This window comes from Helianthus annuus, chromosome 9 (assembly GCF_002127325.2).
Source record: "Helianthus annuus cultivar XRQ/B chromosome 9, HanXRQr2.0-SUNRISE, whole genome shotgun sequence".
Lineage (NCBI taxonomy): Eukaryota > Viridiplantae > Streptophyta > Magnoliopsida > Asterales > Asteraceae > Helianthus > Helianthus annuus.
The window spans coordinates 19,122,443-19,194,531 of NC_035441.2; the positions used below are offsets into that span (position 1 = coordinate 19,122,443).

General features: G+C 40.2%; 3 protein-coding genes across 3 annotated transcripts; all 3 read right to left on the reverse strand.

The window, feature by feature from the left end:
- Positions 1-32,915: 32,915 nt before the first annotated feature.
- LOC110877331 (2-alkenal reductase (NADP(+)-dependent)) lies at positions 32,916-35,285 on the reverse strand. The gene is made up of 5 exons (XM_022125476.2): positions 34,978-35,285; positions 34,211-34,385; positions 33,741-33,907; positions 33,565-33,647; positions 32,916-33,497 (listed from the first exon to the last, which is right to left on the reverse strand). The coding sequence occupies exons 1-5, from the start codon at positions 35,209-35,211 to the stop codon at positions 33,119-33,121; spliced, it is 1,038 nt and encodes a 345-aa protein (XP_021981168.1). The 5' UTR covers positions 35,212-35,285; the 3' UTR covers positions 32,916-33,118.
- A 4,534-nt stretch (positions 35,286-39,819) lies between these two features.
- LOC110877330 (2-alkenal reductase (NADP(+)-dependent)) lies at positions 39,820-42,565 on the reverse strand. Its single transcript, XM_022125475.2, has 5 exons — positions 42,289-42,565; positions 41,248-41,422; positions 40,670-40,836; positions 40,467-40,549; positions 39,820-40,389 (listed from the first exon to the last, which is right to left on the reverse strand). The coding sequence occupies exons 1-5, from the start codon at positions 42,520-42,522 to the stop codon at positions 40,011-40,013; spliced, it is 1,038 nt and encodes a 345-aa protein (XP_021981167.1). The 5' UTR covers positions 42,523-42,565; the 3' UTR covers positions 39,820-40,010.
- A 4,602-nt stretch (positions 42,566-47,167) lies between these two features.
- Positions 47,168-48,544, reverse strand: LOC110875420. The gene is made up of 2 exons (XM_022123618.1): positions 47,775-48,544; positions 47,168-47,702 (listed from the first exon to the last, which is right to left on the reverse strand). Exons 1-2 carry the CDS (start codon positions 48,542-48,544, stop codon positions 47,168-47,170), a joined length of 1,305 nt encoding a protein of 434 aa, XP_021979310.1.
- Between the last annotated feature and the right edge of the window lie 23,545 nt (positions 48,545-72,089).

Genomic DNA, 72,089 nt, shown 5'->3' on the forward strand with positions numbered 1-72,089 from the left:
CAAGAAAATTTCACAAAGAAATATTTTTTAGAAATCATGACTAGAAGTTGTAAATGTTCAAATCCTTTAAAAATAAAGCTTTTAAGAAACTAATCACATTTTTAAAAGTAACAAGACTTACTAATTATGCTAGTAAGTTACTACTTGTTTTTATAAACTTTCAAGTTCATAAGTTTATGATTTATGCTTATTTTTGTCAAGTTTGGTAATTAGAGATTATATACTGTTGGTTGATGATTGTTTGAATGATTTTACAAAAGAAAATGATATGCTAAAAAGCATGGACACCTCCATTTACAAAGGAAACTCTGGCGAAATTTTGCTAAAATTTCAACACTTAGAAATATTTTTCTAACAAATGTTTACAAATATATTTTTAACTTTATTTTTTCTAAGTAAACTTCGCCATCATTTTTATTTCAAAAATTACCAAGTATCGGAGGTGGATTTTCGTAAATAAAATTTGATAAATATATATGTAGAGTATATATTTTATACTAAAACGCTTGTGTGATTGTTTGTTATTCTGTGCACTAGATATATTATTTTTAGGGTAAAAATAATATAACTTGAAAATACCATGAATTTACGACTCCAAAATAATACCAACGCTCCCACAAAATAAATATTTAAGTTACACAAGTATTGTTGCCTTACGACACGCTAAAACGTAACTTATGTATATTTCGGAAAAATACTCTCGTACGTATATTTTGATAAAGTATTATTTTGGAAAATGTATGAGGTAAAATATAATATTTTTGGGAAAAATATATATATTTTGGAATCAAAATGTTTTAGACAAGTGAATAAAAATATATTTTCTAAGTGGGACTTAAAATATATTTTTCGGAATTATAACGTGTACATGTATAAAAACCCCCATCCTTGGGAAGGAATATACTTATAAAATAAATAAGAAGTGTGAATACGAAATAGTTGCCTAACTATTTTTCCAAAAACGTTAAACCCTAAGCCAAGGCACGGCCATCCGTCTAATAGGCATTAGTACGTGTAGGTCGTCACGCAGCAGAGTGAGTTGGAGATTGACGTTTCAGGATACGCACTTCTGTGAGTTCATGTCCCCCTTTTCTCTTTACTGTTTTCAGTTTTATACTTCGGGGGTGAAATACATGCGACAATTATTACAAACGTTTATTACATGGTATGGTTAGCATAGGGAGCGTTTATACTACTAGATCATGTGAGGGGTGGGTACAACACTTGAGGCCATTAATCCTCGTTGTTAGGACCGAGGGACACAAGAGTGATAGATCTATTTGGGTGTAGCGAGCCCACACCCGTGAGGCCTGGGCGGCCCATAGAGGTGACTGTGTCTTCCAACCGAAGCCCGGTAACAAATTTGCTAGGTTTGAGTTTCCTTGCACTTTCTCACACATACCAGTGGCTTTGCAACCCATTGGTGATCTCTTTTTCCTTATTGCTACATACCAGTGACTTTTATACATACTTTAAAGGTTTATACATACTCACTTTTACATGAACTCGCTCAACTTTTTGTTGATTTTTCAAATTACATGTATTTCAGGAAATTAGTGGATCTGGCAAGGTATGCAATCTCGTCAAGATGCGTAGGAATAATGATGTCATCCGAGTTTAGGAAGTGTGACCCTTGCCTGGACGGGTTACAAGTCTTAAACTGTGTTTTTATTTCAAGTCTTTGTCGTGTCGTATGAACAAGGTTTTAATTATGTCATGGTTGTAATTCGTTTCATGTGTCGACTTTTGAACAATGTTGTCGTAGTAACTTTTTAAACTTGATGAATGGATGAACATCATATGTTTTATTTTCATATAGCATTGTTATGATAATTGCTATGGTATTAAGAAGTCACACCAAATAAACCCACGCTTCCGCAAAAGCCAGCGTGTGACATCAGATGTCAAAGGAAATATCACGTAATCAAGAAATTCGTGCTAGTAACGGAAATTCTTTGTATAAAGGTGCTATAGAAAATATAATAGCTCAAGGAATATCTAATGCCATACCTTCGATCATTGAAGCTATTAAAATTTTTGTGCCTATAAACAAGAATACTACTATAAGCTGTAAGCATACTCATCACTTCAAACCTAGCCCTAGTATCAATGGGGGCAATGATATTCTTGTCAAAACTCCATTTCTTAAACGAAAGAAAACCACAACCTATGGTTATTCTTATAAGGAATTCCGCTGTGACAAATCCTATAAAGGAATTGGACCGTCAATCGCCCAACCTACCTGCAGAAACTATAACAAAAAGCATTCAGGAAAATGCCATTTTAGGAAGACACACTATTGTAACTTCTGCAAGAAGACTGGGCATACAGAGAAAAAATGTAGAAGGAAAACTAACATCTGTTTCAACTGCAGAGAACCAGGTCATATCCGTCCCTACTGCCCGAAACTATCTAAAGCACCAGACAACAAGGCGAAAAACAACAGATAGAGCTAAGGAAAATGCATAAACATTTACAACGCAGGAGGCAATAGCAAATTCCAATATAAGCACCAGTACGTTTTGTCTATACTAAAGTATTAGTTGATTTTGGTTTCCATTCAAAGTTTTATAAATAAATTGTCATTATATCACGAGAATTTCTTTCATAAAGCAAACACTCATTTGCCTCATCTCTTGGCAAATTTATATGTTACACATGCATTGCTTGTTACGCATATGATTTCACTTCAAATGATTACTTTATCAAGAGTTCAAATATTATTTCATTATACTCAATCTAAACATTTTGATTTTTGATAACCTACATTATTGCAAAAACGTTGACTTTTTGATATCGAGTCGACAGATTTCTTGGAAAACTCCTTTTCTTTCCAAAGTTACTTACAGGATTTTTCATTATAACCATGTCAAAATTTCCTGTTAATACATATATCCATTGTTGGAATATGTCTAAACCAAGCTCAACTGTTTGAACTTGCTAGCAATATATATTCAATTCAAGGCCCCATATAATGGATTGAGATCATCATATTCAAAGTAATCTCAACAAACACGTCATTGTTTTAAATCATAGTAGACTTGTTTAGTCTTCACCTCCATTAAACCATTTGTTGATTACGACACTTTGTGGTGGCATTTTCATTTACTTAAAAATTGAGTTAACCTTATTTACACACCTGATGACTAATTTGTTTATTCTTTATTGGTTCATTTTCTTAAATCTTAAACACAATTATGTGTTAAGATAAGGGTACATAAATTCATATTATATTCCAGTGTACCTCTAAAGTTTCTTTCATCATTAATAAATTGATATTCATTTGATCTTTTATTATCAAAACTGAAAATCCTATAATATTTATTTATGAATATCTAAATTTACTTCATTAAAATTTTCAGTTGATTACGAAAAAACGGTGAATTTGTTCGGTCACCAAATTAATGAGTTATTTCAATCATTACGACACCTTGTGGCGTCAGTATAAACTCGTAGCTTGAGCTAATCATAATCATGCAATTCATGCAAAACCACATACGTCTTTTGTTTGACTCATCATTTAAAGTAGTCTTGATACAATTATGTATTAGGACAATGATACACTAAACTCTATTGTATTTTCGGTGTATCCTTACAATTCAAATATATGTCACTACATTGATTTTTCTCATATCATAAATTGACAAATCATCTTCGAACTCCTATTTCATTTGGAGCCTGTTAAAATCTAAGTCATCCTTGATTAATGACTAAAGGTAAATTTTTCTTTGACAGTGAATTCTATTATATCTAAAAGTTACTCACAAATTGTAAACATTCAATTTAGATGTCTATTGATCATAAATCTCTCTTTTGATTTGACCTTGTAAAGCTTAGTCACCTTGATGATTGTATCATTTCATCTCGTTCATTTAACAACGATTACTGAAACTAATTATATTGAACCATTGAGTTCCAATTTGTGACAACCCGAATTAATTACTTGATTCCTCGTTATTCCTCTTTCACTTTTTGCTACGATTAATTATCTAACGTAAACGTGTCGGATTTATTTAACGTAAACGTGTCGGATTAGGCTTTCCATGTATTTGGGCCGGTTACCACATTTATCATGCACGCCCAATCTGAGCCCCCTTGATCATTAAAATTGGCAGCCATTTACTTGGGCTTAAGCCCATTACCTTGGCCAAAGATAAACCGCCCAAGCTATTGTTATATATATATACGTAACATGTTACTGTTTACCACAAAGACTCAAACAAAACCCTACTCCCCTTTGGATTTGCGGCAACAGTAGACCCCCCTCGAAGTCTCTTTCCCTTGGAACCTACCTCTTGTGCTGAGATTGATACGTCATCGGATAGGTATGATTATAACGATTTCAGTCTTGTTTGATTATTAATGATTTTATGAGATGTGCTATTAGTATGTATGCATGATTATTATGATCTGAAAATTCACATGATTGACTGAACAATCACATGATCATGGCTGACACACTTAATCACATTCAAAGTCTATTGGACCATTAATATGGATTTTAATATTTTAATTGGGCCAAGACAAAAAAAAGAAGATAATGCACTATTAAATGGGTTTTGGCTGTTAGTTGTTTAGGTTATTGTGTATCTTGTCGGTCATGTGATGATAGGATAGATGGGTTATTTGCTTTGCATGATAATAGGTCTGTTGTGAATTAAAAAAAACTCATATACTATTAACTGATCACTGCACATGATTAGGGAATTAAATGGTGAGTGGTAAAACTAATGGGTGAATACGAATGGGTTGTTCATCAACTTGATCCGAGTTGATAGTCACAATGGGCTCGACATTAATGGTAGTTCAAGGGGATAGTTGTGTGTTTAGTTTTGTTTAACTGATCTGAATAATGATGACATAGGGTTGCTTATGCATGAGTTATTAAATGTATAAATCATTTAGTACAGTTGCTTGAATAATGTATGAAAAATTGTTGGGGATTGTATTATATATTCGGTATGCCCACTATGTGGTAAAGTGAAATTGTTTGAATAATTGAATACATGATACATGCTTAGCAGACGAATAATTGTTATAGGTTGACCCTAGTTGGTTAAACTGAATTGACATAATCTAGTGATTTTACCTGGGCCACACATGTTCGATAAAAGATTGAGCCACATGATTGGAAAAGGTTACATGTTGGACCAAGAAATCAATTAGATCACATGTTTATTGTGGGCTGGGGGATCTCGTGAGTTGGGCTGGGATTCATGATAAAAGTTGGACACAAGTTAATGGTTCGATGGTGATGGATCAGATTGTGTTATTGTGAATAAATGGTTCTAATTGCAGTTGTCAATTCTGAATGAGTATCAAAGTGTTACATTTATTACAATATGATTAATTACAATGTGTGCCATCTTTGACATATATTAGATTCATGCACATGGGTTATTGGCACAGTATCACAACTTGTTAAGTTAATTAGAATAGACACCGGTCGTACACTTAAAGAATTTCAAATTCTAATTGCATACATACTTACATTTAACGTACAATAGGTCACACATAACGGACCTAACATTCACTCAACGCGTAAAGACATGTTAACATTACCGAGCAAATCTAAGGTGAGTTCATCTCTCTTGAGCATGCGTCCCGGTGGTTGGGACAGTCAGTGGGTATGCTGGAGAGGGATAAGTCTTTTGGGTAAAAAAAAAACGGGAATGTTGGATAATATACTCATCCTATCACCATTAAAGTCCCTCCATGTTGTTTGGTTACCTGGGTGGTAACATGGTATTAGTTAGTAGCGCTACTTAGGTTTGGCAACCTCACCCCGTACCCGGGAGGACGGATGTTGAACTAATGACCTAGTCATGACCAATGCTTTGATAGGAGCATTGGAGAAAGGGCAATGTAAATCAGAAGCCGTCTTGTATTCGGGGTATTATCAACATTACTTTTGAATTGTAAATTTCAATGGATTAACTAAACACTTGGTAATCAACGTTTTCGTAAAACTATGAACTCACCAGCGTTGTCTGATACACTTGTTGCATGCTCGCAGGACGTTAGGTATCTTGGATTTGGGAACTTGCTGTCTGGAGTAGCTGGAGTGGTCATGGGTCGACTGGAAGGATTTATGTGATTGATTTCTCGATACTATATTTTGGTTTTGAAACAGTTTAACTTGGTTTACTATTTGCTTCCGCTGAACATTTTGGTTTTCATTTAAACTTATTGATGGCACTTTTCATTAATAATTGATGATTTTATTTAACAACTTGTGATTGGTTCAATATGATTAGTGGCTCGTTATTGGTTTGTCACATGCCTAGTAGGGTTTCGCATGGGTGGTATTTTGGGGGTGTGACAGTTTGGTATCAGAGCCACTGGTTATAGTGAACTTGGTTTTAAAATGTTTTTATAAAACTAGACTATAACTGAACAGTACCGAAATCGACCATGACACTCAGCTCCAGACTGCAAGGTTCGTTTCTCATTTACTATTGCATAGTATATCTAGTGTACACTTATGTATAACCTTACACGTGAATGCACACCTGACACTGCAGTATGAGCCCTTATGTTAACAACCCCTGTTATGTGATCTGTTAGTGTGACACTACCCATTGCTTATTGTGATTCTTAACCCTGTAATATCTTCCGTTTGCTGGTTGGATGAGGGGAAACTTTTTGTGCAAGTTAAGAGGCACTGAGATAAGTATGCAAATTGCCTTATTATTATGGGTGCACACATAATAATAATATGGGGTGCATGTGAGTCCTAGTGAGGCTTAACGAGTGTGAAAGGGGTTTCGCTCTGTTGTTTGATGTGAACTCTATAGTCTGTAAAGTCATTAGGAGGTTTTACTCCTACCTTAATTCGACTCGTAACCTTTTCCCTCTTCTCCTATAGAATCATGAGCGGACGAGGCCACGGACGTGGTCACATTGCTATGACTCAGGCTGAATTAACCAACCTGATAAACACTCGTGTAGCTGAAGCCCTAGCAGCTTACCAGGCTGGTACGATATGTGCCAGTTACTTTCTATCCTTGTGTCGTATACTCGAATCTTACCTGTGTGTTGTACGTTCTTACGTTTTAGGTCAACCTGCGAATCAAAACAATCCACCTGCTCCACCTGCTTGTACGTACAAGATGTTCATGGATTGTAAGCCACATACCTTCAGTGGGACCGAAGGGGCTGTAGGACTCCTACGATGGTTCGAGAAGGCAGAATCGGTATTTGCAATGTGTAACTGTCCTGCTGGGGACAGAGTGAAATATGCTACGGGCACACTCGAGGATGGTGCCCTGACATGGTGGAATGCTCAGGTTCAGATGTTGGGTATTGAAATGGCGAATGCCACTACTTGGGATGACTTCAAGGAGTTGATGCGAGAGGAGTATTGTCCTCGTGATGAGGTTCAGAAACTGGAGAACGAGTACTACAATCTGAAAATGGAGGGATCTGAGATTGAAGCATTCACTAGGAGGTCTAATGATTTAGCAACTTTGTGCCCTAACATGTCTCGACCCCCATATCGGTGAATTGAGTTGTATCTCAAGGGCTTGGCACCAGCTGTTAAGGGGTACGTTACTGCTGCAAACTTAGACAATCTGCCCCGTATCGTCCGTTTGGCACATAAGATTACTGACCAAGAGGTCGAACGTGGCAACTTGCCGCCACGTGTTTCTGCTACTACCTCGACTGCTACAGCTACCATACCTGCCAGTGATAACAAGCGCAAATGGAACGATAGTGACAAAGCAACCAATGCCAGCCAATCTCAGAAAAGGGCAGACAACAGCATCCACCGTAGTTTTAGCCAGTCGTCTTCTGTGAACCAGCATCAGGGCAACAATTCAAATCAGGGTTCTTACGTGGGAAAGCTACCAAAGTGTGATAAGTGTATGTTCCACCATCGTGGGCCATGCACCCGGGTATGTCATAGGTGCAACAAGGTGGGTCATATGGCCAAAGATTGTAGGGTCTGGCTTCCAAAGCTGCTGCAGCAGCAGCCACAGCAACAGGAGAGGCAACAACCTCAACAGAATCGGGGAAATCAAAAGGGATGCTTTCAGTGTGGTGAAGAGGGTCATTTTAAGCGGGATTGCCCTCAGCTTAACCAGAATGCTGGCAACAACAACAACGAAGGGAATAATAACAACGGGAACAACGGTGGGAATGGGACACGTGGAAGAGTATTTACTATTGGCGCTGGGGAAGCTCGCAATGAAGGGCAATGTTGAGACCGGTACGTCTTCTTTGAATGATATTTTTGTTTCTGTTTTATTCGACTCTGGTACCGATTGGAGTTATGTGTCTTTGGGGTTCAGTCGTCAGTTAGGATAGACTCCCACACCTCTTGTAAATAAGCATGTAGTAGAATTAGCTGGTAGTAAATCGATAGAAGCTTCTCATGTTCTTTTTGGTTGCGAACTTGATCTCATGGGTCAAGTGTTCGATATTGACCTACTTCCCGATACTTTTGTAAGTTTCGACGTGATCGTTGAGATGGATTTGGTTATCTAAGCGTTAAGCAGAAATTCTTTGTAAAGAGAAAATCGTGCGTATCCTTCTCCCTAGTGGGGAATCCCTATCGGTTCAAGGTTCTTGTAGTGGTGCCATGGTTGGCATAATCTTAGCCATGAAAGTCCAGAAGTGTCTACGGAAGGGCTACTTTGCTATTCTAGCTCTCGTCATCGATTCGCAACTTGAAGAAAGGAAGATCGAGTATCTCCCTGTTGTTCATGAATTTTCTGACGTGTTTACTGAAGGGTTACCTGATTTATCCCCATATCGTCAGGTGGAATTTCAGATTGACCTTATGCAAATTCAGATTCCTTCTGGGGTACAGCAATCCCTTGGATTCGCTGGATACTATCACAGATTCATCATGGGATTTTCGAAGATTGTGCAACCTTAACCTCGTTAGCACAGCGGGGAGCTGTGAACTCATGGGTACCAAATTAGGAGGACGTCTTCTCAGCTTTTGAAACCCAACCCTGCAACGCACTGAGCATCACTTCTATCCGAGGGTAACCGATGATCTAGCGGTATACCATGATGGTTCGAATCAGAGTCCCAGTTACACATCGATGCAACACAAGGAGGAGATGGCCACGTGGTGGACTTACAGGAAGAACTGCACGAGTCACGACCTACGAGGGAGGCCGTAGTCCTTGGATTTAAATTAGAGGCATTACTTGGACGGTACCAAATGCACTACCTAGACCGATCACAAGGGCCTCCCGTATACCCTTGTTTCGAAGGAGCTAAACATGTAACGACATCGCTGGATGGAGCTATGGGATGAATACGACCGTGAAACTTGGACGTGCACGAGCTTTGCAGCCTGCTATCGACTTTAACATAGCTGATCAACAACCTTAGGGAACTGGTGCAGGCGAAGCACACGGGCCTCGATATCCTATTCATCTGAGTTTCGATAGGATGTATTAAAGCCTGAAGACCATGTACTGGTGACCGGGCCTGAAGGCCCATATAGCCACGCATGAGAACGATGTTTGACATGTGGGAAAGTCAAGGTGGGATTTTAACAATCAGAAACACATATATGGAAAGAGGACAGACTGCCATGGATTTTGTCACTAGTCTACTTACAACTCGAAATGGAAACATTATCACCTGGGTGATCGTTGACGGTCTCACGTTACCAACACGCTGGCTTGCAAACAAGGAACTGATGAGTCTTCACCGTCGTGAATGTTCCTCTGAGAGAGGCGGCTTTTAGGTACGAGGTACCAACTCCTGTTACCTCTGAAATTGATCTATGCATGATTTATGTCAGGCAATACACAACACCTTTGGCTCACGTCAGGACCAGGGCATTGCTTATCGCCGTTGGGCAAACGATCAGAGTAAACGAACCACCCTGACTCTCGAACGCATGCGGCGAGCATGTGTGTGACTGACCTTAGTAGATTGGAAGGACACTTACTTTGGTCGAGTTCTACTGCAGCAGATACTATTCTGGTATTCAGGCAGCTTTGTTGAGGCAATACATAGACGATAATGCCAACCTTCTTGCCAGACTGAGATGGGTGATAACTTAACTACTGGTCCAGGATTGGTACTCGAAACTCTTGGGAAGGTAGTTTGGATCGGGAGTCGATTGGCGGCAACGCGTGACCGTCAGGAAAGCTGATAAACCTGGGAAACGCTGGAAGATCGCTATAGGCGATCGTATCGTGTTGGAAGTCTCACCCTGGGAGGGTGTGGGATGCTTGGGAAGCATGGCGAGCTTAACTGACATCTGATGAAACATGTGCGATACCTTTACTGGAGAAATTTATCGAACACATGGACTCGGAGGTCAAGGTGCGTAAACATAGTCGTATCCCGATTGTGAGAGTTCGTTGGAACTCAAGAGGTGGACCGGAGTTCACGTGGGAGCGTGAGGATCAGATGAAGCTCAAATATCCTCAACATTTTTTCCTGGTGACAAATCTAATTCTGATAAAGCAGGTGAATTTCGGGACGAAATTCCTCTTCAAGTTGGGGATGATGTGGCACCTAAGGAAAATCCGCAACAATCTTGATTTATCACTTTACTCCTCTGTGCTTACTTGTCAAATTTCGGGACGAAATTTCTTTCAACTCGGGGAGGATGTGACAACCCGAATTAATTACTTGATTCCTCGTTATTCCTCTTTCACTTTTTGCTACGATTAATTATCTAACGTAAACGTGTCGGATTTATTTAACGTAAACATGTCGGATTAGGCTTTCCATGTATTTGGGCCGGTTACCACATTTATCATGCACGCCCAATCTGAGCCCCCTTGATCATTAAAATTGGCAGCCATTTACTTGGGCTTAAGCCCATTACCTTGGCCAAAGATAAACCGCCCAAGCTATTGTTATATATATACGTAACATGTTACTGTTTACCACAAAGACTCAAACAAAACCCTACTCCCCTTTGGATTTGCGGCAACAGTAGACCCCCCTCGAAGTCTCTTTCCCTTGGAACCTACCTCTTGTGCTTAGATTGATACGTCATCGGATAGGTATGATTATAACGATTTCAGTCTTGTTTGATTATTAATGATTTTATGAGATGTGCTATTAGTATGTATGCATGATTATTATGATCTGAAAATTCACATGATTGACTGAACAATCACATGATCATGGCTGACACACTTAATCACATTCAAAGTCTATTGGACCATTAATATGGATTTTAATATTTTAATTGGGCCAAGACAAAAAAAAGAAGATAATGCACTATTAAATGGGTTTTGGCTGTTAGTTGTTTAGGTTATTGTGTATCTTGTCGGTCATGTGATGATAGGATAGATGGGTTATTTGCTTTGCATGATAATAGGTCTGTTGTGAATTAAAAAAAACTCATATACTATTAACTGATCACTGCACATGATTAGGGAATTAAATGGTGAGTGGTAAAACTAATGGGTGAATACGGATGGGTTGTTCATCAACTTGATCCGAGTTGATAGTCACAATGGGCTCGACATTAATGGTAGTTCAAGGGGATAGTTGTGTGTTTAGTTTTGTTTAACTGATCTGAATAATGATGACATAGGGTTGCTTATGCATGAGTTATTAAATGTATAAATCATTTAGTACAGTTGCTTGAATAATGTATGAAAAATTGTTGGGGATTGTATTATATATTCGGTATGCCCACTATGTGGTAAAGTGAAATTGTTTGAATAATTGAATACATGATACATGCTTAGCAGACGAATAATTGTTATAGGTTGACCCTAGTTGGTTAAACTGAATTGACATAATCTAGTGATTTTACCTGAGCCACACATGTTCGATAAAAGATTGAGCCACATGATTGGAAAAGGTTACATGTTGGACCAAGAAATCAATTAGATCACATGTTTATTGTGGGCTGGGGGATCTCGTGAGTTGGGCTGGGATTCATGATAAAAGTTGGACACAAGTTAATGGTTCGATGGTGATGGATCAGATTGTGTTATTGTGAATAAATGGTTCTAATTGCAGTTGTCAATTCTGAATGAGTATCAAAGTGTTACATTTATTACAATGTGATTAATTACAATGTGTGCCATCTTTGACATATATTAGATTCATGCACATGGGTTGTTGGCACAGTATCACAACTTGTTAAGTTAATTTGAATAGACACCGGTCGTACACTTAAAGAATTTCAAATTCTAATTGCATACATACTTACATTTAACGTACAATAGGTCACACATAACGGACCTAACATTTACTCAACGCGTAAAGACACGTTAACATTACCGAGCAAATCTAAGGTGAGTTCATCTCTCTTAAGCATGCGTCCCGGTGGTTGGGACAGTCAGTGGGTATCCTGGGGAGGGATAAGTCTTTTGGGTAAAAAAAACGGGAATGTTGGATAATATACTCATCCTATCACCATTAAAGTCCCTCCATGTTGTTTGGTTACCTGGGTGGTAACATAGTATTAGTTAGTAGCGCTACTTAGGTTTGGCAACCTCACCCCGTACCTGGGAGGACGGGTGTTGAACCAATGACCTAGTCATGACCAATGCTTTGATAGGAGCATTGGAGAAAGGGCAATGTAAATCAGAAGCCGTCTTGTATTCGGGGTATTATCAACAATACTTTCGAATGGTAAATTTCAATGGATTAACTAAACACTTGGTAATCAACGTTTTCGTAAAACTATGAACTCACCAGCGTTGTCTGATACACTTGTTGCATGCTCGCAGGACGTTAGGTATCTTGGATTTGGGAACTTGCTGTCTGGAGTAGCTGGAGTGGTCATAGGTCGACTGGAAGGATTTATGTGATTGATTTCTCGATACTATATTTTGGTTTTGAAACAGTTTAACTTGGTTTACTATTTGCTTCCGCTGAACATTTTGGTTTTCATTTAAACTTATTGATGGCAGTTTTCATTAATAATTGATGATTTTATTTAACAACTTGTGATTGGTTCAATATGATTAGTGGCTCGTTATTGGTTTGTCACATGTCTAGTAGGGTTTCGCATGGGTGGTATTTTGGGGGTGTGACACAATTGTTGTGTGATATTCTAATATTCATGTCTTGATTCTGTGTCAGTTATCTTGATACTGTTTTCATTAACTAAAAGATATTACTCTAAGGAGACATCGTAGCCCAAATCTTGAGAACGAGATTTAAAACAAGGTGGAGAGGATGTAACAACTTTTAAAAGTGGCCTAAAAACGCTTCGTAATCATAAAACCGGACCCATATAACATTAACATTAACAAGAAAATGAAAAAATTAAGAAAATAACACCTGTCGTGGGTCACGTGTCACACCCCAACCGATGGCGGAAACATCGGGGTGCGAGCACTAAGCGTTCAGATTGCTCATGAGAATCCATAACACTATTTGTTTCAATAGAATTTAGATCAAATTCATCATAACATTTTCTAAAAGCAAACACAACTTACACAAGTATCGAATACAGATCATAACATATATTGTTCAAATTGTTCAAAGATTCTAAGTTAACTAGGTGACGTTTCTAAGCATCTCCTAGCTGAATTCTATGCATCCCAAGCATCCTATCACCCTGCAACATGTATTAAAATATCAATACAAAAGTATTGGCGAGTATACAAGTTTGATAATAATATAATAGATTAAAACAACTCACAATAAATAGTTTCAGCCGTGCTAGTGTTGCAGTCCACGCAATGATAGCCCAAGTATCCCGATGCTTTAGTGTTTACCCAAGACTCAAGGTAAACTAGAATCCTCCTAACAATACCCCCCGAGAATAATGGGAGAGGTGCATCTCCTACAGCGCTACTATTGTTAAGGCGGAACTACACACTCTGGATTAAACATCACATAGCACAAAGAGTCAAGAATCAAGAATCACAAGTTTCACATAGGATAGAGTATAAGTTTAAAAGATTCGAGTTTAAGTTTCATAGAATACATGTTACACCCCAAAAGTTTAAAGTAAAAGTGGATCGAGTATACTCACAGTGATTTCTTAAACAGTCGCAACTGTTATTGGATCAAAGGGAGCTCTTTTTAGAATCAGCCTGATTAGATTACAAAAGGATAAGAGTCGAGTAGAGTAACGAAGTTGAATAAGTGTTAAAGCACGAGAGGCTTGAGGGGTGCGGGTCGCGGGGCGCGACAGCCCATTGTTTGCCGGCTACTATTTGTGACACGTGTTACACACGTGTCGAGACTACATGCATGACCAGCCAAGCCTACGCCTAGCTAGAGTTCCCTCGCGGGCCGCGAGAGAGGAAGTAAGGCGAGTCGCGGGGCACGAGAGCGTCCGAAATCACCTATAAATTGAGCAGAGGCTGCACAATTCAAATTCGTTCATTTCTCTTTCACTCTCAATTTCTATAGGCAAAAATTATAGACAAATATACCCCTAAAACACGAAGCTCTGCCGCATTATAAGTATTTTAACCCCGATCACTAATTCGTTACCCTACTCGATTGATCTAGGGCCCGGTAACGCATGTCGTTGCTCTGCCTGACTAAGTTCGTTGGGGTTCTGTCTCGTGTTGTATGGCTAATGTGATTTGGGTTATCTCACTAACACATGTGCATTGTACGTTTTTACTAGAAACTCAAGAAAATAATCAAGAAATATTACCAGGAAGCCCGTAGAAATAACTAAGTCTGCAATGTGAGTCCATTCTACTTTTCTCACCGTTTGTGAGCCATTATTTCAAATGTTTCACAAAACCCTAAATGTTTATCAGTTATAATTACAGTGAATAAGTCTTTGTATTCTACAATTGCTGCTGGTATTATGGGGTTCTGTATACATTACTTGATAAGCGTCACCATTGGACAATGGGTTAACCAATGTGTGTTATAACCATAGTCACAGATCCGGTCGAGTGACAAGTACTGAATGGTTGGGTAGATATAAATATTGTAATCGCCTTTAATACTGTAATGTTATAACAACTGATGTTTTTATAAATTGGAATGTACTCGCCAGTATTTCTTCCTGATAAAATATTTTTAAAACGCGTTTCAGGTAACTTGACATGAAAGCTATTAGAAGGAAGCTATGAAGCACTGAACGCTTAAATAAAGTGGCTATAAAGTTATCTAAATAAAACGTTTAAGTTTTCAGCAACTAGGGTTTATCCCTATAAAGATATTATGAATGAAATATGGGTTTTATCCCATTTGTTTTATATAAAAATTTGGTGTTTTGAAACTCTGAAATTTATTTCCTAACTACGATCCTGATGAAAATTTTCCGCTGCAAATTAATAAACACCGATACCATCTGACTGGTTCACAGCTCCCGCTCCCTGGGTGGCATCGGGGGTTGTGACAATGAGGTCAAGCACCTACTGAGGCATCGACCCTAACATTGTTTTACTCCCTATCCAAATAGATGATTCCATCAACAAAGTCTTATTAAGATTTGTGGTTGCCGAACTAAAAGATGGGATTACTGATTGAAGACCAAATTCAGATGCGGTTGTTGACGTTCTAGGATTTTATTAGGGTTTTAATAACGTCACAAGCATGAAAAGATGGTTTTGCCCTCACATGCTATGCATGTGAGGCCATTTAACATGGATTAGTAATTGGGTTAGTAATAAAGGATGAAACCTACAACAAAATTAATCTTAAAGGCTGGTTTTGGCAACTTTTAAAGATTAAGGCTGAAACCAGCAAGATTGATGAAACTTAAAGGACGTTTTTTGCAATTTACACGATAATTAATGTTAAAACATTATAATACATTTCATTGGATTGAAAATAATTGCATATGTTCTTAAACAATAATAAAATAAGGCTTCAATAACGTGGTGTGTTAGCTTGCTTGCTATAAATAGAAAGTGAGGTTTCTAGACGTTATTATATTATTTAACGTTACCGTTTATGTGACAACCCGTACCTTAGACTTCCCTAATATTGTAACACAGCTCGTATAAACGTTATGTGATCATATGATGTGTTTAGTCTCAATTGAATGATGACGTTTTTGTGTTGCATGAATGTTATGCGTTCATGCTTGTGTGTGTTAATTGGATTGAGTGAATGAACTACTTGAATAGATTGTTTAATTATACGTGAATATTAGTGAAACTGTATGTGTTCTATGCCGTCGCGTTTTGTCCCGGATCGCACAAATGCTTATCAACCGCACAAGCCAAGCGGGCTTCTTCAAGCCCAAACGTCCTTAAATCCAAACCGAGCCCAAACCGATCCCTTATGGCATGCGCATATGCATATAGGGGTGTGATGAAACAATGGTTAACCGGGCTGGGTTAACTCACTGATCTCGTCAAGAAGGGTTAATCCCTTCCTCTCAAGGATCACTGGCTGGATCACCGGTGGGTTGATCTCCTGCACAAGGAAACAAACCGTGACTCGTAACAAGGAGGATGGGGTGGGGGTGCTCCTTGTTACCACTCTCCGGCGTGAGAATCAGTAATTTGCTTGGGAAGCAAAGTAAGATAGTAGTAGTAGTGAGAGAGTTGTGAAGAGATACCTCAAACCTGGTTTGGGGTTGGTATTTATAGCCGAGGAGTGAAGGAGGAGATGGATGGATAGACTGACGGCATGCTGCACCTTTGCAGGTGTGTCAGACATGTCGGCCGGGGAGACGACGCCACGTCAGTCTGTCGCTTACGTAGACCTGACAGGTGACTGCCATTGGTTCCACTTGCACTGTGGTGTCAGTCCCACTTGTTGAGCGTATAGGATGCGATGCGAGCCGCATCGCTGCCTGCGGTAACATCTGATGTTATCGCGTCTCTTGCTTGTGATCAAGAAATACGCGAGATGCGGTGCTGGCCGCATCGTCGCCTGTGGTGACTGTTGCTGTTATCCAGCTTCCTTGTATTGATAGAAGTGTTCACTGGACGCGGTGCGGGGCCGCATCGCTGTGAATACTTCCGTTTTCATACACCAGATGTGATGCTATGTCGCATCACTCTACCGTTCTCATATTCCAGGTAAGTCCTCCTTCATCACTAGATAGATTGGATTCAACCCCTGTGTCGACGCGTTCTCGCATGGGCACAAGTAGGTTGTTGGCTGGTGGGGGTTTTGATAAGGGTAATGGTCACTCGCGGTCGATGCTGACGCGAGATCTGGGACCATACCCCTTCAAGTCCCCCAGTCTAGTGTTGCTGCCACATGCAAGTTGTATGTGGGAGGAGTACTGGACTATGGTGTTTAGAATGTAGTTTGGAGTCTGGAGAAGATCCTAGACCATGTGGATGGTCTTCTCTGTTTGTAAATCAAGCTGGAGGTCTGGAAGGGTCATTTGACGCCTCTTCCGTACCGGTGAAAATGTTTCGTCTGATGCGAAATTCTCAGCCTTTAGCTGGTTGCCACCTGTTGGTGTGCCGAACCAAGTGTGGGAATTAGTTGGAGGAAGTGTACAAACTCCGAACCAATCTCTGAGATGGTGGTTGAAGGTGTGCACAAACTTCGAACCAACCTTTGAGGTGGTGAACGAAGAAGAGAGCGTGCTGCTCCCATGATTGGATATCTAATGATGATTCCTTTCGTGGGGTGTTCATGTTCTTCCCATTAGCTCTCAAGTAACTGCGCGTCCTTTGTGGTTACCTCGTTGCTTGACATTGTTGGCCACGGTTGTGGGAACAACCTTGGGTACTTGCGTCATTGTTGGCCATGTTTGGTCGAACAATGTGATTCTGGATAATGGTCAAATAAACATGGTCATAGGCATGGTAATGCCTACCATTGTTTATTCTATCCAACTTACAAGTAGGGTAACAAAGTCATAAGCAGACTTGTTACCGCTTGTTCGATCGCTTGTTGTTCGACAAGGGCTCGTATGATCATTGGGGATCTCGTCCGCATCTCTTCCTTTGGCACCTTCCTTCACGCTCCAATACCGAGGAGTTTTCCTTGGAGTAGTTTCGTTCCTCGATGTGGAGTTAGTTGTGGCTCTTCCGTAGCAACCATTTGCGGAAGCTATGGTTATGTCTGCAGCGACTCATGAGTGTCTGCGGTTTTGCATTCCCATATTCGCTCGAAACGGGTGTGTTGCTCGGATGTGGCTCTTGAAGGTTCAGGAGTCAGGGTTACTGATGTGCGCGCGCATACATTCCCTTCCTTCTTCTTGTTAAAGAAGGTGTTCATGCACCCTCTGTGGTTGTGAACCCGACAGGAGGGATTTGAAGCTTGAAGAGAATGAAAGCAATGCGGTTTACCTGTTTCTGAGATGCGGTTCAGTCCAAAGAACAACGCTGGTTCTGAGTATCTGACACACCTGAACGGGCTCGTGTGTGTCATTTCCGCATATTCCACGTGTGCTCGTGGGTAGTGTGGATAGGTATTATACCCCTTTATAGTGTGGAGATATATATTTTTGCCTATTTTTAGGGGTATGTAAAAAAATGACATGCGGTATGGGTTATGGTGTGGTATACCAGAGAAACCGCATGCCGCTTGTCATTGGATAAGGTAGTCGCTTTTTGTTGCATACGTGGCTGAGCGCACGTGTGAGTTGGTGGAAGTTGGTGAGATTTTCTGGCATGTGCTGAAATGAAAGGACATTTGCACTGCCCGAGGCATTAAATGCACTGTAGCAAGGAGTGTAAACGTCTCCTATGTCAGGCGCGTGGGCGGCCACGCGCGCGTGATAACCGTCAGCGGTAACAGCGCTTGACACGTGGTGTCGCGTAATTCGTTCTTTTTGAACGTGATGATTCGTTTTCTCCCTCCGCATTAATTGCGATGTGTATATAAGGGGAAACCGTTCGTGGTTTCCCCTCACTTGTTCGAAATTTCAAAAATTTGCCGGTGAGAGAAAAGAAGTTACTTTGTCTTCTCCGATCAATTGTTTGAAGTTTCCGGTGAGGTTGAGTCGAGTCTTTCCACTCACTTTCTTCCGTTTCTTTGATATTTCTGATGGCTGAACCATCAAATCCACATAATGTGGAAGGTGAAAACCCTGAACAGCCGGTTGTGGCGGCTGATGAAGATGAAGATGATGATGGTGGTGCCGTCGGTGGTGGGTTACCGGTGTTGAAGTGGTCAAAGGGTAGTTTTAAAAACCTGATGACCACCGTTCATATGGCCGACGAGTGGGAGGCTACTTACCCACAAGAGGGGGATACCGGTGCCGATGCTCCAGCCGGTTATATTACTTTGTGGGCAGATTTTTTCACCGAAGGCAACCTTCGGTTGCCGGTGACGGTGTTCGTTGCGGAGGTGTTGGAGTACTACCATCTCCATATCTCCCAACTTAGTCCCTTTAGGATGTTCCGAATCAAGAACTTTGAGTATACCTTCCGTGCCCATGGCTTGCCCATTACTGTTGAAAATTTCCGGCGATTTTACCAGTTGACGGTGAACACTGGTTTTTTCTCTTTTACTCAACGTCATGGGAGTTTGAAGTTGATGACACCTCCGAAGGGTGTGACCCATTGGAAGATGAAGTTCTTCTATGTTAAAGCCTGTGCGGTATATGCCAATATGACTTTCCAGGATGTCAATATTGGTGTTACTGATGAGGACATTCCTGTTGCCACCGCGAAGACTGTGGATTGGTTTTCTAGGCTGCGGCCTATTGAACTCAAGAAGTTAGACAATAACCAGCTATGGGTGTTGCGGATGATGCTTACGAGGCCGGACAGGAAGGCAAGACCCGTTCTGCGGGGAAAAGAGTGGTGGTAAGCCTGTTGCTTTTTATTTTTCTTGCTTCGTTATCCTTGTAGTAATATGCATGCATGTGTTGTATCAGTGGATGCGGTTGGCTTGTGGAGGATGTTTGAGCCCGATTTCAAGGGCCAAGTCGATCTGATTTCGGTTGAGTTACGGGAAGGTATCAATCTAGAAATTGTTGGTAACTTACGTGTACCCAAACGTGATGTGTTGAGGGCACCCGTGCCAGAAGGCGAAAAAGGTATTTTCCAAGTTGTACTTGTTTTCCAAGTTTACCCTCGTAATTTATTTGCTTGATTTCTCCCATGCAGCTATCCTTGCGGACTTGGGGAAGTTTGAAAAGCGCATCCCTAAGAAGCATGTGGAGAAGAAGCAGGTGAAGAAAACCACGCGGGGTCGTGGTAAAGGGAGGGCTGAAGGCTCAGATGCCCCATCTTTGGTGTCTCAGGCCGCAGGTACCTATCGATCTTGTTATCGCAGATATACCGATTACGTGGTAGTATCTGATACCCTTGAGGGTTTGGGTGTTCTAGGTAGTGGTGCGGCTGCGGGTGGAACTGCTGCGGGTCCCCCCGTTGTTGGTGATAAGAGAGAACCAGAGCAAAAGGCTGCTGGTGGTCGTGAACCAAAACGTCGGAAACTGCAGTCTAAAAGGGCTGCTCCGGCGTAAAAGAAACCTGCGGTTGCTGCTGGTAAGTGTAACTTTTTGCATTGTTTTGCATGCACAATGTGTTAGATTAACAGTTATTGTTCTTTGTATTGCAGAATCCCAAGATGCAGGTTTTTCATTTTTTGATTTCCCTTCGTCTCCCACGCATACCGCTGCTGCGGACGCGGGGGTGCCGAAGGAGCCTGTGGTGCCCAAGGAGCCTGCGGCACCTTTTGTTCGCGATCCCACCGTGCAGGTGGAGAAGACGGTGGAGAAGACTGCTTCCCAGATCTTTGATACTGTGGATTCCTCCGACAATCTGATCTCTCCCAATGAGGGTGATGGATTGGACTTGAGGTTTTCAGATGCTAGGAAACAGAAGTCTGATGCTGAGGTGCGGCAGCATGGTGCTGAGCCGCAGAAACCTTCTGCTGGTGAGAAGGTTACCAGTACTACTTCCGGTGGGGCGGGTTATGACGGACCTCCGATTCAGCCTGGAGAGTCTGAATTAGAGTATTATTACCGCACCTACACGCAGGATCGAAGTACAGCGTATCATCGACCCCCCTGGACTGTTATGCAGGGGGATGATATTTCTAACGATCCTTCGGCGTGCAAGGAGATTCTGGGTGGTCTGGGCACCCCCTTTGAAACTGAGCGTGCCCGTGCCGCACCCCGTGAGCTGCGCATCAACCAACTTTCTACAATGCTAGTAGGAAGTTCCATTGTGGCGAATGCCATTTTGGAAGACTATAAAGTATTGGGCCGCAGGGAAGAAGAAACTGCTCGTTTGCGGGCTGAAGCGGAAGAGTTGGTGAAAGCTGCTCGTGAGGGCGCGGAGCAGCTTGAAAGGGATAGAGCTGCTTTTGAGAAGCAGAAACAGACCTCGGAGTGGGCTGCCACTGCGCAGCTGAAACAGGTTCGTACTCTTGCCAAACTCCTTTCTGATGAACACAAGAGTTGGAACGAAAAGTTTTCCAATGAGCGCAAGAAGTGGAATGATTCTTGGGCTAAGCAGAATGACGCTCTGTTTCGTGCTCGTCAGGAGCTGACAAATGCCAAGGCAGCGAACGCTGCTTTGATCAAAGAGAAGGCTGCAGCTGAGGCGGTTGCGGTTAAAGCGCAACAAGCAGAGGCCCGGGCTGTTAAGGCGCTAGGAGAGGCCAAGGAAGCGGGGGCTCGTGCTGCAAAGGCCCTTGAGGAGGCCAAAGAGAGGGAGAGTCGTTCTTCTAAGGCTCTTGAAGAGGCGAATGCTGAGCGCACCCGTTTGGATAAAGTTGTTGCCAGCCTTCAGGTATGATTCGTTACCTCTGTTGTATATTTCTCTGCCCTTTGAGAATGTTTACTGAGTAAACTATTTTCTGTTCTTTGAAAGGCTGAAGTTCAGGCTCGGGAGGTCGCGGTTACAGACCTTATAGCCCGCATGTCGGTTGCGGAAGAGCGGGCTAATGCTGCTGTTGAGGCCAAGGATGCCTTGACGTCTTCGTTTAACCAGCTTGAGGCTGACCGCGAGTGGATGCGTAGTCACGGTATCGCGCGTGTAAGTATCCCTTGCCTTTTTATTTGCTTGGATTAGTATCCGAGTCTTGTCATCCTTTTATTGCAGATTGTTCAGGCTATCATGGATGCACCTGAGACCGCAACTGGTTTGGACTTGGTCAAGGAACGTGCCCGCGATGCCGGTTTTAAAGCTGGTTACAGCCGCTGTGTCGGTCATATGAACGTCATGTCTGAAGGCGGTTTTACCAAAGAGCGATCCGGGTTTCGTGACGTGGACACCGAAGGTCGTCTTAACGCGGCTGTAGCCGCCTTTTATGATACGTCCCTCTCTTGTGTGGAGAAGTTGGACGAATGTTTAGAGGCTGCAGATTACGTTGACCGGTTGCGGATGCTGTATGCCGATGCAGAAGAGGAAAATCCCACTGGTGGCGGCCAAGATGGCGCGGGTATCAGTGGTACAAAATAGGGTTTAGGTTGGCTAGTGTGCCCCCTTTTTTGCTTTCCTTTTGTACATGTGGGAAACTCTATGTAAATTCATTAAGCATCGCGTGGGTGCTTGAATTTTTTGAATATAAAGTTTATTGTTCAATTTGTACAAGTGTTTTTAATTCTTGCATGTTTGAACATATATATGCGGAACTTTACCCATTTGTGAATGGGGTCAAGTATACTCCATACCTTTGTCGTATGAGTACGCGTTAATTCCATTGTTCACCCCGTTAGGGTTTTAGAATCGTGTAAGCTTTGTAAAAACTTGTATATCCGGAACTCTACCCATTTGTGAATGGGGTCAAGTATACTCCATACCTTTGTCGTATGAGTATGCGTCAATTCCATTGTTTACCTTTTTAGGGTTTAGGAATTGTGTAAGCTTTGTAAAAAGTTGTCTATCCGGCCGGATAGATACTTAATATTCTGCCTTTTTCTGGCCTATTACAATATTTGTGTGTGGTTGGCACTTTGTGTGGGTATCGCGAATGAAGATTTTGCCGATCTGTTTTTGCGGATACCGCAAAGTGGAACACGCATTTGTAATAGTAGTAACAAACAATATTGCATTGAATCATTCGTTTATTTACTTGCAAATGGCCTGCGGCTTGATAGGTTACAAGAAAATGAAAAACATGGCTTACATGTAACAGTGTCTAAGCTGTTGTGCATTCCATGTACGTGCGATAGGTTCGCCTTCTAACGTTTGCAATTTGTACGCGCCTTTTCCCAAGACTTCATTGATGAGGTAGGGTCCTTCCCACTTGGGGGCAAGTTTCCCTGGGCGTTCAGCATTAGATGCTTCATTGTCACGGAGGACGTAGTCTCCCGGGTTGAAAGTACAAACGCGGACACGCGAGTTGTAGTACTTTTCCAGTTTGGATTTGTACTTAGTCTCATTGATGGCAGCGTTTTCACGCCTTTCTTCCAAAAGGTCTAAGTCGATCCTGCGTTCCATACTGTTGTCTATTTTTTCAATAGCCAACATTCTGGGTGAAGGGAGGCCTACTTCCGCGTGGATCACCGCTTCTGAGCCATAGACTAGGCTGAAGGGTGTTTCCCCATTGCTTGTTTTTGGGCTTGTGCGGTGAGCCCATTGGATACTTGGGAGTTCATCGACCTAGCCACGCCTGGCTGTTCCCAACCTTGCTTTGATGCCTTCGACTAGACTTTTGTTGATACTCTCAACTTGGCTGTTTCCTTGCGGATGTGCCACGGATGAGAATATATGTTCAATGTGTAGTTCTTCTAGCCATTTTTGAAATTCGTCAGCAGCAAAGTTGGTGCCATTATCGGTAACGATGCACATTGGTAGACCGAAACGGCAGATGATGTGTTCCCATATGAATTTCCTTGTTATCATAGCAGTGGTTGAGGCGAGCGGTTTTGCCTCTACCCATTTTGTGAAGTAATCAACCGCTACTATGATAAATTTGACTGCACCTGGTGCGTCAGGGAAAGGTCCCACAACGTCGATTGCCCATTTCTGGAAGGGCCATGCGGTGGTGACCGGGACTAGGTTGTTTTTGGGGCGTAAAGTTTTTGGAGCATGTCGTTGACAGTTGATACATTTACGCAGCTCTTTGACGGCGTCCAGGTGCATGCCGGGCCAGTAATACCCAGCATTCATGATTTTGGCCACTACCATGCGTGGTCCTGCGTGTATGCCGCACATACCCTCGTGTATCTCTCTGATGAGGTATGTGGCATCCTGGGGGTTGACGCATCGTAGTAGTGGCCCTAGGTATGATTTGCGGTATAAGATATCGTCTCCCATTTGATAATGGCACGCTTTGTATTGTAGCTTGCGTGCCTCCGATTTGCTTTCGGGAGTCACACCTGATTGCAAGTATGCAATAATTGGTGTCATCCATGACGTTGTCCCGTATTGGATGACGTTGACCTGGCGCAGGGGTACTGAAGGATTTTTGTAGAATTTCGATATGTATTTCCTTTGCCAGGTGTTGGAAGCTGGTGGATGCAAGTTTGGAGAGTGCATCTGCGGATTTGTTTTCACTCCTGTTAATATGTCGGATACTAAACAAAGTGAACTTTGATGTTAGTTGCAGGGCTTGCTCGAGGTAGAGGATCATGATATCCCCCTTTGCGGCATAGTCGCCACGTATCTGTCCTGCAACTAACAAAGAGTCGACGTGTGCTTCCAGATGTTACACGCCGAGTTTAACTGCTAAACGTAGTCCTGCCAGTAAGGCTTCATATTCAGCCTCGTTGTTTGTGCTTTTGAAGTCGAGGCGGATTGCGTACGTAAGCTCTTGACCATCGGGGCTGACGAGTCGCAGACCTGCGCCCGCTCCTTCCTCGTTGGAGGCACCATCGGTGAATAGTGCCTAGGTTTCCGAGGAAGATGGTGTGGGTGCAGGGTTTTGTGCTTCTTCGCATTCTTGGATGCGATTCGTCGGTACTTCGGCGGCGAAATCAGCTAAGATTTGGCCTTTAATTGCGGGGCGCGGTTTATAGTTCAGCGTGTGCGCGCCCAGCTCTATTGCCCATTTTGCTAATCTCCCAGAAATGTCAGGTTTGGATAGGATCGGACCGATCCTGTAATTGGTTAGCACCGTGATGACGTGGTTCGCGAAGTAGCGTCGCAACCGTCTGGATGCGTGTACTAGTGCTAATACCAATTTTTCCATTATTGAGTACCTTGTTTCTGGGTCGTTGAGCATCTTGCTGATATAATAGATGGGTGTTTGAACCCCCTCCCGCTCCACTATCAACACCGCACCCACCGCGTTGTCCGCGGCGGATAGGTATAATATGAGTGGCTCATCTTTGCGTGGTGCGGTTAAGGTTGGGAGTTGTATCAAACACTCCTTCATTTCCCGGAAAGCGTTTTCAGCCTCTGCGGTCCACTGGAATTGTTCTTTCTTTAAACAGTTCCGCAGGGTCTTGATGAAAGGATATAACTTAGCTGCGTGGTTGGCTAAGAATCTGTTGAGTGCTGCTAGCCTGCCGGCTAGTCGTTGCATATCTTTCATCGTTGAAGGCGATGACATGCGCTCGATCGCTTGAACTTTCTCCGGGTTTACCTTGAATCCATCTTTAGTCACGATGAATCCAAGGAATTTGCCTTCTTCCATTTCAAACGAGCATTTCCATGCATTAAGCTTTATGTTAATGCTTCGCAGAGTCTGGAATGTTCTGTCAACGTCTGTGAGCATGGTATCCTCCTCCATGCTCATGATGACTAGGTCGTCCATGTAGATTTCGACACTTTTGCTTATTTGCCCGCGGAAAGTGTCATTCATCAGTTTTTGATAAGTCGCGCCCGCGTTGCGCAACCCAAACGGCATTTTTGTATAACAGTAATTCCCGGTAGGAGTCCGGAATGCCGTTTTGTCTTCATCCTCGATTGCCATTTGTACCTAATTGTACCCTTTGTAGCAATCGAGGAAACACTTCCATCTGAATGGTGCGAGATTATCGACTTTTTCATCGATTTTTGGAAGCGCGTAACAATCCTTGGGGAGGCTTTGTTAAGGTATTTGTAATCGACGCACATGCGCCAGCCCCCGGATGGTTTTTCTACCATGACCGGGTTGGATAACCAAGTCTGGTATTTTACTTCCCGCAGGATGCCTGCGGAGAGCAGTTCTTCGACCTGCTCTTGCATCGCCTGATTTTTAGCGGACCCAAGGTGGCGTTGGCCTTGGATCACCGGCTTGATACCTGGTAAGGTATTCAAGTGATGTTGCGCGATATCACGTGGGACCCCTGTCATGTCTGCGGGTGTCCACGCGAAAATGTCTTGGTTCCTGAAGAGAAGTTGCTTCAGGTGCGCTTTGGTGGTTGGGGACAAGGCATGACCCAATGTAACCTTTTGTTCTGGGTATCTCGCGTTGAGAACCCATTTTTCTGGTTGGTTGTTGGGAGTGGGCCTTGCGACCTTGGTCGGACGTAGCTCGTCCGACATCATGACGTCTTTTCGAGCGTAGATTATCGTGACCCCCGATTCGGTTGGAAAACCGACAGCAGAGTGGGGGACGGATGTAATCATGTTGAAATCTCATTGGGATTCTCTCCCAAGGAGTACGTCATATCTGGAGGTGTGAGGTAAAACCATGAAGTTTACCTCTTCTATTCTTGTGTGTCTTCCGCTGGTAAGACGCACAGGAAAAGTGATCTGGCCCAGGGGAAAGACAGTTTCCCCTGCGAACCCGGCCAATAGGTAATCTACGGCTTGCAACTGGTCTTTGTCCTCCTGGTCAAACTGGTTGAAGCATTGTTCGTAGATTATGTCAGAAGTACTGCCCGGGTCGATGAACAGACGCTCGGTGCAGTAGTGTGCCAGTTGGCCTGTGATAACGACGGCGCGCCTATCGTGCGGTCCGCCTCGGACTTTTGGAAAGACGACTTGCTCGTCTTTCCAGTCATTGTCCGGCCTTCTCGCCGCTTTGTGCGGCCTACCTTTACCTCCGTTGATCATGTGGGTTGAGGCCACATACATGGTGCTCTTCCCTGAGGAGGTGCCTTCGCCATGAGGGGTGATGCGCTTGGTGGGTTTTTGTCCACCTGGCAGAAGGTGTTGCAGTTTCCCCTCTTTTAAGGCCCGCTCAATCTCCAGCCGGAGACTGATGCAGTTGTTTGTAGCGTGGCCCGAGTCCTTGTGATACTCACAATAGAGAGAGAGATCTTGGTTTTTCTTGGACTTCATTGGTTGGGCCGGTCGCAAGAATTGTGCGTCCGTAAGAAGGACTTCGCTTGGCGACACAGTGATCTCGGTCCAGTTTCGGTCCCGAGAATCTTTCTTTGGTGCCCGGTTGTCCCGTTGAGGACTGCGTTTCCTCGGGTCAAACGGGTTGGTCCGCGGGACGTATGGTTTGGAAATATCGCTATTCCCTACGTCCCGGCTGCGTTTATTGTTACGCTTGGACCCTTGGTTGGAAGTTTCGGCCTGGGGCTCCGCCTTTGCCATATGCGGTTCGAGGGACCGCTGTGTTTGGGCATATGTCTTGACTGCGGCCATGACATCTTCCCATTTTTTAGGCAAACCTTCTTTGCCAGAGATGGTCATAACCATCTGCTTATCCTTCACGGCCCTGATGAAATGGTTCCGTGCCATTTGATCTGCCACGTCGCCTATCTCTAGGCATTCTTTATTGTATCGGACAACGAATGCTTCTAGGGATTCGTTGTCTCTGCGCCAGATATTCATGACGTCCAACGAGTCACGCGCGTGACGTCGTTGCTGGCTGAAATGAGCGAGGAACTTTGCATGAAAGTCCTCGAATGAGGCCAGTGATCCCACTGGCAAAGAATCGAACCAAGCCCTGGCCAGACCTGTAAGGGTCTGGGGGAAAAAATTGCACCAAGTGGGTTCATCCCACTGGCCATTGCACCCTGCACCTATGAAAATGTTCATGTGGTCGTCCGGGTCAGATGAACCACTGTATTTCCCAACGTTGAATGGGAACTTTGTTGTGGTGACATGGGCGTGGGCTATTCGCGGGGCGAATTTGGAGTTTTCGGCCGCAGCTTTCGGCCTATAGGGCTGGTTCTCAGGGCGTTTTGCATCCCTGAGGTATGTGTTGCGTGGATGAGTGGGAGGTATATAGTTGCGTCCTCCCGGTCTGCTGCCAGTGTCGTGTGAATCCGCGTAATATGTATGATCGTCCGGGTCGGTACGATCATACCCTTCAGTATATGGTTGCGGGCCCAAGCGGCTCTGAATTCCAGAGCCATGTCGGGATGCGGACCGTCGCCTGTCCTCGTTGTAAGGACCTAGGCGGGTATGCACTGGTCCTCTGGTACGGGACTCGTACGAGGAATCGTCCTCGTTTATTGTGCAGACCTCACAGTAAGATGATCCGCGGTCTTCACGTCTGCTTCTCGAAGCTGGACGTGAATGTACCCTGCCTTTGTATTGTAGAATACGATCGGCAGGGGTGTGCGGTGCTGGGGTCGGCCCAGCTTGTATTTGCGCTTCCGCACAAGCACGGTTGTATGTTGCGGCCAGCAGGGTGGCCTGCTGGTCATACCAGGTGTGGGGGTCCGTGTTCGGGGGGATCACAGATGCGTATTGTGATAAGTCGTGTCCGAACGTTAGGGATGGACCCCTTTGTGTTGATGTGCCGATATGGCCCGGATTTGGGTCCGGTGGGGCAGTCCCCGCATTTCCTGTGTTGGTGGGGAGTAGGTTGTCCCCGGTAGTATTGTTTTGGTGATCAGTCATGATTTTGAGAGAGGAAAAAGGATGATCGAAAAAGTGCTAAGAGTAGCGGTGGGCGCCAATGATGAAACAATGGTTAACCGGGCTGGGTTAACTCACTGATCTCGTCAAGAAGGGTTAATCCCTTCCTCTCGAGGATCACTGACTGGATCACCGGTGGGTTGATCTCCTGCACAAGGAAACAAACCGTGACTCGTAACAAGGAGGATGGGGTGGGGGGTGCTCCTTGTTACCACTCTCCGGCGTGAGAATCAGTAATTTGCTTGGGAAGCAAAGTAAGACAGTAGTAGTAGTGAGAGAGTTGTGAAGAGATACCTCAAACCTGGTTTGGGGTTGGTATTTATAGCCGAGGAGTGAAAGAGGAGGTGGATGGATAGACTGACGGCATGCTGCACCTTTGCAGGTGTGTCAGACATGTCGGCCGGGGAGACGACGCCACGTCAGTCTGTCGCTTACGTAGACCTGACAGGTGACTGCCATTGGTTCCACTTGCACTGTGGTGTCAGTCCCACTTATTGAGCGTATAGGATGCGGTGCGAGCCGCATCGCTGCCTGCGGTAACATCTGATGTTATCGCGTCTCTTGCTTGTGATCAAGAAATACGCGAGATGCGGTGCTGGCCGCATCGTCGCCTGTGGTGACTGTTGCTGTTATCCAGCTTCCTTGTATTGATAGAAGTGTTCACTGGACGCGGTGCGGGGCCGCATTGCTGTGAATACTTCCGTTTTCATACACCAGATGTGATGTTATGTCGCATCACTCTACCGTTCTCATATTCCAGGAAGTCCTCCTTCATCACTAGATAGATTGGATTCAACCCCTGTGTCGACGCGTTCTCGCATGGGCACAAGTAGGTTGTTGGCTGGTGGGGGTTTTGATAAGGGTAATGGTCACTCGCGGTCGATGCTTACGCGAGATCTGGGACCATACCCCTTCAGGGTGCATATCATTCTTTCTCTAAAACTTTAGCAAACCCTACTCTCCTTTTTCCCTCAAGATCGACGGCAGCCTCTTGTTTGATCGAAGCATTCTATCGGCCCTAACATCCTCCTTGACAACTTGTAATTCGGTTAGTGCTCATACTCATATTGCTTCGATAATCATTCTCGGCTATGTGTGATGACTATGTGTTGATTGATGATTAGGGTGTTATGTGTTAGCATAATTGATGAAAGCAATAGGATAAAATGATGGTAGGGATACATCTGCTTGATGATATGTGGATTAATTGTGATCATTAGAGTACATCATGCTTCTATGTTAAATTGACAAACTAGGGTTTGTGCATTTAGATTGATAATCTAGCATGATCGAGTTGGAAATAAGTAAAGCACTATTATTAGATAAACTGATTTATGTTCTAAGATTTCTGTGTGATTCGATCCATATGAAAGGTGAATCGAGTAAATGAATGGTGATGATGATTGTGTTTATTCTTGTACTTAATCATGAAAGATATAATTAGGGTTTGTATGATGTGGTAATGTGTAACTGTTTCGATCTTTGAATGGGGTAGAATGATTAGAAATTATGTTGGCCAAATTTAAGGAAGTCAGTTGACTAGACCCAATCGCACAAGGGATCCCAATCGCACAAGCAGCTTTGGGTCGCACAAGGACATCGGCTGCATAAAGTGTTTGGGCCTAGCTTGTTGATATTCCGGGTGGGCTGTGCACGGATCGCACAAGTTGTGCGATTGAGTAAGGAGCTGTGCAAGTGGTTGTTGGGCCAGCCCACACCCGGACCGTATAACCCAGAACGAATCGCACAAGGAAGGACAGTCGCACAAGCCGAATGTGCTTTGTGCACTTTTGGGCCTGTTTACTTCTGATTCGCACAAGGCATTGGGGTCACACAAGATAAGTGGGCCCGAACGCTTGGGCCGTATGTGACTGTGAATGATGACTTGGCTGTTAAGTGGAAATTGATATTGGGTTTACATGTTACGTGTATCTGTTACGTGCTAGGTGATGTTGTGTTAAATACGTGATTGATAATGAATGAAACTGATTTAGATTGGTAACCATGATTAGGACGTGGTTGGTAGATCAATTGTGAGCAAGTAGAATTTCATTACCGAGCAATCCAAGGTGAGTTCACTGCACTATTTCCAAGCATGCATCCCGGGGAAGGATATCGGGTAACGTTCCAGGTAGGGGTGCAAACGAGCCGAGCAGCTCGCGAGCTACTCGAGATCGGCTCGATAAAAAGCTCGAAACGAGCCGAGCCTTATCGAGCTCGAGCCGAGCTTGAGCCTAAAATAAAGCTCGTCTGTTTATCGAGCCCGAGCTCGAGCCTCGCATGTGAAGCTCGTTAGGCTCGTCGAGCCTTATCGAGCCTTAGTGTAAACGAGCCGAGTCGAGCTGAGCTTATTCAAACTTGTTTACAAGCCGACCTCGAACCTAAAAATAAGCTTATTTAGTAAATGAGCTCGAGCCCGAGCTTCACTTATCGAGCTCACGAGCCTAAAAAGTCTATTATTTATTTTATTTTTATTTAATATATTAATTAATAGATAATAAACGAGCCAAGCCCAAGCTGAGCTCGAGCTTGAGAAAATACAAACAAGCCGAGCTCGAGCCTTGAAAACAAAGCTCGAATCGAGCCGAGCTCGAGCCCGAGCTCACATAAAGTTAATCGAGCTCGAGCCTGGTCAAGCTCGGGCTCAGCTCGGCTCGTTTGCACCCCTAGTTCCAGGGAGGAATGCCAGGTTAATGGGATGTTGGTTATTACTCAGTTTCTATCATATAAGACCCCTTACATCTACCGATAGCTGCTGGGAAGGCAACGAGGTATTTAGTTCATAGCGCTATTAGGATTGGCACCCTCACACCGTGCCGAAAAGGACGAGCGTGAACTAATTACCTTGACCACTTGACCAATGCTTTGATAGAGGCATTGGGGTTTGGGCAAACACATCTAGTAGCCACTTACGGCAATCGAGTTAATAACAACATCGAAACAAAACGTTGAACTGTTTTAAACACACATATCTGGTAACTAAACGCGTTAACAAAACTTCGAACTCACCAGCTTCGTCTGACACACTTGTCTGCATGCTTGCAGGTCGTTAGATTCTTGATATGGACTTGCTATTTGGGAGTGCTGGAGTGGTCATGGGTCGAGACTCTTGGATACCGGCTTGTTAACGATGAACATGTTTCAAAACAATTGATTTACTGATTACATTATGCTTCCGCTGAACATTTACTTTGGTTAAACTTATGACTTGGATTTATACTTTGAAATGAATGGAATGTTTTATTTAATTATTATGCGTAGTTCAATGTGATTGGTGGCTTGGATCCTGGTACATCACACGTCCCGCGGTGAGTCCGCATGTAATATTTTGGGGGTGTGACAGTTTAAATCGAAAATTTCGTGAGAAGATAAAAAGTTACAAGGATATGATACTTGTACATTAAGTCATAGATATAATCATCAATAAGCAATTATATAGTTGGAGTACATAATCACATAATTGTAAGTAATTAATTAGTGCTACATAAACGTAATGATAAATAAGCACACAGTGTATACAAAATCACCTAACGCTATACTTGTTCTAAAAAATAAGACGTACTACAAAATCACGTAACGTTATGTAATCACGTATTAGGTATGTAAAAATCACAAATAACGTTATAATTGTTCTGAATATAAGGCATACTACCTAATTATGTAATGCTAGGTAATCATGTAATGGTATAGAATCACTTAACATGTTAAAAAAGTTAATTAAAATAATTATAGCAATACCATACTCAAATTAAACATAATACATGTTTGCTTTTATTGTATATTTTTTTAAATATTAACGTATGAAAAAATTATGACCATTTAAAAGTTAACAATTGTGTCTATTTGCATTTTTATCCTTTCACCATTTGTTTATGTTAGAGCATTCACGGTAGCATCTCCATATTTATGTGTATGGGTTCTCTATATTGGATGTAGTGGTTGTGAGCGGAGGACAAATAAAATGTTATTGTTCATCCGTATATTTAGTAAGACATTGTTCACCCTTTAGAATTTTTTAATATTTTTTGAAAGTGGTAATGATAAGTGTATAAAAAAAAGTATTATTTAATTGAAAAGAAGAGACAAAATAGTGATTTTTACTATGAATACTCTTACATAATTCTAAAAATTTGGGAAAAATTAATTCCAACTATTGGTTTACAAGACTAGTTTTAAAAACGTTTAGTATATGAATAAACTCAACCATTGTGCAATCTCACCAAGATGAGCACAAGATGTATGAACATTCATGAGACAAGAGTTGTTTGATCTAGCGTTGTTGTAAACAATGAAATGATCATTTTGAAGTCATTGATTCGTAAGTGTGATGCCATTATTCTACTCCAAGAAAGAACATATCACTAAGGCATATCATCGAACAACAATCATGTGTTGTTAATATCATCTTTCACATCGAAGATGTCCATATAACTATTTTTGTACTACCAATTTGTTAATTTGAATGATAGAACTAAATTTGCGCACTACCCAATACCCACAAATTGATCATCGAATTGAATTGGATGGGTAAATCGGTAATGATTCATGAAATAGAAGAGACATAATTATCTTAGATCTTAATCGTTAATCAAAATATGATCCATGGACTAAAAATTATTCTTGTAGTTTCTAACTATTTAATTTTCTCAATTAGAAGTCCATGTGTTCTTGCTTATGCCTTAATCCAAAGAAACTTGAACAATCCTCTTCCCAACGTTATCGCCTCGAAAGAGCCCTACAAAAGCTGAAGGAACACCCTCAAGACCGACTGAGACATCTTCAAGCACATGTATCTTGCCTGTACGAAGGTGGTCAATAGTCGTGGTGAGAAACTCTGGAAACAAACTCATGTAATCACCAGATAAGAATCCTTGAATGGTGATTCTTTTATATATAACGTTTAGCAAATCTGGTGCTGCTCGTTTTCCCGCATTAGTGTATTCTGCAATGATTCCACAAAGTGCAACCCTACCATTCATGTTCATGTTTGATATTGCTGCCTCTAGCATCTCACCTCCCACGTTATCAAAGTATATGTCAATCCCATTCGGGAAATACCTATAAATTAAAACACATAAACATGTCTTTATCAAAAGGCCATGGCGATAATTTTTATTATTTTCACCTTTGGAGTGTTGAATTTAGATCGGTTTCTTCTTTATAGTTGAACACTTCATCAAATCCGAGCTTTTCTTTAAGCAATTTCACCTGAATTCAACCATGTTTTGTTATTATTCATTCTTTATATCTAGCATATCGAATACACATGATAAATATATAGAAATTTCAAAATATGATAACCTTATTTGGGCTCCCAGCACAGCCCACAACATAACACCCAAAATGCTTAGCATATTGGCCCACCAAATTTCCTACTGATCCAGAAGCAGCCGAGACAAAGACTTTTTCACCCTTCTTGGGCTTACATATTTCAAAAAACCCAGAATAAGCGGTAAGTCCACTAAGCCCTGTATTTCACAAACACAAAAGAGTATATAAGCCCATATCAAAATAAAACCCACAAACATCTTTTTTTCGAAATGTGTTAACCGTGTTACTGAAAAGCGGACATTTTTAATGAACAACCTTTTACATATAAATATCACCTAACCTTGCATTGAAATACCTATACCACGTTTGTGTGGGAAAACTGAGCATTTAGAACATACTCAAATCTACCGATAATCGTATGATAACTTGTACTTTCACAAAAAAAAAAAAAAAAAAGAAAAAAAAATAGTGATACATTAAGATGGCGGTAATGTGGTTACCTAAAAGGCCAACATGGTATGTTAACGGGAAGCCCATTGGATCCAATTTGTTTAGAATGAAGCCTTGTGATATGCTATACTCTCCCCAACTTATAAGGCCCACAACATAATCATCCTTTTCAAATTTAGGATTCCCAGAAGCTATTACTTTCCCCACACCATATGCATCAATCACCTAAACAAATTAACAAATCCATTTAGCACAAATATAACAGATTTATTTTCCAGAAAATTGCAAATATGGTCACTATTTTTATTTTTTTATATATACTTATAAGGCCCACAATATAATCATCTTTCAAATTACATATTTTATTGGGCCAATCTGGTATGGCCCATTAACACAAACTATTAAATACCTCTAATTCAAATGCCTTCTGTTTGTTGGATTGGGATGCATTCTTTTCAGAATACTGTAACGTTTAGTATCTTAGTTTATCTCTAAAATTTAGTATAAATTTTAGATTGTTGAGGTAGTTCTTGTTTATTTGATAAAAATTGTAAAGTTATAAGCTTGATATGTTTCTTATTTCTTATCTTGACACCCCTCCCCTATTTTGTTTAGATTTATTATAGCTTAATGAATAAAATAGTTTTAGAATAGTTTATATCTTAGTGAACACAAACAAACACACATAATATTTGTATCCCCCAACAAAAACTAACATATGCTCAATTAAGAGAGAACTTTGTACAAAAGTCGAAAACAAACAAACAAACGAACGAACACCTTAAAGCATAAAGTCACTATCAAGTTGAGAACTAACCTTGCCGGGAGAAATGCCTACCGCAAACTCAGAAGCCTTTTGAGAAGAACTCATTGTCTTCATTCTGTTAATCTGATACGGGTCGATTGACATATAAAGATTTTTAATAATGATATCATTGGATCCGGGCTTAACCGTTAGTGAGAACGGTTCGGTCTTGAACTCAAAGTCACTCTCTTGAGGTTTACCATCTATTTGAGTCTTTATGACTATGAACTTGTTTGTAACCTCCATTCCCAATGAATGTAGAACTTTTTCAAGTGGATATAACTTATAAGGACCAAAAGTTACGAAGATTTAAACGGTCATGGACGGAGAAAAAGAGGATAACGTATCAATACATTTAACAACAATTTGGGAGAATAATGACAAAAAGGGTATTAGATGATTCTCTAGTTTTACATGTTAGGCATCAATGCACATATATTAAATTGGACTAGAAAACTCAACAATAATAATATTAATATATTATATAAAGGATAAATTATCCGGAGGTTATTAAAATATTAAAAGAAGTTACATATATGTATTAAACTACTTTATACAAATTATGTTAGTTTTATTTATTGTTAGATGTTTCTAGAATTTTAGAACACTTTCGTCCATGGTTCAGAAATCGCTAGGCGCTTCCTAATCGATCGATCGGGGAGTTGAGAGTACTCGGGGAGTACTCGTACATGTTAAATTATAAAGAAATTAGTTTTTTGAAATTAAATATATGTCAAATAACATAAATTTAATAAAATATCTATAACAAAATACGTGAAAATGATATTAATTCTTTAATATGATAGGCATATAAATTATGTTTTATTATTTTTAAGTCAAACTCGGCCCGAGTTGACCTACTAGATACGATTTTGGCCGAGGTTGACCGCGTTTGACAGATTCCGAGTAATTAGGCGGAGTCAAATAAAGTCGACTCGGCAGCCTACCTTGTAGCGACTACTCGGGGAGTATTCGGCCTTGGAAACCTTGTTTTACAACCATGCTTTCGTCATTAGACATGTTTAATAACTGGAATCTTTTATGGCAATCTTATTACACTAATACACTGGGCCGACCCTGAGAATTCATGTACCCTGTTCGAGCTCGAAAAAAACATGCCCTTAGGCCTTAACGAAATTGGGTATTGGGCTCACTAAAGGTCAAAACCTAATGCTAATGGGCTAATAACTAATATAAACTATAAAAATATTATGTAAATGAGCCTATATTGGTGTTTGTATGAGTATACACTATTAATTTAATTATTTTTACATATACATATCGAAGTTTTTTTAAAAAATAATATGACATTCGAAATATCGGGTCCTGACCGGTGATCCTGCTCATCCACCTTCAGGGTTGGTCATGCTAATATAGCTATTTTACTTTTGTGAGATTAATTAACCTTATATATATATATAGTGGAGGGTTCAAATGAGAAGAAAAATTTTGTAAGAATAAAAAGAATAAGTTTTGAACCAATAGAAATGCTCAATTTACTTCATTTAATATATGTATTTAATGTTATAAATAAGGGCATATAGGTAAATTTCTAATTGTAATTAATTACATAAATAATTAAAGTTGTAACTCACTTTTAAATATACCCTTTCAAGATAAAATAATTTAGGTTAAATGACAATTTTCGACATGTGTAGGATAAATTTTAGTATATGTGTAGGATAAATTCTTAAATGTGTATGATAAATTTAGATATGCGTAGGGTAAATTTCGGTAAGTGTAAGATATATGTAGGATAAATTTTGAAATGTGTAGGATAAAATGTCTTTTGCTTTATTAATTATAGATAACATAATTAATGGGAGGAGTTATAAACTATTTAATGTTTTACCATTATGCCCTTTCTTCTTTTTTTCTCACATTAAATTTCTTCTCAAATGAACCTTCCCCTATATATATATATAGGGTAAAGTTCGTGTACAAATAATCTTAACACACTAAACATACAAATTGAAGGAAAACTCAAAAAGACAAGGTGGCATTTTTGTACCCAAGCTAAAATGCTAAAAACTAAACCCCCCAAAAAACCTAAAAAAATCTAAAAAAATAAAAAAAACACACAAATTATTTTATTTTATTTTTTTAACATTTTTTATTAAAAAATCGCTACTTTTAGTAGCAGCCAAAAAAAAAAATTTTTTTTTTTTTTTGCTAACGAAATGTAGCGATTTTTTAATAAAAAATGTTAAAAAAAAATTGTGTTTTTTTAGGTATTTTTGGTTGTAACTTTGATAGTTGGTGGTAATTACAAAAATGTCACCTTGTCTTTTTGGGTTTTCCTTCAATTTGTATGTTTAGTATGTTAAGATTATTTGTATTTGATCTTTTGCCTATATATATATTAGTCTAAAAGTAGAATAAATTATAAACCTATAGTAAGCTTAAGATTTGGAGCTTACAGGTTCAAGTTCCATAAGTAACAAGAATAAACAAAAAGGAAAAAAAAAAACTAATAACAAAAAGAAAAAAATTTATCATCATGATTTAGAAATATCAAGCTAAAACAAATTACATATACACAACTAGGTGTAGAAAAAATTATTGATTATTTGTCTTTTCATGCCGGCCTAATTGGATAAATTATCGCAGCAAGCCTCGAATGCTGACTAACATGTAACTACAATTGTTTATAAATTAATAAAATTGAACAACAATTATTTATTAATTAATAAGAGATTATTTTACGATGGGAACAATATATGTATATAATGATTTTAATTTTAAACATATATAAATGTTATCACTAAAGATCCGTTTACAAGAACTTAAAATATCAAAGTAATTATAGGGAGTTTCACAGATGAACTATATTTGTTACATGTGTTGCATGAGTTATACTAGTGGATGAAGAAACTGGGTGCATTCGATGGCAGAGCTTGAATCCAAATTACGTGGTTAGACTCTCGAAATCCAATATTTTACACTACAAAAAAAACTAAGAATTTATGATAAAATTAACATTACAAACGAAAAAAATAGAGAAGGGTCACCCCCGCCTCAAAGAAGCTTCGCCCATGGGTGCATTTATCTACTAACATCCACATCAAGTTTTTACTAGATGCTAAGATGAAATATGAAGGATTATCGTGAACTAGAAAACTTTTTCTCCTTTCACCCATACACGAGGAACTTAAAAAAACAAATGAGAACACATCCGACAATTTTATCTAATGAATATAACTAAACTATAATTCATAGTTGATTAAGTGAATACCAAAACTCCATCAACAGAAAGCCCAACTTAAAGGGTTACATGACTTTATTTTTTAAATATAAAATATATATTACGTATAGATAATAATTAAATCAAATAAATTACACAACAAACGGGTGTTTTTTTTAATAGACACGTTTTTTGAAATATTTTTTTACTGATTATACAACAAACGAGTGTTTTTTTTTAATAGACACTTTTTTTGATGTACTTTTTTTACTGAGTAATTAACACTACTAATACAACTAGTTCTTTTTATATATATTTCCATTAGTTAAAATAAAAAGTAGAGTTAACTGTCATTTTCGCCCCTGTGGTTTGTTGAAAAATGTCACTTCAATCCAAAAAAAAATTTGCGTTAGTTCCGTCCTCAACATTTTTGAAACATGTTACTTCAGTCCAAAAAGATAACGCCTTGCGCTAGTTCCGTCCTCAACATTTTTAACGGCGCGTTATCTTTTTGGACTGAAGTGGCACGTTTCAAAAATGTTGAGGGCGGAACTAGCGTAACTTTTTTTTTGGACTGAAGTGACATTTTTCACCAAACCACATGGACGAAAATGACATTTAACTCTAAAAAGTAAATTCACCAATAAACTATAATTTCATTCTGTTTTAGTTAATGTTGATTTTCAAATGAATATATACATTCGGTTAGCTTTAATTCTACATGTATACCTGTGTTGATTAAGATACATCCCAAAAAATCTCAATACAATACAAATACTTCCGACACAAACAGATTACTGAAAGATCTAAACGATCTAGCCAAAGATGACCATTAGATGATTACAATTTATTCAATGACAATTTTAACATTAAAGCGACACATTAAAACCAGGGGCGCAACATGGTGGGGGCGGGCGACCCCCGAACGTTTCGCTCAGTAGTGGAGAGTGTAGTTTCCGTATAGAAATTTTTGGGTATATACGTTTTGGAACCCCCCCCCCCCCAGTTTTATAGAAATTTTCGACCCCCGGTTGGAAATCTCAAGCTTCGCCACTGATTAAAACTATATATTTTCAACAAAAGGAGATTGCCATATAGGGTTTGGTCAGGGTCAAGGTGGACATCAATCAAAGAGAAGAGAGGATGTAAAACTACATATTAAAGAGGAAGAATTTCAAGAAAGCTAAAGGATGTCATAAGTAGAGTAGAAGATTGTCTCCTATGACTTTTATTCTAAAACTTCTCTTTTAGAAACTATTCAAAAGTTTCTGTATATTGTGTTACTACTTGGTAATATCCTCGTTCTTCACATACACATCGATTTTACATGAAATAATTCCAAATCTCAAGGCGATGATAGAGGATAGATCAAGCGTGCATAGGTGAAGAAAGAAGCTTTGTTGAAGGTCGTTGTGATTAAGAGAGAGGTCTAATGGTAATGAGGTTTTTGACAGGTGACATTTTATGAGATGGGCTTGGATTTCTTTGCATTGGTTTAGGATTTTGCAATGTTGTGAAAGAAAGTTTAAGATACAGCTATAGGACAGGTTTAAGGATATGTAGTAGAAATATGGTTTGGTTTTGCTCACAAAGCATCATAACAATTGCATCTAGTACAAATTTAGAAACATAATTAGTTTAGGCCAAAATCATTAAATTATAAAAAACAATTAAGAAACATAATTTCAAATTTGATTATTGATGAATGAGAAGAGTTAGATGGTAAAGATTCATGGAGTGAAGGAGACATAACTGTCTTAAATACAAGTCATTAGTCAATATAGGATACAATGACCAATTCTTTTAATTCGAAATTATTTAATTTTTTCTTTTAAATGCCCATCGACCGCTGCTTATGTCACTAATCCTGAGAAACTTGAACACACCTCTTCCCAACATTGTCGCCTCGAAAGAGCCCTACAAAAGCTGAAGGAACACTTTCTAGACCGAATGAGACATCTTCAAGCACATGCATCTTGCCCGTACGAAGATGATCGATAGTCAATTTGAGAAACTCGGGAAACAAATGCAAGTAGTTACCAACTAAGAATCCTTGAATGGTGATGCTTTTATACATAACACTTAGCATGTCTGGTGCTGCACGTTTCCCCGCGTTAGTGTACTCTGATATGATTCCACATAGTGCAACCCTACCATGCAAGTTCATGGTTGATATTGCGGCCTCTAACATTTCGCCTCCCACATTATCAAAGTATATGTCAATCCCATCCGGGAAATACCTAAAACAATATTTGTCCTTGTCAAAAGGTCCATGACCAAAAAAATAAAGATACACAATAAAGTTCAATATTTTTACCTTTTGAGTGTCAAATTTAGATCGGTTTCTTCTTTATAGTTGAATGCTTCATCAAATCCGAGCTTTTCTTTCAACAATTTCACCTGAATTCAACCGTATTTTGTTTTTTTTTTTAACATTTCTTTCTCATCAAAAATTAAGCTCAATGTCTAGTGTATCAAAAGATGATGGATTACGGAGAGATTTAAAAAAAAATGGTAAACCTTTTTTGCGCTCCCGGCACAACCCACAACATAGCACCCAAAATTCTTAGCATACTGACCCACCAAATTTCCTACAGATCCACAAGCAGCTGAGACAAACACCTTTTCACCCTTCTTGGGCTTACAAACTTCAAAGAACCCGGCATAAGCAGTCAGCCCAGCAAGCCCTATGTATCACAAACACTATATAAGGTCATATCAAAATAAAAGTACAAAACCCACAAACATCTATACTTTTAAAGATGTAAATTGTCACAAATATGTAGACAATAGTGTATGATTTAACAATGTTACTAAAAATCCAGCATTTAGAACATAGTTTTTCTTATAATAACTTGTACTTTTAGAAACGAAAGTGATATACATTGACAGGGGCGGACCTACAGTAATATAAGGGGTAATCTCTGTTGCTCCTTGAAGCTCCAGTGACGCTCCGACGATAGTGTAAATTTGGAAAAAAAAAAATTGACGTTTTTTCGATTTCGTTACCCCTTTTTATTGAAACGTTACCCCTATATGGATTTTCTAGATCTGTTACCTTATACATTAACATAGTTAAATAGTTGAAATAGAGTTACCTAAAATGCCAACATGGTATGACAATGGGAAGCCCATTGGGTCCAATTTGTTTAAAATGAAGCCCTGTGATATGCTATACTCTCCCCAGCTTATATGGCCCACAACATAATCACCCTTTTCAAATTTAGGATTATGAGATGCAACCACTTTCCCTACACCAAAAGCAACAATCACCTAGACATATCCAATTAGTACAAATAATATGAGTTATTTTGTTTACAAAATCACATACATGTCCACTATCTCCTATATACTTATAATCATAATCAGTTTCCATATTACATAAACTTTTTACTTGTATAGTCATAAAAATCATGAAATAATTGCACATACACTTTATTTTAACAACCTGTCATATTCCCTTCAAAGTGACATAATCATACTTGCTTTTTTTACTTTTTATTATTTGTCTTGATGTGCACATAATTTGCGGAGAATCTAATAGTTTTTAAAGTACCAAATGATTAGGTTTGTATATTAAAAAATATTTCATTTCAAGAGATTTACAACTTTGAAATGTTTATATCTAAAATCGCTACTATGCGGCGACTAGTCGGCGATTAATCGCTAGTCGGCCAGTAACAGAGTAATTTATCGTTAATCAAGTCATTAATCGCTAGTTGAGCCTAGTCGGCAAGCCAAAAATAGGCGATTCCGGCTAGATTACGGCAAAAAACCTATATATTCCCCAAAACCTCTAAATTCCGATCAGTTTCCAATCAAACCATGTAAATTCCAACAATTAATCTTGTATACTTAAAATAATGAGTTGAGTAAGAGTTAAAAACTAGCTACTTAAAATATTTACCTATAAAAATGTGTAAATGTATACATAAAACTGAATATTACATATAAAAAACCCGATCTGATTAATACCAAGTAGTCACTAGTCCCCACCTCACCGGCCGACTAACGACTAGCGAGTTCTCGAACCTTCATCTAAATGAAGAAAAACTAACACAACTAACAATTGCATTTCAACTAAATATATATTGTATGATCCTTATTGCATAAAGTACACTATCGAGTTGAGAACTAACCTCACCGGGAGAAATGCCTGCAGCAAACTCTGAAGTTTCCTGAGAAGCACTAACAGTCTTCATTCGGTTAATCTGATACGGGTCGATTGATATACAAAGATTTTTAACAATGATATCGTTGGAGACTGGGTTGATAGGAAGAGAAAGCGTTTCGGTCTTGAACTCGAAATCACTCTCTTGTGGTTTACCATCTATTTTGGCCTTGATGACTATGTACTTGTTTGTAACCTCCATTCCCAACTAATGTGGAATGGTTACAAGTCGATATAACTTAGAAGTAGCAAAACAAAATATATACATATATATGGAGCTTTAAACGGTGGGTGACGACAAAAGAGGTTTTGGAGGAGTCTTCAGACTTACGTGTAAGGCATCAATAGATTTTTTTTTTATTTGAAAAGTAAAGTTCAATAAAAACAACCAACCCACAAAACGGGTGGTTACAGAACACAAACTACATATTTATAAAGTTACACTCAGTAGCGGACCCAGAAATTTTTTCATGGGGATGCGGAATATTTTTAAAAATTTTAGGCCCCTAGGTATATAAGTAAAAAAACCGGTCCGTATCGAGTCGAGTCGGGTCATGTAAAACAAACGAACATCAAACGAAATTTATATAATCATCAAAAACATGTCAAACCTTGTTAAAAACATAATTAAAACGTCGACGCCCTACGAGTTTTCATTTTTTGAAATCTATCCAAAATATCATCTAAAATTAAAATCATTAAGCAATTCTTTCTCTATATAACATAAGTTTATCGCTCCATAACATAAGTGGTTAATGGGCTAAAACTTAGTGGGCTAACTAGTTAGGAATTATAAGTGGGTAAAGGTATGGGTATTTGGGTTTAGTTAGTTAGGTATTAAAAGTTATATAATTTAGGTAGTATTTTTTTAAATAGAAGTTTACTAAAAAAATATAAAATATAAATTGATAACACTTTTTACTTAAGGGGTGCGGACGAAAAATTTCAAGGGTGCGGTCGAAAAATTCCAAGGGGTGCGGACGAAAAATTCCAAGGGGTGCGGACGAGATTTTCGACGGAAATTAGCACTAATTTTTTTCCCCGGGGGTGCGCCCGCCCACCTTAAGGTGGGCTTGGGTCCGCCCCTGGTTACACTAATTGGTCTACGAAAAAGACCTTGATTTACATCTACTTTTTAATTCATAAAAACTGGATCGATTTAATCTCACTTAACATATCTTCAACCCGAACTTGTTTATCTTCAAATCTAAGCTTATTTCTCGATCGCCAATACTCCAGCGTCCCACCCTCACAATCCCTTGGAAAACGCCTTTCGCCATACCAGATAACCCAACAACATTATGAATTCTAAAAGGTCTCTAACCGATCCAGTAATAACAGGAGGAACCTTGCACCATGACGCGATATGATGCCAAACCCAGAACGCTATGACGCATCTGGAAAGTAAGGCGTTAATGGATAATCATTAAATTGGATTAGAAAATTGTAGATATTTTATTAATAAACTATATAAAGAGAGAGAATCAAGATTTTTTCTATAAATGGCCAAAATCTTAGAAAGTTTAGAAAGTTAACGTAGAGTGTCAAACAGGGATGAGTATTTGGTATAGGGTGTTAATGTGGAGTTAGTCCACTTGGTAGAGGTATTGTCTCTTAGAGGAGAGGTCGCAGGTTCAAATCTGGGCGTAGGGGTAAGTGTTGTTTTTCAAAAAATAGTTGGTATCGGGTACCGGTACCGAATTTCCCGTATCGAATTTTTTTGGTACCAGTACCGATACCCACTTTTTGGCATTTTCGGTATCGATACCGTTACCGGTAAAATACCGATTTTTACATTCAAACATTGGTACCGTATTGGACATTTTCGATACAAGTACCCAATTTTGATAATTTTCAATACTGGTACCTCGCTCTTCCCTAGTTTCATGTGTCCAAGAAGAGGACCAACGAGGTAAAGGCAAAAGCGTCAAAAAGCCACACGCATACTACTCACATTGCTAAGAACATTCACATGCAAGGCACATGTTAGTTTCCTCCCTTTTTTGAAACATCCATAACTTTTTATGCGTTATTATTTCTTTAAAATTACACCATAATAACAAATGTTTTTTTTTAATATATGTACACTATTAGAATATAATAAAATAAAAATGATGTGTTAACTTGTTTTTTTTAATTCATGGTGTTTAAGTTTGTTCCATGATTTTTTTTTTTTTTTTTTTTTTTTTAAGAATATCAACTAGAAAAATTTATGGTCTTTTTGAAACTAGATATTATTATGGTGTTTTTCTAAACGTCACAAAACACTTTAAAACACCATAGAAAAACATCATAAAAATACGATAAAAACATCATAAAACACGATAAATTAAATAATGTATCCATGATTAATGTCTTGGCCATCTTTTTTTTTTTTTGAACGACTATTTTTTCCTCTTAAATACTTACACCTCTCAAGTATTGAACCTTAATCTCTCTCACAAGAAATAAATCCTCTTGACAACTAGGCTATAGCATTTTTTTAAGTTAACTTTTATTCACAAGCCACCCTCAAAAACCAAGGGAAGCCACACAACAGCAAAGAAACCAAAAAACCGAAGGAAGCAAAGCCAGGTTACATAAGTTTGAAAGAATACCAATCCTTCCACAAAATCCCTCTGTTTCTAGACCTGCTACGATACCACAGGAAACCCAGCACCTTGACATCCTGAAAAATACCCATAATCTCTTATTAAGTTGTTGTTAAATCTTCTCTCGTTCCTAGCCTTCCAAAGACACCAACAACCCACCATGATAATACCTTGCAAGGCATCCTTAGCCACTTTATCCAACCCAGAAAATTTGTGAATTGTCAGCAAATCCCGGGTCGAGAACACCAACATTGGTCTAATACGACACCGCCGGCTGATCAGGTACCAAAGATTAGAGGCCACCGAGCACGAGCAAAGAAGGTGTTCAGCCGATTCCGCATCGTCTTCGCACAAAGAACATAAGTTAACACCATTGAAGCAATTACGCTTAGGAAGAGTGTCGATAGTAGCGATTCTACCCATTTCGGCTCTCCAAACGAAAATGTTACACTTTTTCGGAACCCATTTTGACCACTTAAATACAAAGTAACTACTGTAATCTTCACTGCTTTTGAGAAAAGCTTTAACAGCCCTGACCGAAAACTTGATATCAGTACCACCAATCCACACCCATTTATCATCGTTACCATCAAGAGTAACATTACCCAAAAACGACGCCAGATCACACCATTCGGCCAGCTCCGGATCAGTACTGGGCGACTGATTCCACTCCCAGCAGTCAAGAAAATTCTGAGAGATAGTATTATACCGATCCCGAACCCAACATCTCTTGTTAGACTCAAGCCTAAAAAGCAGGGGAAACCGATCCTTGAGAGGGGAATTACACACCCAAGGACCAATCCAGAATCTAATACTCCTTCCGTCCCCCACCAAACCTTTAAAATTATGAATCAGACTCGTATCCCCAACCTTAACTTTTTCCATCACCTGAGCTATCCTTTTCCAAACCCCGCAGACCTTATTATTACTGGGAAGCGGGTTCCAGCAACGCTTAGAAAAGTGAATTGAATCAATAACCTTCCTCCATAGACCCATAGAGTCGGAACGGTAGCGCCAGACCCATTTAGAAAGCAGCGCAGTGTTCACGCAGCTGAGGCTAGATAGACCGAGGCCCCCTTTATCGACAGGAGTCGTCACCCTATGCCACGCCACCCAATGAAGTTTGTTAAGCGAATCTGAGCCGCCCCAAAGAAATCTCTTAATAATCTTCTCGAGCCCCTTTAAAACCCCGACCGAAGCCTTGAATAAGGACAAAAAAATAAGAGGGAATGCTCTCAAGGACCGACTTAATGAGAGTCACTCTCCCCCCGATTGATAGAAAAGAAGACTTCCACAGAGCTAAACGACCTTCGAAAATATCAAACACAGATTTCTAAGAATCCATTCTATGCATTTTAGCTCCCATCGGAACACTAAGATGCACAAATGGAAACTCTCTCTTACTACAACCTGAGAATCAAAGCCATGTCTTCCACCTCCGAAGAGATCAACCCGACACTGTACAGTTTCGACTTCCTAAGATTAATTTTTAGGCCCGAGACAAGGTAAAAACATCTGAGAAGACGGGCCACATTTTTTATGTTATTACAGCTCCACTCCCCCAAGTTCACATAATCGTCGGCATATAAAAGGTGAGTCAATATCGGCCCATCATTAGGTAAAACAACTCCCCTTAAAGCTCCCACTCTGCTGGCTTTCCGAATTATATCAGAGAATGCTTCCGTGACTAATAGGAATAAGAAAAGGGAGATCGGGTCTCCTTGCCGCATGCCCTTATGACACTGAAACTCAAAAGTCGGGGATCTGTTAACCAGAACCGAGGATCGAGCCGAGATAGAATGCCATAGATCCATCGACACCATCGAGGGGGGAATCCCAACTGGCCCATGATCGAAATAAGGAACTTCCAATTAACATTGTCATACGCTTTAGCAAAATCGATTTTGAATAAGAAAGCTTTGTATTTACTACTTCTGGCCCAAGCGATCAATTCGTTGAGGATGAGGGCCCCATCCAAGATAAGTCTCTCCTTCAGAAAGGCGGTTTGGGTATCCGAGATAACCGAGCCGATGACCAACTTTAACCTATTTGCGAGCACTTTAGAAACCACTTTATTGATGATGCCAAAGAGATTTATGGGCCGGTAGTCCCCCAGCCCCTCTAGGCCCTTAGATTTAGGAATAAGGGTTATGAAGGAAGAATTACAACCACGAGAAAACCTCCCATCCTCGTAAAACTGATCAAAAATACCCACAAAGTCAGCCTCAAACAGCCCCCAAATTTTCTTAATAAACTTCATATTAAAACCATCGGGCCAAGAGCCCGATCGCTACCACACTCGAAGACCGCCGCCTTAATTTCTACCTTCGAAAATTTATCCGAAAGCATGAAAGCGTCTTCCTCCAAAAGACTTTTCTCGAAAGCGCACAAGAGATCAGGACGGCTAGGCAAATCTTCTTTGAACTTGTCCCGAAAGAAGTCGTGAACTGATTTTTTAACTTTAGAAGGCTTAGACTCTGACACGTTATCTATCAACAACCCCGGGATCCCATTTGAGGACTTATTTTTATTAACCATACCGTGGAAGAACTTCATGTTATCATCCCCCTCCATGGCCCATTTGAGCCTGGCCCGCGGTTTGAGATCCTTGGCTCTGTTGTCTTCGATCGAATTCAACTTCCTTTTACATTCGAGTCTCACCCACTCCTCTTCGTTAGACAAATCTCTATCCTCTATAACAGCTTCCAACTCCTCTAATTCCTCCTTCGCATGAACCTCGGTTTCCCCTTCCTTAACCCTCAACTCATCCCTCCAGGCTTTGATCTTGTCCCTGAGAATTTTGAACTTCTGAGCTAAAACTATATCAGGGGGACCCGAGAGCTAGAGATCCACCAGAGCCGACTCAACCACCTGATCAAAATCCTGTCTATCCAGCCAAGAACTAAAGAATCTGAAAGGCTTAAGGCCGAAGTTCAGATTTTTAATGGTCAATAAAATCGGATTATGATCTGATTGGCCCCTAGTAAGGGATAGCACACAAGCCTCCGGCCATAAATTATGGAACGCTTTGCACACAAGAATACGGTCGATTTTGCTAAATTTCTTACCATATGGCCCTTCGATAAGATAAGTAAATTTACTGCCTTTTAAGTTGTACTCACATAACTCCGCCTCAAAAATGAAATTATTAAACTCCCTCGCACATGCCGGTTTATATTTAGAAATTTTCCTTTCCTCCGGCCTTCTAACCACGTTGAAATCTCCAAGGAAAACACATAAACCAGGATGACCGTTTTTGACCGACAGGAGCCTGGCCCAGAGACTCCTCTTATCAATAGGCTTTTGCGGAGCATATATATTAACGATATTCACTACATCCATACTTCCTTTTAAGACTCCAGAAACCAGAAGAAAATTCGGATCTTTGATCACAGAACTTTTAGAGAACATACCTGGGTCCCAAATACACATAATTCCACCAAACCTCCCCACCGGATCAACAACTTCCTTATACCATCCCGATCGCCCCCAGAATTGAGCAATATCCGAGTCAGGGATGTCCGATCTCCAAGTCTCCTGAATCGCTAAGAACGACACCTTTTCTGCCCATTTCCAATCTTTAACCAACTTCACTTTCTTGTCCACACCAAAACCCCTAATATTAATCGACATCATATTCATTTAAAAACCACATTAATACCTTCTTCCATGATTGTTTCTTTCACTTTTCCAGCTACAACCTCCAGACCGGTGCCCACTATCCTGCTGAAATCAATAGTGCTCTGGACCTCTTGGTGCAACAGCCTGTCTTGAGTATCTGCAACTATTTCCCCTTCTTCTAGTGACGAATCAAGAGCCGGATCGGAGGTCGAAGACCCATCTGAATGAGAGACAAAAGCTACCGGAACATTATTGAGGTTGAGGGATCTGTCTAAGTGACATGAGACCTCACGTGCTTGGCCCCTTTGTGACAACCCGTATTCCAGAACCTTTCTTTGTGCTTTGATGTAACCTGCATGAACAGTACGTGACCAGTTGACGTGTTTTATTGTAATAGAATATTACTTTCTGTATGCTACGTGTTATATGAATGTGAATGTGTTGTATGTATGTTGGATGATAAACTCATTAGGGCCGCACATCTTGTTTTTCATCACACATCTTCCTTGGCTCAACCCCACTCGCAAACCACTTACCCGACTCGAGACCAAGGGCAGCCCAATGATTGGGTTTGGCCCACTCACCCATGCACATACATGAACCTTTAGGGGGTTTAGTTTTCTCATAGTTTGCAACATAAGAAAACCCTAAGCTTTCTCTCTCTCCCTCTTACTCTTGTTCGACGGCAGCTTAATCACCATTGAAGTCGTTCGGATCGCGGCCACCCACCCTCTCGAAACCCTTCCATCTCGATCCGGTTAATCACATCACACACTCTCGGTTAGTGTCTTGTCCTTGTTTGGTTGTATGATGATTGATGTGTGTTATTATATGATTGACTTCATACTAGTAGACCTGTTGATGTAATTATGATCATGAGTCTGGAATATGTGTTTAGTTTGATATTAGCATATGCAAGGAAAACCGTTTTGTTATTGATTAATAATTTCATGATTAAAGGACTCATATGATGTGCATGATGGTGATGTGAGAATACATGCTACTGGAATTATGATTCTTGAGTAGGTGTTGTGTTGTATGGTTGGGTTGATTATTCAATGTTCTTGATTAAGGATTGCATGTTAGAATTCGAACCCTTTGGTCTGATGATTTCGGTTGAATGCTTATTAATTATGATTAGGGATTATTGAATATTCATGATTTCTGTTAAAAGTATTGCTTTGATCTGATTTGAAACTGCCAAAGTTGTTTGCTGATGTTACGAGAATAATGGGCTGGAAATTTGGAAGGTTGTTGCATAATTAATCTTGACACGGGTTGCGAGCCAAGACCGCACAGTCTCGACTCGAGACCACCCCACACCAGCACAGACAACAAGACTCGAGACCTCGGTTGCGAGTCTTGTTGCGACTCGAGACCTGACTCGAGATCACACAGTCTCGAGTGATAAAAGCATAAGCCGAGACCTCCTTAGTTGCGACTCGAGAACGCCAAGACTACAACACGAGACCACACTGTCTCGACTCAAAACCATATAACCGAATACACTGATTTGGACCTGCACTGTTACGGGCCTAGGTAGTTGGGCCGCATACTTGGACTTTGCTTATTTACGTAAATGATACTATTGGATGTGTATGTGCACTTTTGATTAACTGAAATATTTATACGTGCGCGCTATGATCAATACGTGTATGCAACTAGATGGAAAATGTGTAGAAAACATACGTGCACTACCTGAATACGAACCTGACTTGTATGGTAACTATGTTAGGACGTGGGTGACCACAATATAGCTTGATTGACCTTTCTGTGTATCTGCCGAGCAAACCAAGGTGAGTTCACACTCTTACCAAGGCATGGGATTCACGGTGGGTTGGGAATGGAATTGAATGATTACTCGTACCTTCGTGGCTACTGGTTTACATATCACTATCCTCAGGTTGGGAAGGACACCTATAGATACAACTAGACTAGAACACATGGGAAGCCCCCACTAATCTTCGCAAACATGCCTGGGAGGCCGCGATAGGAGTACTAATCTTCGTAAACATGTCTGGGAGACCGCGATACAAATACAGATACAACTAGTCTAGGACATATGGGAAACCCCCACCAATCTTCGCACACATGTCTGGGAGACCGCGATACAAACTAATACGATATAAGGTCTACCAAACGAGTATCTGCTTTACGAAACGAATACTATAACTAAACAACCAACTGTGAACTCGCTCAACTTTGTTGTTGACTCTCTGTTACATGCCTTGAAGGACGTTAGGTACTCATGGAGCTTGCACTGGGAGGCGCAGTCGTTGTGGGACATGGATAGTGGATGCCATGTTAAAACAATATAACACTTTAAACTTATTACTTATGTTTGGGTTTTCACAATTATGTTTCCGCTAAACATTTACTATGCTTTGTTTTGAACACCTTTCATATTGTTTGGTTGAATTACATTTATTACTTATTATGTTCAATATGATTGGTGGCTTGATCCTGGTCAGTCACGCCTCCAAGCGGTAGTACTCCGTGTGTGGATTTTGGGGTTGTGACAGATTGGTATCAGAGCCATTGGTTATAGAGAACTTGGTTTTAATAAAGGGAAAAAGTTTTTGTTAAAACCAACCAAAACAGTGCTCAACGATCCACAACGACGATTTGCTCCACGTGCAAGACTCAACACTATAGGTGATACTATTCATGTTTACATTGCCTACTTGCTAGATTGCATAGAACCTTGCTCATGGTATGTTTAGATAAACGTAACAACTATTGCATGAGAACACTTGTGTGCTTACCCTCTTCTGTCATCGCACTTTCGCGAACCTCTCTCACTCATGTTTCCTTTTGGTATGAAGATCATGAGTGGGCGCGTTAACATGACTCAAGCCCAGTTGACGGCTCTAATTAACGAACAAGTTGCTGCGGCACTTGCAGCCGCACAAGCAGGAGGTCAACATGCTCAGCAACCTGTTTGCACCTTCAAGACTTTCATGGACTGTCGTCCTAGCACATTCAGTGGCACAGAAGGAGCCGTTGGACTCCTCCATTGGTTTAAAAAGCTCGAGTCCGTATTTGAGATGTGTGAATGCCCCGAGGCTCGCAGGGTGAATATGCCACTGGAACTCTCGAAGGCATTGCTCTGACATGGTGGAATGCGCAAGTTCAGATGCTGGGGCTGGCGGCTGCTAATGCCACCCCATGGAACGAATTCAAGGAATTGATCAAACGGGAATACTGCACTCGTGATGACATCCACAAGTTGGAAGTGGAGTTCTATCATTTGAAAATGACGGGATCAGAGATAGAGGCGTATACGAAAAGGTCAAATGAGCTGGCCATCTTGTGTCCAACTATGGTGGACCCTCCTATCAAGCGCATTGAGTTGTACCTCAAAGGCTTAGTACCAGAGATTCAAAGCCATGTGACGTCTGCCAACCTTGCTACCATTCAAGATGTTACTCGCCTAGCTCATCGTCTCACAGACCAGGCAGTGGAACAGAACATGCTGCCTAAACGTATCAGTCCTACTACTACCGCTACCACTACTACTACTCCCAGTGACAGCAAGAGAAAATGGGATGGGGATTTCAGTAGGGGTTCGACCACAGTTCAGTCCCAGGCACAGCAGCAGCGAAAGACTGATAACTACCAGAGTCCTGGTCAGCAATCTTCGGGTAGTCAAAGACAGGGTGGATACCGAGGAAACCATCCTAAGTGCAATACATGTAACAGGCACCACAGTGGTCAGTGCAACCGGGGTCGTTGTCAAAGGTGTCTCAAGATGGGTCATGAAGCTAAAGATTGCAGGAGTTCACGACCTGTGAATCAGAACCAGCAACAACAACCACCACCAGCCCCACAGAACCAGCAGCAGCATCAGCATCGAGGCAATAGAGGATGCTTTCAGTGTGGTGCTGAAGGCCACTTCAAGCGGGATTGCCCCCAGTTAAACCAGAATCGCAATAACAACAACAATCAGGGCAATGGGAATGACAACGGGGGAAACAATAATGACAACGACGCTAGGGGTCGAGCATTCGTGCTGGGGCAGGGTGAAGCAAGAAATGATCCTAATGTGGTGATGGGTAAGTTCCTTCTCGATGACTTTTATGTTTCTGTATTATTTGATTCGGGTGCGGATACCAGTTATATGTCTCTAAAAGTTAGTCAAATGTTGAAACGTGCACCAACTCCTTTAAACACCAAACATGTCATAGAATTAGCCAATGGTAAAAGTTTAGAGGCCACGCACATAGTCAAGGGTTGTAATATCGTTTTAGCTGGTCAGACTTTCTCTATTGATCTCATTCCTATAGTTTTGGGTAGTTTCGATATTGTCATTGGGATGGATTGGTTGTCCCAACAGCAAGTAGAGATCCTATGCAAAGAGAAGATGATTCGTATTCCCCGTCCGGGTAAAGAACCTCTAGAAGTTCAAGGCGACAAGAGTGGTGCTGTGGTAGGCATCATCTCCTTTCTTAAGGCCCAGAAGTGTTTACGAAAGGGCCACACCGCTATTTTAGCACTTGTTACTGACGCGTCAACGAAGGAGAAGAAGATCGAGGATATTCCAGTAGTGCGCGAATTTCCTCAGGTGTTTCCTGAAGATTTACCTGGGCTACCGCCTCATCGCCAGGTCGAATTTCAAATCGAGCTAGCTCCCGGAGCAGCGCCCATAGCTCGAGCACCGTATCGCTTAGCTCCATCAGAACTGGAAGAACTATCTGCACAGCTGCAAGAACTCTTGGATAAGGGTTTCATTTGTCCTAGCTCTTCGCCTTGGGGAGCTCCAGTGCTATTTGTAAAGAAGAAATACGGTACCTTCCGTATGTGCATAGATTATCGCGAACTAAACAAGGTGACCGTGAAGAACCGCTACCCTCTTCCACGTATTGACGATTTATTCGACCAGTTGCAAGGGTCGAGCTACTATTCAAAGATTGATCTAAGGTCAGGCTACCATCAACTGAGAGTCCGGGACGAGGATGTCTCCAAAACAGCATTCAGAACTCGCTACGGCCACTACGAGTTCCTGGTCATGCCATTCGGGTTAACGAACGCGCCTGCAGTTTTCATGGATCTTATGAACAGAGTATGCAAGCCCTACCTAGACAAATTTGTTATTGTCTTCATCGACGACATTCTGATCTACTCCAAGAGTCAGGAGGAACACGAACAACATTTGCGGCTTATTTTGAAACTCCTTCGAACAGAACAACTATATGCCAAGTTTTCGAAATGCGACTTCTGGCTTCGTGAAGTCCACTTTCTAGGCCACATGGTGAACAAGGATGGGATCCATGTTGATCCATCCAAGGTAGACTCGATTAAGAACTGGCCTGCACCTCGCACACCAACGGAAAATTCTTGGGTTTGGCAGGTTACTACAGGAGGTTTATTAAGGATTTCTCCAAGATCGCGCAACCTCTCACCTCACTAATACAGAAGGGTGTCACTTATCGCTGGGGTAATACACAGGAAACCGCTTTTCAGCACTTAAAGGATAGACTTTGCAGTGCACCTATTCTTTCATTTCCAGAGGGCACATACGACTTTGTGGTTTATTGTGACGCATCAATTCAGGGTCTTGGTTATGTATTGATGCAACGGGATAAAGTCATTGCTTATGCTTCGCGCCAACTCAAGTTCACGAACGGAACTACACTACACACGATCTAGAGCTGCGAGCTGTTATTTTTCGCACTTAAGATATGGAGACATTACCTGTACGATACCAAGTGCACTATCTACACCGATCACAGGAGTCTCGAGCATATCTTCAAGCAAAAGGAATTGAACATGCGACAACGACGATGGGTTGAGCTTTTAAATGATTACGAATGTGCCATCAAGTACCATCCGGGCAAAGCCAACATTGTGGCCGATGCCCTCAGTCGAAAAGATACTGCACCTAGACGCGTGCGAGTGCTACAACTTACCATTCAGTCTGATCTTCCTGCACAGATACGAGATGCTCAGGTAGAAGCATTGAAACCAGAAAACGTCAGGGCTGAAGCCCTACGCTGCTCAAGGAAACGGTTAGAACAAAGAGAAGACGGTGCCTACTATGTAACAGGACGCATTTGGGTCCCGCATTATGGAAACCTACGCGAGCTGGTAATGGATGAAGCGCATAAGTCTCGCTACTCAGTACATCCGGGTTCAGATAAGATGTACCACGACCTCAGAACTACATATTGGTGGCCTAGCATGAAGGCCCACATAGCAACTTACGTCGGCAAATGTTTGACTTGTGCGAGAGTCAAGACAGAATATCAGAAACCATCAGGCCTACTTCAGCAACCAAGGATACCACAATGGAAATGGGAAGAAATTTCCATGGATTTTGTTACTGGCCTGCCTAGATCCCAGCGTGGAAACGATACTATTTGGGTGATCGGGGATCGACTCACAAAGTCTGCACACTTCTTGGCTATCAAGGAAACTGACAAGTTCTCTACATTAGCAGACATTTACTTGAAAGAAGTGGTCTCGAGGCACGAGGTGCCAACCTCTATTATATCAGATCGTGATGCACGATTTACTTCAGAACTGTGGTAAGCGATGCACAAATCCTTTGGCTCACGATTAGACATGAGCACAGCTTACCACCCTCAGACGGATGGGCAGTCTGAGAGCACTATCCAGACTCTCAAAGACATGCTTCGGGCATGTGTTATCGACTTCGGCAACAGCTGGGAAAAACATCTCCCTTTGGTGGAGTTTTCGTATAACAACAGTTACCACACCAGCATCCAAGCCGCTCCATTTGAGGCATTGTACGGGTGTAAATGCCGATCACCTCTTTGTTGGGCAGAGGTGGGTGATAGTCAGATCATGGGTCCAGAAATGGTAGTAGACGCAACGGAAACAATTGCGCAGATACGACAACGCATGGCGGCAGCTCGTGACCGTCAGAAAAGCTACGCTGATAAGCGTAGGAAACCTTTGGAATTTCAGGTCGGGGACCAGGTTCTACTTAAAGTCTCACCCTGGAAGGGTGTGGTTCGCTTTGGTAAGCGAGGCAAGCTCAATCCGCGATATGTCGGACCGTTCGAAATCATCGAGAAAATAGGCAAAGTGGCCTACAAAATGAATCTACCAGCAGAACTTGGTGGAGTTCACAACGTTTTTCACGTGTCGAATCTGAAGAAGTGTTTGTCAGATGAGACCCTCATAGTTCCTTTGAAGGAGCTCACCGTCGACGATCAGTTGCGATTCGTCGAGGAACCTGTTGAAATCACGGACCGGGATGTTAAGGTCCTCAAGCACACCAGAATACCTCTTGTTCGAGTTCGTTGGAACTCCCGTCGTGGCCCAGAGTTTACCTGGGAACGAGAAGATCAAATGAAACTCAAGTATCCCCATTTGTTCGGAAACAGTGCAACCACTACTAAGACTGAAGCTACTGCGGAATTTCGGGACGAAATTCCAAATCAACGGGGGGATGACGTGACACCCCAGAAAAACCAGTAAACTGCACAACTTAACTAGCTTCCTCAATAACCGCATGCTAAATTTCGGGATGAAATTTCTTTCAACTTGGGGATAATGTGACAATCCGTATTCCAGAACCTTTCTTTGTGCTTTGATGTAACCTGCATGAACAGTACGTGACTAGTTGACGTGTTTGATTGTAATAGAATATTACGTTCTGTATGCTACGTGTTATATGAATGTGAACGTGTTGTATGTATGTCGGATGATAAACTCATTAGGGCCGCACATCTTGTTTTTCGTCACACATCTTCCTTGGCCCAACCCCACTCGCAAACCACTTACCCGACTCGAGACCAAGGGCAGCCCAATGATTGGGTTTGGCCCACTCACCCATGCACATACATGAACCTTTAAGCGGTTTAGTTTTCTCATAGTTTGCAACATAAGAAAACCCTAAGCTTTCTCTCTCTCCCTCTTACTCTTGTTCGACGGCAGCTTAATCACCATTGAAGTCGTTCGGATCGCGGCCACCCACCCTCTCGAAACCCTTCCATCTCGATCCGGTTAATCACATCACACACTCTCGGTTAGTGTCTTGTCCTTGTTTGGTTGTATGATGATTGATGTGTGTTATTATATGATTGACTTCATACTAGTAGACCTATTGATGTAACTATGATCATGAGTCTGGAATATGTGTTTAGTTTGATATTAGCATATGCAAGGAAAACTGTTTTGTTATTGATTAATAATTTCATAATTAAATGACTCATATGATGTGCATGATGGTGATATGAGAATACATGCTACTGGAATTATGATTCTCGAGTAGGTGTTGTGTTGTATGGTTGGGTTGATTATTCAATGTTCTTGATTAAGGATTGCATGTTAGAATTCGAACCCTTTGGTCTGATGATTTCGGTTGAATGCTTATTAATTATGATTAGGGCTTATTGAATATTCATGATTTCTGTTAAAAGTATTGCTTTGATCTGATTTGAAACTGCCAAAGTTGTTTGCTGATGTTACGAGAATAATGGGCTGGAAATTTGGAAGGTTGTTGCATAATTAATCTTGACACGGGTTGCGAGCCGAGACCGCACAGTCTCGACTCGAGACCACCCCACACCAGCACAAACAACAAGACTCGAGACCTCGGTTGCGAGTCTTGTTGCGACTCGAGACCTGACTCGAGATCACACAGTCTCGAGTGATAAAAGCATAAGCCGAGACCTCCTTAGTTGCGACTCGAGAACGCCAAGACTTCATCCCGAGACCACACTGTCTCAACTCGAGACCTCTGGTCTCGACTCGAAACCATATAACCGAATACACTGATTTGGACTTGCACTGTTACGGGCCTAGGTAGTTGGGCCGCATACTTGGACTTTGCTTATTTACGTAAATGATACTATTGGATGTGTATGTGCACTTTTGATTAACTGAAATATTTGTACGTGCGTGCTATGATCAATACGTGTATGCAACTAGATGGAAAATGTGTAGAAAACATACGTGCACTACCTGAATATGAACCTGACTTGTATGGTAACTATGTTAGGACGTGGGTGACCACAATATAGCTTGATTGAACTTTCTGTGTATCTGTCGAGCAAACCAAGGTGAGTTCACACTCTTACCAAGGCATGGGATTCCCGGTGGGTTGGGAATGGAATTGAATGATTATTCGTACCTTCGTGGCTACTGGTTTACGTACCACTGTCCTCGGGTTGGGAAGGACACCTATAGATACAACTAGACTAGAACACATGGGAAGCCCCCACTAATCTTCGCAAACATGCATGGGAGGCCGCGATACGAGTACTAATCTTCGCAAACATGTCTGGGAGACCGCGATACAAATAAAGATACAACTAGTCTAGGACATATGGGAAACCCCCACCAATCTTCGCACACATGTCTGGGAGACCGCGATACAAACTAATACGATATAAGGTCTACCAAACGAGTATCTGCTTTACGAAACGAATACTATAACTAAACAACCAACTGTGAACTCGCTCAACTTTGTTGTTGACTCTCTGTTACATGCTTTGCAGGACGTTAGGTACTCATGGAGCTTGCACTGGGAGGCGCAGTCGTTGTGGGACATGGACAGTGGATGCCATGTTAAAACAATATAACACTTTAAACTTATTACTTATGCTTGAGTTTTCACAATTATGCTTACTATGCTTTGTTTTGAACACCTTTCATATTGTTTGGTTGAATTACATTTATTACTTATTATGTTCAATATGATTGGTGGCTTGATCCTGGTCAGTCACGCCTCCAAGCGGTAGTACTCCGCGTGTGGATTTTGGGGTTGTGACACCCTAGGGTCCAGATCCGGAACTGGGTCTACATGGCCCAAGTGCTCATCAAAAGAAAAAAGATCCTCTGCCCTTCTTCTTTTCTTCGGCCTGGTGGAGGTCTGGCCTACCAAATTAGCCCAATTAACCGCAAAGTGCTTCTCGGCCCCTATAGCCTAGTCATCTTTTATTTGGCCAATTTTATGTGTCTTGATTTTTATGCGTTGTGGGTCAACACTAAAGTGTGCGTTTTGAAGCACTATTTAACGAATTATGTAAGGGGTGTGATAAATAGACCCAACATATGAATTAATATACCAAATTAGTCAAACTTGGTAATAATCAAGTACTTTAATACATTATTTTATTCTAAAGTCAAAAGTAATTATTATGTTTCTTATATTATTTTATTTTATAATACTTTTGTTAATTTTTTTTACTTTTTATATTTTGTTATACTATTATTAGTATTAATATCAATATTAATAAATAAATAGATAATCAAGACACTTTATTATAAACACGAAAGTGAAAAAGTTCATTATAAATAAATAAATAATGAGTCTCTAATAAAAAAATAAACGTGCAAACATTAAAATAATAATCACCTAGATCGATGGTGTTTATATCGATGGATTATAAACACGAAAGATGGATTTTTATTAGATCGATGGATTATAAACACGAAAGATGGATTTTTATTATAAACACGAAAGATGGAATTTTATTATCAAGATACTTTATTATAAACACGAAAGATGGATTTTTTTTGAATTTTTTTTCCTATCTTATTAAGCATGTATTTTAGTCTAATTCTGTAACATCACGTTTTTTTTTACAATTAAACATTATTCTTAAATAGTATGGAAAAAATTCAAAAAAAAAAAAAAATAGAAAAATTCTCTCCTTCACAAGAGATATATGACGTGCAAATCAGATTTGAATATTTATTTTTATGTTTAGAGATATATGATGTGCAAATCAGATTTGAATATTTATTTTTATGTTTCGTACCCTAAAGTACATTTATGTTCGTCCATACTAAAGGATATGTGAATATGATATGAGAGTACAATTTTTCTGCTCACCTAATACGAACAAAAGTGTCTTTTTAGCTACAAATGAAAAAGATATGCGAACAAAATTTAAATGTCTTGTTTGTCGTAAAAAATTTCTTTATGGATGCCCTTTTTGTAATTAAACTAAAATATTATAAATAATTGTTTACTTTTTATTGTATAGATGTTAAAATCTCCTAGTTTTAATATAAAAGTATTATTCTTGGCGGTTCAAAAAAAAATCTATTTTATTTAGATTTTTAACAACAGAAAATGATAAGAAATTGGATTAAACGATGTTGCTAGACATGGTAGGTTATAACGGCTGACAACTTGAAAGATATATGAAAACTTGAAAAGTGCAGTGAGAAATTACTAGTGTATGAAAGCTTAAAAAGTTGACTTGTGGAAAAAAAGTAAAACAAAAGTTAACTTTAGAGTTAAATGCTTGGTTGGTCCCTATGGTTTGCAAAAATTGCAGACTTGTTCCTAGTAGTTTACTAATTACACGCGTGGTACCAAAACTTGTAAAAAATTAACTCGCTTGGCCCCCAACCTTAACATCAGTTAAATATCTCTGTTAAAACACCTCATGTGCTTGGCACATAAGGGTAATTTGGTCCTTTCAGTCTAGCTCATCCACCCCCTTCTTCTTCCCTAAACCACCACCACCATCTCATCTCCGTATGTAAGTCATTTGTTCATACAGCAAGGGTCAAAAACATAAAGTAGGGAAATAAAAGCAAAACAATGGAAAACAAGCCATCGAGTTCTTCCCGGTGACTAGTGCCGGTGGCCGGAAGTTAAGTCTCATATTCTCACCATTTATCTTCTCCGTCAAACTCACACTGCTCGATTTTCACACACATACACCATAAACACACAGTGATTTCAATCAACAATCTCACATCCTCTCGTTCAAATTCCTATTCCATTCGTATGCGTAAATCAATGTAGTTCTTCTTCCGGAATCGATGATTCTATCAATTTTGATCTGTTAATTGAATATCCGTGTGTTTGTTTGTTATATGATGCTTTGTTCTAAATTGAACATTCAGATACAGGCATGGCTCCGTGATTACGACAAGGTATGTTCTGAATTCAACATTCAGATACAAATTGTTAGCCGGTGCTATTTGATGGTGGTGGTACTTGGCCGGAAAGTATAGACGGAGATGAGATGGTGGTGTGGTGGTTTGGGGAAGAAGAAGGGGGTGGTGGTACTTGGACTGAAAGGACCAAATTACCCTCATGTGCCAAGCACATGAGGTGTTTTAACAGAGATATTTAACTCATGTTAGGGTTGAGGACCAAGCGAGTTCATTTTTTACAAGTTTTGTTAGTGTAATTAGTAAACCCCTAGGACCAAGTCTGCAATTTTTACAAACCACAAGAACCAACCAAGCATTTAACTCTTAACTTTAAAGTGTATTTAACACAATCTCTCACATATATACACCCACTTTCTCTTTCTTTGTCTATTATTTCTTTTCAAATAAAAGAATATTGAGTGTTGGTTTTGACACCCCTATATGTAACACCACCAACTTTATAATTAGTGTAATTATTACCTAATAATAAAAATATACTTATTACATAATTATAATTATTTACCAATACTATAATCTATTAACTTTTTGAATAAAATTTGTCTAAAAAATGCGCTGCAATGAACAAGAATTTTTTTTCCATATGTAAACAACAATGTTAAAATGACACTTTTTTTTTAATGAAACTTAAAAATAGTTAACTGTACATAGTGCTTATTATTTATAACAAAATTTGTTTACAAATAATGAACGGTATATTATTCCCTCACTTTCTTTAAAACCTAATCTTTTATTTAATTATCTCCTACGTTTTGTTTACCTACCTTTTGTTGTTTGACATAACAATGATTTGTAATCGGAGATTAGCAGGTGATTTCAGGGCTTCGTTGGAACAATGATGTTGGAACGATGATGTGTGATTGGAAGCTTCATTAGAATGACGATGTTGGAACGATGATGTTGGAACAATGATGTGTAAACAGAATCAGTAAATGTTCGAACAAAGATCTGTAATTGGAGATTAACCGGCTGAATCATGGGAGCTCTGCATTTGAGAGAGAGAGAGATTGCTCGCTCTGGATATGAGAGAGATGAATTGAAATTTGAATGTGGAGCCAGAATCATGTATGTTATATATGTATATGGTTTGAATTTTGAATTTGGAGCCAGAATTCTGAATTTTGAATATGGACAGAGGTTTTGATGGCAGATGTTTAAATTTTGTATAGATAAAATGTATTTTAAGTGATTTTAAATTAAGATTTTTGATGCAATAATGACATAAAAAAACATTGTTAGACAACATCTATTATTGCCACCTCAGCTTTTCTTATGTCATGCTCATTTACCATTTTATAGAAAGTATAGATTTTTTACTTGGCAAAAGGGTATAACGAGAAATGCGTTTACCAGATCAATTTATGAAACCAACATAACATGACAATACCCATTAGACCGGAGGGTATGGGCGTCCTCCAGCCCGTCCTCTCGCCGCCGCCCCAAAAAAAGCACCCCCCAGCCCCGTCCAAATCGTCCTCCCCCAGCCGATGATGACGGGCCAACTTCCTCTCTCCTCACACACACATATCTATACATACATACATACATATATATATAAAGGGGTTCATCCCCTACCCCTCTAGGTCCATCCTTTCTAAGCCTCTCCTATGCTGTGGTGACGTGACAACCGATCCTCATGGGGATGAGCCTTCTATACCCACTCGTCTTAAATGTGTCAACTTACATACATACACCCACTTTCTCTTTCTTTGTCTATAATCTCTTTTCAAATAAAAGAATATTCGGTGTTGGTTTTGACACCCCTACCTAAAACACCACCAACTCTATAATTAGTGTAATTATTACCTACTAATAACAACATACTTATTATTATAAGGCTAATTCTATACACACCCCCCCTCTTCCTGATTATACCCCCCTTGTGAGAGAAAAACTGTCGGTCCCACGCAGGCCCCATCTGTAAGTATGTGAGAGGAGGGGGGTGAAAAAAGTAGATAGGGGAGGTGTAGAAAGTAGCACCCTTATATAATTATAACTATTTACCAATACTATAATCTATTAACTTTTTGAATAAAATAAAAAAATATTAACTTTTTGAATAAAATTTGTCTAAAAAATGTGTTGCAATGAACAAGAACTTTTTTTCCATATGTAAACAGCAATGTTAAAATGACACTTTTTTTAATGAAACTTAAAAAAAGTTAACTGCACATAGTTCTTGCTTATTATTTATAACGAAATTTGTTTATAAGTAATGAACGGTATAGTATTCCCTCACTTTCTTTAAAACCTAATCTTTTATTTAATTATCTTCTATCTTTTGTTCACCTACCTTTTGTTGTTTGACGTTACATCATGTCATTTGCTTATGTGTCCCCTCACCACACACCTTTTTTCGTTACGTCATCTCATTTTCTTCTAGGTGTCTTCGCCCACCCACCCAACACACCTTTTTCTTTATTCAGTCATTGTTTAATAAGGCTCTCTTTGTTCTCGCACCTTTATATCTTATTCTAACACCCTTTTTACTATATCTCTCTACTAGGTTAGAGCCCATATGTACACGCGGTTTATTAAAAGAATAGTTTGAATTTGTTGGGATTTAATAAAAATAGAATGAACTATAATTCAGTATTAATAAAATAAACTAAAAAATACACAAGATAGTTAAAAAAATAAAAAAAGAGTCTGATATAATTTCAGTTTCAATAAAATGTCTGTCAAGTTTAGTAATCCGTAATCTAGTACTGTTGCATAAACCATTTTGTTGATCAGTGTTTCCGAGCAACATTACTGGGGCACCTACTTTAAGTACTAATCGATGATTAGGCAATCCTGGTATTTTAAGACCATTAAGAACGACATATGAGTATAAATACCCGTGTGATGGATTCCTAGCCTGGTCAGTATGACATATACTATCAGTGCTCAAATACTCAACTTCATCTCCTGGAAACAATGACGTCGCGCACGATATATTAGCCACCGGTACCAGAATGATGACAAAGAGAGGATGCCACAGATTGACCAACAACACCGTAAACGCCCATAATCTGAGATGGCTACAGATGAACCACCATTTTGTTCAAATGGCAAAACTGGTAGCCGGAAAAAACACAATCAGATTGGGAATAATAACTTGATTTTTCCTCCAAAACAGATCACTTCAACACCAATTTAATACGAACAAAATGGGTATTGTTGCTAATAGAAATTGATATAGAGATGATTACAAAAGTTAAGTGTGCTTTCAAAAGGCAAACATCGGTCATAGAACTACTATTCAAGATGCGGGAGACTTATTAAAAATAAAAAAGACATCAAATGCTAGAACTTAAAAGGAAACTAATGAATCTCTATAAAAACTAATTTCAGCCCCTTCGAATATGTTTGGACCGATTCAACAATTCGTATCAAAACCCAACTCGCTTGAGTCACCCATTATACCATCTTATCATTTTGCTTCCAAAACTCATGCTACAAGGTGTTTTACTTGACCTTCCAAAATAAACTATAGATGTTAACATGCTTCATGCTTGGTCTATGTATGATGAGTTTTAACATAATAACAACAAAGAAGAAAAAAATATTAAGGATGAATGAGATTAAATACTAAAGAATGAGTTACAAACCATTATGCCTTGTTAGACGGTGCTCATTGATGAGAACATGATTGATTGCAAACAGAAATAGAGATGATACTTCACTAATTTTTATGTAATTTTTGTCAGTCATGGTGGCACTACACGTACACAAACAAAGAGAATGAGAAAATATTTAACCTTGATTTCACATTATCATATATATGTATATGTAAAATTTCCCAGAAAAAAATTTAAGTGCAGCCACAATATAAAAGGGATTGACTATACGTAATAAGTAATAATATCAAAGTAAACATGTGTCGTTTGCATCAGTTTACACTAAACTGATTTTTCTCATTTTACCTAAAAAGGTAGAAATCAACATCATCACAATTATACAGATGCATGTGAAATTTCTAATCAAACGACACACTTTTTTGGATCCAAAATTCACAAAGATGCTCATTTGACTGCACATAATTCTAAATACACTCAATTCATCCCAAAAAATCACAACTACTCGATTCTAATAGAACACCTCAAACACCCTTTAACGGATAAACAAAAATTCTCTCGTATAAAAACAAATAACTATTTCTACTTTGATATTTCATCATATTGGTACATATTTAACCTTTAGTAATTCTTACAAATAATCAATATCATTGATTTTGATCCAAAAGACTGTTATTTCGACTTAATCGCCTTTAGGTGATCAGTAAATCGTGGCCGCTACATCGTATACCCAACCAGAATCTAAACTCAACAATTTGCAATCCACAATGATGCATAAATTGAGATGGATTCACTGCTATATAAACACTTGAAAGACACGGGAGGCAACATAATTATCTTTCATTTGTAACAGAACATTGTTCACCAAATTAGGAATACCAATTCTCATCCAGCATAGAAAAACAATATAATATTCCATTACAATTTTTTAGTTACACTAAATATTTGGCATATAGATCACATTTAGTTCTCTAGTACAAAATATACGACAATCCTACCCCTCAAAACGACAGGAGCGTCTACAAATTTCTAATCATAAATCAACTTGCGGTACTACTTGATTCCCGCAATTCAAAAAGCAAATGACGTTATTGTTGTGGAGAACATTGTGAAAATTGGATTGAAACAATCTTTAAAACCGGGATCTGGAGATGGGGATTACGGCAACGGCCGACACCCTTTGGTTAGTCGGCAGAGAGAAACAAAAAAAAACGTGAACTCGTAAGTTCTTGTTACTAATTCATACTTTTTTCACTTGATTTATAACGTCTACTTAAATACGATTTCAATTTCAATTATTCATTGCAGGTTTTTGTATTTAAAAAAACCTAGGGTTTTGGCCAGTTAATATACTCTGTTACAATGTCTGTAACAACAGGTGTCAGTGATACAGTTATAGCAATTAGGGATAAACTTTGAGGTAAAATAGGGTAAACAAAAGTTGAAAAATACTGGCCTGGTAACAGCGTATGAAGCGGTGAAGGAGAAGGTGAAGGTGAAGAACAGCGTATCACGTAACTGGTATTGGTGAGTTGCGACCAGAATATTAAACGGCGTCCGATACTTCACTTGCCAATTACTTTGTGTAACACCTCGAAAAATTACGTCCTATAATGTATTGACACGTGTCATAAGCTTGAACGTGTTAAAGAATACTATGGACTAAAGTTGACAGACATAGAAAGTATGTGAATTCACGGGTTCAAAATGTCAACAAGAGGTAAATATACTTTACAGTAACCCTACATGATGCTCGTACCTTCAAACGAATGAATCATGGATCATACGAAACTAAATGTGGAAGAAAGTGAGGAATTACAAACTACAGGGGTTAAATGTGTCAACATGTTTAAGTTATAACTCTGAGTGACCCTTTAGCAAACCCGAGGCTTTGTAACGGTAAATTATGCTCACTAGAATGCACGATATAAATTTCATAAAGTTTCGTATTCAAATGAGAAAGTTATGATCGAATTCGTACATGAGGGGTTGAAAGCTTCAACATTGAAAGTTATGACTATTCGGGTAGTAACAAAGTAACCGAGGACTTAACAAGATGGGTAAAAGTCTCTAGGCCCTTGTACGTAAATAAGAAGGGTTCATAATGCAAAGTTACCCCTCCGAAGAGCCAAGAGCCAACTGCAATAATGTAAAAGATTTGAAAAATCTTACAGCAGATCTCCGGCGGGCCGCGTAAGATCCAACAAAGGCTTACGCGGGCCGCGTCGATAATGTGAAGATTTGAATTATGTCAGAAAGGTTTAGGCGGGCCGCGTAAGCCTTGTTAAGATCTTACGCGTGCTGCGTGAAACGCCCAGATGCAGAAAACGTGAACAGCAGCACTGTTCAGCATTTTAACCGACTTAAAACCATTATTGCTCAGCATGGGCGACCCCTAAATGACTCCTAGGCTCTAGGGACGTGTGTTGATGATCAGGGACTGTTGGTAGAGTTGTGTGGCATGATCTTGAGCCACCAAGAACACTATATAAGGCCCTTGTGATGCAACTTTGTAACCACACCTCATTTCTGCATTTCTGATCATCTCTGGAGCTCAAGAGCCTTCACTAAGCCTCTCTGGTCGTACATAGGACTTCAGTAAGTGTGCTTAACCTTTCTTAGTTAAGTTTTTGCTTAGTTTTAGCTTAAAAGTCAAACCATCGTAATTAACGGTTGACTTAACGATTAATCGCTAATGGTCCAGTGATTAGTCGAATCAAAGGTAGTTATAAGTTGGTAATCATGTGGGCATTAAACCCTTAAAAGGGCACCCCCTGGTTCCCATTCTAACTAGTTCAAATGTCGGGTCAAAGTTGCTTAGAAAAAGTCAACAGAATGCTAATTTTTGATTTAACGCATAATTAACAATGTAGAAGGCTTGTAACCTATTTTATCACTCATATAACTTGATAATAAGTATAAGAACTGGTCTAAGCTTGTTTGATCCGTCCATTTACTGTTTTGACCCGGTTTGGAACCGAAAGTCGCAAAACTTTGACTTTTGCTTTGACTTCAGTTCTGACCCGTTTTAGTATGACTTGGATATGCCTTAGGACTTCCTTAGGACCAGGTTACATGATGGTATGACCCTCTGTGACTGGTTCGTTGTTTGTCCGAGTCGTTTGCACCTTTCCGTTAAATGCTCAAATGTTGACCATAATGCCCTTTTGACCTTAAAACGAGAATTTTGGATATGTGAAAGGACAATAACCTTAGTTACTGATTTCTAAACATATCCCTAAAATTTCATGTCAATTCGAGGTCTAGAATCGGAGTTATGCTAAATAGCGCAATTTAGAAAACTTTTGTTAATTAAACGGCGCACTTAGCATAAAGCCTATCTAAACCCGAATTTCGACACCAAACCTTTTACAAAATGATGTAATATAATATTTTGAGATTTTTAAATATTTTTAATTATTTTTAACCTGCTCGTAACCTAAGGTTATGACCTTGATTCGGTAAATACCGAATATACCCTTTTCGGACATAAAACAAGTTCTACCTAGCATTTTGACGCCAATCCAATTGCTACTGATTTTAAATAATAAATAAAGTATTTTGAACTATATAACCTGATCAGAAAACTCAGTTTTTCTGTATAACCCGGAAATCGCTTAAAACGACTTTATACGCGTATTAAACGCATAGTTTGGGTTTAAAACCATTTTTGTCATAAAGACTTATTACCTACTGATGTGACTTGTTAAAATAAGTGGTTTTACTGATTTCTTCAGACCCAAACATCAGAAGTATAAATAATCTCTTTTATAATCTTTAAAATGACCAAAATACCCCTACGGGGCGTATTATGGGATTAAACTCGTTATGGGCATAATGGAAGGTATCCTACTGATATCACAACATATTTAGAGCATATTGACTTAGGAAACCTGTATAGGACTCTTACGGTTACCCGATACGCCATTTACGCGTTCGGTTCGATTTATGTAACTAGTTTACATAAATTAGCCGAAACGGGTCAAACCTTATCGTTTTTATCTCAAATTCCAGAGTGTGGTTGAATTACCCATATTATACAAGTCTTCACACTTGTTGGGCCTAAATCACATTCTATTCCGGTCTTCGCTTTATCGTGCGTTCGAACCGTATCTTTCGTTAAAACTAACCGGTCTAAGTTTAGGCTTAATTAAAGACCCGTTAGGATTCTAATAGGTTATTATAAACCTTCGTTCCAGAATAGGAGACCCGGTAAAAGCTACTTGCAATTGCTGTTTGTGAATTATACTTTGCAAAGGTAAATACTTTTAACTTATTTCCCTATACGGACTTGGGGTACGGTATATAAAATACCGCTTGGTCCAGCATTGAATTTTTAATCGATTAGAGGTTAAATTATTGATATGCTTTGTTTTAAAATGTTTTGTTTGCTTAAAGCCTTTGGGGGGTTAATGACCATGCCCCGGATATCCTTGGCATCATTCATGAAATGGCCACGACCTGAGCACGGGGTGTAGGCGTACACCTGACAGCTGCATATGTAAAAAATGGTATCCCACTTAAAGGAATAACCTTGTGAGCATTATACCTGTGGCGTGTCTATTAGTCTTTACCCGGTCTACGGAACGGGCTACTGAACGCATAAGAAACATGTAATTCGTTTACAAGTATTATATTAAAATAATTATCCCAAGTTATAAAAGTTTGTGCCACGTGCATTCAAATCAATTTTATTAAACTTTTCAAATGAGTCGGTTGAATGTATTTACCAGTGTAAACTGACGTATTTTCCCAAAAAGGTTAAGTGCAGGTACTAAGCGAACTAGGCTGGCTTTCTCCTAGCATCCTCAATAAGTCCCGCAAGCTTGGATGTCAAACTGTTGAACATGTTTCCTATTTATTTTGGATCCCCTGTGGATTAATTTCGACTGTTGTGATACTTGATATTAAAATTTATTAAAGTTGAAATATATCTATCTTTTGCTTCCGCTGTGCATTTAAATATTGTGTTGCTTGACTGTAATGTTACCAACTACGTCACGATAATCCCCCACCGGGCCCACCGGTGAAACGTGTAAATATCGGGGTGTGACAGGTTGGTATCAGAGCCAACGTTGAGTGAATTAAACACTATCCTTATGTGTTTAATCTCAATGACACAATTGCACATACTCGAGTCTAGACAAGAACTTAGGACGAATTCGAATTGTTGCTTTAGTTTGTCCTTTATTATTTGTTGTTGATTTCAATTGTTTAAGCAGGAAATATGCCACCGGCAATCAGAAGAGGAGGAAGAGGCAAAGGGCCAATCACTACCACAACGATCACGAGGCCGAGCCTTCACACATGCGAGCTCCTGCCAGCACAATGAGTGCCGATCCTCAGACAAACAGAAGGAACCTTTTTGAGCCCGCTAGACAGTCTATCTCGCACAGTACAACACCTTCTTACCGTCACTATTTTGGGCCGAACTCGGAAAACGAGCCCGATAACCCACAACCTTCGTATATACCTCTCCAGCGATCCCTTTCGCACCACTCCTTTGGCGACCCTACTCCTGTCTTTCAGGGCCGGTTCAACCCGGCAAACTATGTCCAAGAACCAGTAGGTTTTAACCCTCTAGGACCAAAGGACCATTTCTCGGAAGACAATGCAATGGACATGGACGAGGACACAGACCCCGTCGAGCCTGCACGCGGTACTCCCACGCACCCTATTGAAGTCTCTGATGGATCATCTTTCCACGGAACACCCTATCAGGGTGCAGAAAGTTATCAAGCAAGGTTCAACCAGTGTGAGTGGTACTTTACACCCTCTCACCATTTATCTCCTCATGAGCAGCAACAACAGCAGCAGCAGGATCCCTCCGAGGATTCGCGTTTCGTGGCAGTCACGCCACCGCCTCCACCGCCCCCAGTTCATCAAGCACCTCCGGATCCTCCAAGGCGTAGGAGAACAGGCGCGCGAATATCCGCACGAAGAGGGGATTTTCACTTTAGCACCCCTCGACACTCCAGTGGCAGTCATTATCCGCCACTACATGAAGACCCACAAATGGGTGGACCTTCTAACCCAGCTGCAGAGGTGAATTCTGCACCAGTTGCATCACCTCCGCCACCATTTGGTTATGATAACCCGATACCTACATACGCTGGTTCCACAGCGTATAACCCATTGAGCAGCCAGCTCACACTTACTACAATTATATTGATACCGATCCATACCTAGAAGCGGCGGCAAACTACAACGCCCTTCATCCCGAAGGACCTTATGGAACTCCTTGGGGAATGGGATACTCAACTCATGGGTATCCAGTACCTGCTAGACCTCCGGCTCAGCACTTATCGCAGCAGCCACGTTTTTCCCCCACCGGAGCAGGAAGAAATCCTCGACCGTTTGAACAGGGTGGAACGAGACTTTGAGGAAGAACGTAAGAACAACCGTGGATTCCTAAAGGGCCTGGCAAACTTATTAAAGGGAAAGAAGAAGAGGGATCATTAGTCTCTATATGTACTATTGTATTTCCTATTTCAATCAAGTCCCTGCGTGGACAATTATGTATGCATTTAGTCCCTGCGTGGACTTGTCTTTCAGTCCCTGTGTGGACATCTATCCTAGTATTGGTTCCTGCGTGGACTTGTTTTCTAGTTTAACCTCTGCGTAGGTAATTCGTCTATTAAAAGTCCCGTTTAGGGCAGTGTGTAATCCTTTTTATGTTTTAATGGAATGTTAAGTTTATGAAATTCATTTTGTCATTATGTACATTATATATGAAATAGATAAATCAAAATCATTCCTTTTAAAATAATCTGCCTATCATATATTAATAAAGAATCTTAAAGGTATAACCTAGCCTTTGTGTCATTATAAGACCTGGACAAGATGGTAAGACCTGGTTAAAAGATTCAAATTCCTGTTAACCTCTGTAAACATGTTAACACTCCTGGTAGACGTGATTCGTTAAAATCACACGCGTCATTCTTATACAAGGATCCTTCAAGGGATTCCTAAACCTAACTTAATGATCTATAAATCATGGGTTTAAATCATCAATTAAGATGATCACATATCAAGCATCCATTAGTGATATAGGGCCTACGGGCCATATTCATTGTCATATAAGACAAAAGACAGTAGTAGTCTATGACTCCCTGTCAAGAAAAGGTAAGAGAACTATGTTCAAACCTTCATGCCTTAATTCTCTGAAATCATGGCTTATAATTTAAAACGTCCCTGTGACTAGGTTTTCGTGCCACTAATAATATTGTCTATAATTAGGATAAGTTGTATTAAAATCCTAAATAAATGTGAGTAACAAATTAACCAAATATGGTCTATGTTTACCATGGTTAATGAATTGCCATAAAAGTCAATTCCATAATAAACTCCCAAATAAATTATTGTCAATATTTTATGTAACAGTTAAAAACTACAATGGCTGACTCGGATGAAATCAATAGTCGCCCAAGGGAGAACAATGATAACGCCCGAATTAATATAACGGGTGCTGAACTGAAAGCGTTAGTAGACAACGCTGTTACAACGGCCTTAGAACGGCAGTATGAGGAATATAGCGGGACTCGAAGTAAGACGCTATCCGCACAGCATTCTAAGCCCAAGACTCATTCCGAGGCACATAGCAAGCCACCACGCTCCAAGAAAGAAGAACCAAAGAAAGATGATGACGATCGTCACTCTTCAAACCATCATAGTGTCCCGTCTCAAAGAGTCGTGATGAATCAAGGACCCCGTGATAAGGGTTGCTCCTACAAATACTTTGTTTCATGCAAGCCCCGGGATTTTACAGGGGAGAAAGGAGTAATAGACTGCATGACATGGTTGGATGAGATGGACACAGTGGTTGATATCAGCGGGTGCACTGAGAAGGATGTGGTAAAATTTGTGTCTCAGTCGTTTAAGGGTGAGGCCTTAGCCTGGTGGAGGTCGTTGATTCAGGCAACTGGGAAGGTTCCACTATACAGTATGTCATGGGAACAATTTGTTGTCCTCATCCGAGAGAACTACTGCTCTCAGCATGAGGTAGAAAAGATTGAGTCGGATTTTCTGTCGTTAGTGATGAAGAACCTGGATTGCCAAGCTTACCTTACGAGCTTTAATACAATGTCAAGGTTGGTTCCCTATCTGGT

What these genes read in the sequence shown, in the direction of transcription:
- LOC110877331 (XM_022125476.2), bottom strand. Translation starts at nt 35,211, where the DNA reads ATGGAGGTTACAAACAAGTTCATAGTCATAAAGACTCAAATAGATGGT. An exon ending in TAGGCATTTCTCCCGGCAAG is followed by an intron (nt 34,386 to 34,977) that starts GTTAGTTCTCAA and finishes TAATTTGTTTAG; the next exon opens with GTGATTGATGCATATGGTGT. An exon ending in CTAAATTCAACACTCCAAAG is followed by an intron (nt 33,498 to 33,564) that starts GTGAAAATAATA and finishes TTTAATTTATAG; the next exon opens with GTATTTCCCGAATGGGATTG.
- LOC110877330 (XM_022125475.2), bottom strand. Translation starts at nt 42,522, where the DNA reads ATGGAGGTTACAAACAAGTACATAGTCATCAAGGCCAAAATAGATGGT. An exon ending in CAGGCATTTCTCCCGGTGAG is followed by an intron (nt 41,423 to 42,288) that starts GTTAGTTCTCAA and finishes GGATATGTCTAG; the next exon opens with GTGATTGTTGCTTTTGGTGT. An exon ending in GTGCCGGGAGCGCAAAAAAG is followed by an intron (nt 40,550 to 40,669) that starts GTTTACCATTTT and finishes GGTTGAATTCAG; the next exon opens with GTGAAATTGTTGAAAGAAAA.
- LOC110875420 (XM_022123618.1), bottom strand. Translation starts at nt 48,544, where the DNA reads ATGTCGATTAATATTAGGGGTTTTGGTGTGGACAAGAAAGTGAAGTTG. An exon ending in GATTTTGATCAGGTGGTTGA is followed by an intron (nt 47,703 to 47,774) that starts GTCGGCTCTGGT and finishes CAAAATTCTCAG; the next exon opens with GGACAAGATCAAAGCCTGGA.